The 72089-nt window shown below is 41.3% G+C and overlaps 1 protein-coding gene and 1 long non-coding RNA gene across 2 annotated transcripts in view; both read right to left on the bottom strand.

Annotated features, from left to right (window-relative positions):
* The window catches only part of LOC127697179 (uncharacterized), a 3986-nt gene extending 928 nt beyond the window's left edge, over nt 1-3058 (bottom strand). The window contains exons 1-2 of the long non-coding RNA XR_007980415.1: nt 2964-3058; nt 1-26 (exon numbers count right to left, since the gene is read on the bottom strand). The exon at nt 1-26 is cut by the window's left edge and continues 38 nt beyond it. This is a non-coding gene — a long non-coding RNA (uncharacterized LOC127697179). The remainder of the gene's footprint in view (nt 27-2963) is intronic.
* A 24077-nt stretch (nt 3059-27135) lies between these two features.
* Cd48 (CD48 molecule) lies at nt 27136-57495 on the bottom strand. The gene is made up of 4 exons (XM_052200108.1): nt 57090-57495; nt 45308-45610; nt 42219-42494; nt 27136-37607 (listed from the first exon to the last, which is right to left on the bottom strand). Exons 1-4 carry the CDS (start codon nt 57316-57318, stop codon nt 37498-37500), a joined length of 918 nt encoding a protein of 305 aa, XP_052056068.1. The 5' UTR covers nt 57319-57495; the 3' UTR covers nt 27136-37497.
* Between the last annotated feature and the right edge of the window lie 14594 nt (nt 57496-72089).

Genomic DNA, 72089 nt, shown 5'->3' with positions numbered 1-72089 from the left:
AGGCACAACAAACTTGCAGCATACATCTGAAACAAAAGTGTACAGAAGACCAACCATCAGGAACTTTTAACAGTTTGTGGGAAAACTCTGCTAATTAAGGTCCACCATGGCCGGACAGCCTCTGGGCTCCTCATAATTTGGGAGACTCCCTTCATTAGTGGGGCTTCTCCTTCTCTGACCTTGTCTGGGGAATTCTAAGCCCCGACATACACCTCTATCCATGGAACGTCCCATAGCCTCAGTTAGGTTACAGGATCAATGTCCTGTCTCCTGATAAAACCTGCTCTGCTAGCACCTGAGATTCCTGAAATGCTTTGCTATGCTAATGAGGCATTTCAGGTGCCCTGAGTCCCCAGCCAATGACCTTCGCCCATCCTGGATGTTCCTACCCTCAGTCCCCCAAAACTTTATAACTTTATAAGCCTCAAATCACCCTAAGTAAAGTTGATCTACCTTCTGATCTGGTCCTGATGTGGAAATTCAATGTATATACTCACAGAGCTTCTGAACCCATCCACCCCCACCCCCACTTGATGTCTCTGCTTTCCAGGGCTCTTATAGACCAAATTGACTGATCATCCATGAGGGTCAGGAGACCCACACAGGTAAATTCAGCCAGATAGATTTTATGAATTAAGTGTTTAAAATCCCTGCTATAAAGATTTCAAACTTTTCTAAAAGATATTTCTTAAAGAAAAATATCAGTATAAAACAGGAAGAGAAGAATATAAATCGTAGCTGAAAATTGGAAGCAGAGTGAACATATGAACTTAACTTTTGGCCATACTTGGTTTTATTTCACAAAATCCACGTGGGGAGGGGCTTGGAGTCAACACCAAAACCACAAGGGTAAATACTGCAAGGACAATTTGACTATAAAACACCGGTGTAGCAGTATCCAATTAAATACTCAAATTCATCCCAGTGGCGGTAGAGTACTTGCTGCCCACCCCAATGTTCTGGGTTCCTGAATGAAAGACACACACACACACACACACACACACAGCCTTTTATTTTGATATGCCTAAAACAGCTCAATGGCTGGGCCTCTTCCTAACCTCCACATGGCTAATCCACCTCCCTCCAATATTTCTGAGTTATTACTTATTAAATTCTATATTCCATCTTTGGACCCAGTTAGGGGCTACTCCCTCCTGGCTCTTACATGGTGACTATGCTCTCAGTCCCACACCTTCTCAGGCATGACATCTCTACTCTCCTTCTCCCAGGAAGACAGGTCTCCTTTTCCTTCCTCCTTCCTCTCTGTCCCTACTCCAGCAATCATTAAAGTCCAGCCTTTGTCTGAACAGCCCAGCCATTAGCTACCGGCAACTTTATTTACCAATCAGAACCAACTTGAGGCAGAGTCCCTCAGTGCTGACATGCAGATTCTCAAGCAAACGATTTTGGGGACCCAAATTAACATAATATAAGCAGCATTGGGCCAAACCCACTACACACCTGTAAGATTCTCCTCTGTGGTGTGGATTTGTTCACTTCAATTTATCCTGTGGCAGTACTATGAATTTTTCAAGTCAGTAAATGACTCTGGGTATTGTATGTGAGTGGCAAACTGAGGAAACTGAAATGGCGGCTCCATGGTATAGTTAAAGGGAAGGTTTTTATAGTACATAAAAGAGAAAATATCCAGAGCAAAGTTGTTTGTTTGTTTGTTTGTTTGTTTGAGGCAGACTGGACATAACCAGGGCTATCTTTGGAAGAAAGGAGAATAAGGAAAGAGAATAGAGGAGAGAGAGAGAGAGAGAGAGAGAGAGAGAGAGAGAGAGAGAGAGAAAGAGAGAGAATAGCAGGGGCAGAAGGAAAAACCTTCCTGTAATAAAGAGAACAAAGGAGTATCTGGTATCTGGAAGGAGGGAAGCCAAAGCTTGTGTGAACTTTGAAACAAGTTACAAGTACTTGTGGGAAGGGACTGAGGGGGTCTGGCAGTCATCATGGGCTTTGGTGTGCAGCCACAGGTATGTGTCAGCGGAGCCATGTGTCCCTTCTGCCAGAGGTAGGAGAGATGACTCCAACTGGCCCATGGGAACTGGTTTCACAGGTTTCTGAGAAGCACTTGCTTTTCTCTAACCACCAGAAGTCCACTCCTACAGTCCAGGTTGAGCTGGGCCTAGACTAAAGTTTGGGGTGAGAAGGTGGGCCTCCCCTTTCTGAGCAGGGATGGGGTAACTTTTTGATGTGACATGTATCATCACAAGTAGATGTCTGGTAGTTATTCTATCCTTAAATAATATTTATAGTCAAGATGCCAGTGCTAGGGTAAAGGCCCTGCAAGAATTACCCCCTCGCTAAAGAGTGCCACAGGAAGAGAGGGTGCCTCAATGCACTATTCATTCCAGAAACAAATTTATGTTAGGTCCAAAGAAAACTTCAATTCCCCAAACTTGAAAAAGCAGTCCAACTTTCTCTGCCCTCACCTCTCTCTACCTCACAGGCTTCCTTTCTCCCCACCACCCATTCTCCATATAACCCTGCAGTTCTCACAGGGTTCTCTCTGCTCTGCTCCTGCTTCTCTTGGTGTATTTATCCTGTCTCCCCTGCTGGTCTCTCCTCTGCTGCAGATAGCCCTGGCCATGTCCAGTCTACTGCTTTCTACCTCTTCTCTGGACTTTTCCATATGCCTCTCCCCCTCCCCTCCCCTTCCCCCTTTCCCCTTCCTCTCCCCCTCCCCCCTCTCTTCTGTCCCCTCCCCCTCCCTCTTTCCCTCCCTCTCTCATCTACAATAAAAACCTTCCCCTTAACCATACATGGAATGTTCATGATGACAGCTTAGACAATTTGTAACCTGTATGCACACACATTTATGCTCATTTTCTTTAGCAAAACTCACATACAAAAAAAAAAAAAGCATTGCATACGATTGCTTAATCTTATGGAAAAATAAAACCAACTTCAAATAGTATTACGTGCAGAATTAGAGACATAGCTAGTTGGCAAGTACTTACCCAGCATTCACAAAGCCCTGAGTTTGATCCTCAACACCATATAATCTTGAGGTGGTGGAGTGCACTGACATCTGTAATCCCAGCTCTCTGGAGGTGGAGGCTGGAGAAACAGAAAGGCAAGATCTTTCTTGGATATATAAATAAAGGCTACTATGAGTTTATGAGACCCTGGCTCAAAAAGAAAAAAATAAGGATATTATGTGCATTATCTTTGTGGGGGGGAATGAAGATCATGAGATTGTATAAATATCAAGTTTTAGAAGACGTTCTTTATGCTAAAAACAGCAATGATCAAACTTAAATGCTCTCCTCAGCCTTGATATATTGAGAAAAATACTATGAGCAAATAACCAGAAACAGATCCCAACTCAAGAAATCTTTCTGGGAGTGAATTGATTAAGAAGCCTCAAGCCTTAAATGGTGATGAATGCCTATAATTCCAGAACTTGAGGTCAGAGGCAGGAGAATCATTGCAAGTTCTAGATCAGTCTGATCTACATAGAAAATTCCCAGACAGAGCTACATAATGAGATCTGTTTCAGAACATTACTTCCTTTCCAGGTTGGGAAAAATAACAACAACAACAACAACAACAACAACAACAGCAACAAAAAACCTTTTCTGTCTTATTGTTGTTAGGAAGGACGTCTCATTGTTCCCAAGTCTGATGACAGAACATAGATGAAGGCTACAAGAATGTTGAGTCCTTTACCTAGGTCCCTGTCATCTGCGGTATTAAACACCTGGAGGGCCAGCTATCCCTCTCAGTTTTTTTTCTCCAGTTAAGATTTTTGCCCAGACATTCCTTCTACATCCCAGATCATTTCTTTCTCCTGGAATGTACTGTCAAACACTAGGAAAGCCATATTCTGCCACAGGAGGCTGGATAAAAATCAAGCAATCATATTGTATGGTGGTTGGAATAGGATTGGTCCCCATAGACTCATGTGTTTGACTGGCCTTGTTGTTGGAAGTATGCCACTGTGGAGGAGGGCTTTGAGGTCGCACATGCATTCAAGCCATGCCCAGTGTGGCTCACAGCCTTCTGTTGACTGAAGTTCAAGATGTGGAACTCACAGATCCTTCTGTAGCACCATGTCTGCCTTCACACTGCCATGTTTTCCGCCATGACTAGAATGGACTAAACTGAAACCATAAGCCACCTTTAATGTTTAAATTAAATTAAATGTTTTCCTTTATAAGAGTTGCCGTGATCATGTTGTCTCTTCACAGTAATAGAAACACTAAGACACAAAATGGAGTCCTGAAAATATAAGGATATTGTAAAATGCTAGGTCTTTGCTCACACGTACTAGGACATAGGGTTAAAAGAACATGGGAACTCTGCAGTCATGCGACCCAGCTTTCCTCCTGGCCTTGCACTGGGTCTAACTCTTACTACCTCCAGTTCACAGTTGAGCAAACTGAGGCTTACAGAGTTAAATAACTTACCTGACATCATACAATAAATAAATAATGGAGTCAGCACTGTGATACAAACTCCTTCATCTCCTACCAAACTGACCTAGGCTACATGCTGTTTAGCAAAAGCATTATCAGGGACTTTGAGAAGGCCAGTTAAGGAGCCCAGAGTAAGAAAATAGCTGTGAATCCATGTATTTGTTCTAAGACAACCCTTTCTGGACTCTGGGCTTCAAGTACGAATCTATTTATCATTGGAGACCTTTTAACTTCTTTTAGTCTATCCTAGCTTTTTGGGAAGTACTTTAAGCTGTCTCTCACCTCTTCTTTCTTCTTTGCCTAGCCTAATTCTTTGAAAAACCTCTCAGGCAATGTTTTGCCACTGGCCAAAGACTGGAATTGATGCCTAGTTGATTGTGTTTTACAAAGTTATCCTGGGCCATACACATAGCCCTGCTCTCTTTGCCCTGGGTTACATGTCAAGGCCCCATAGACCCTGCTACATTTAATGCTTATTTTTTAGAATCCTTACTTGGGGTCTTTGATATAGCTTTAATTCTTCCTCAGATGATCAATGTATGTGAAAAATATACACTGTCACTCAAAGTACAGAAGGTCCAAATTTATGCTCATTATAATGAAAATTTTACACTACTAAAGTTTCAATTTTAGAGATCAAAGGAGCCAACAAACCATGCAGACAACTATAAATTAGAAGCACAGGGACTTGTGTGAGCCAGGGTAAGTCATAGTGCTGCTGAGATTGCTTTCTTATCTATAAAACAGTGCAATGGTGCACATGTTGTCTCACGAAGAAGATGCTCAGAACCCAACTCAAGACCAAAGCAATTGTTCCCAAATGCTGTGCATATTACTGACTGACAGTTGTTAGCCCAGTCATTCTCCAGAATGCCTTCAAGTAGTTCTTCACTGAGATCAGCCCTGGTCTAGAAACCGGTCAAATGGCAGATAAAGCAATGTAGACGTCTAGTCCTCTTGAGTTGGAGCAGACATACAAAGTCAGACTTCTGGTGGTGAACAGAAACCTTTGCTGCAACTAAATCCAAAACCCGACTTCTACTCAGCCTTCCTTCTTACCTCGCAGGCAGTGATTGCTTTTCCAGCAATTCCCCAATAGACTCCCTGCAAACTGTCATGTCCAAAAGAAACCCCAGACAAATGGTTAACTTTGATGCCTGTTAACACACATCACTCTGGCCTCAGGCTCTCTTGGTATAGAAAGTACCTGATACAAAGTCTAAGATGATGACATCCTGTCTCCTCTCAGTTCTTCTCACCCCACCCCATACCCCAAACCTCACCAGGCCAGATACTTCCCTTTCCCCAGCTTCTCATTCCTATGTAACCCAGATGTTTGAGCTGTGAGTGTTCTTAGCTCTTGGTCCCCTTTGTTCTCTTGGTCTGTTGCTCCCTTCCCCATTCCCTTCTCTTGGTTCTCCTCTCTCCCTCTCCTCTCCCTCTCTCTTCTCTTGGCCTGGTTCAGTGTGCTGGCCACGTTCAGTGTACTACTTTGTCTCCCTGCTCTGGACTCTTTCAGATGCCTCTGGCTGGTTTCTTTAATCAAATCTTCTCCTTAAGCATACCTTAGAACAGTCATGTTCTCATTTCATTCAAGGAAAAAAACAAAACTCCATTCCAGAGTCTGTTGTTTAAAAGCCTGTCTGAAGAGATCTCACATAATTTGAGGGTAGGGGTATTAAACCAACAGCATATATAATATATCATTTGGTTGCTAGTTTCTTTGTCTTTGTTTTTGGTGGATTCATGGCAAGGAGAGTCTTTTTTTCCCCACACCAGATCAAAACACTCAAGAGAGGAGCCAAAAAGGACTGTTGAAATAGCAGGGTCATAAGGAAAAGTGAATAGCTGGGGCTAGGGTTGGGAGGGTAGAGCTTCTGAGCTGGAGAAGTTTACAGCATGGGGAGGAGGTGAGAAGAACTAGGTATTTGAGATAGTGCAGGAGTCTGGAAACCAACACATGCTTTGGTATGCTAATAGGCACCACAGATAGCCACTCATCCAATGAAAAGGGAATGGGATCCTTTGTTAGAGGGGACCCAGCTTCTCGAGTTTCTGAGGAATGTTGACTTTTGTTCAACCACCAGAACTTGGGGGAGTGGAGTTTCCTTTGGACCTGACTTTGCTTTAGAAAAATTATTTTGGCACAGTGATAAGAGGATTTACATAAAACTAAAATCTGGGAGAAATAAGGGTTTCCCATTATCTATACCAGAAGAATTAATGTCTTAATTCAAAAAGTGCCCATTGGATGGAAGAGGCTGTCCACAAGAGAGTTATTTAGTATGTAGACTTGGCAGGTGTACACAAAGGAGCACAGTAAAGAAACTAGACACAATCACTCCGAGGTATGGTTAAGGCAAAAGCTCTTATTGTATGTAAGAGGGAGAAAATAATCAGAGGCAGACAGAAGAGACTAGAGCAGAGAAAGAAAGAAAGAAATAGAACATGGCTAGCAGACTGGACATTGCCAGGGCTATGTACAAGAGAGGGATGAAGAGTAGGAGAAAGAGAATAGAGAGAGCATAAAGAATAAAGGGAGCATACAGAACAGAGAGCATCAAGAAAGAAGCAGGAGCAGAGCATACAGAAAACATGGTGAGAATAGCAAGGAGGGAGGGAAAGGTCAGAACTCTACTGGGGGGCTTTGAAATGTATAACAAATACCTGTGAATAGGGGAACCTGGATATTCTGATAGATGCTAATGGTATATGTTAATTAAAGAACCATGTGCACCAGGCAGTGGTGGCACACACCTTTAATCCCAGCACTTGGGAGGCAGAGGCAGAGGCAGGTGGATTTCTGAGTTCGAGGCCAGCCTGGTGTACAGAGTGAGTTCCAGGACAGCCAGGACTACACAGAGAAACCCTGTCTTGAAAACAAACAAACAAAAAACCAACCAAACAAACAAACAAAAGAACCATGTGTTCCTTTTGCCAGAGGTAAGGGAAATGACTCTTTTTGGCTGATGGGAACAAGCTTTGAAAGATTCTCTGGAATGGTGGCTTTTATCCAACCATCAGAAATTCTCCCAGTACAGGTTGAGCTCATGTTTAAATATTTGAACTGCCTCTAGGAGTTTGTGGAATTGAAGATTCTTTTGGACCTGACAGTAGAAATTGATGTTTATTTGAATGTTGGACATAAGGGACAATAATCTAAATATTATGACCTTTAACTGTGAGGTTTAGTCTTCTTTGAACTTAAGTGCAGAAGTAGAGAAAACTTTGGGGAATAATTGGGAGCAAGGAGTATAAGGTTAGTTGTAAGTGTGAGCTATGTTTAGTTGAAATATTTACAGTTCATCTAGATGGACAATTCCAGGAAATATTTGAGTATATAGACTGACTTTAAGAGAATAATCTAAAAGTAAAACTCAAAAAAAAAAATCTTAGAATTCACCATTTTTAGCTCTCCCACCTCCCTCTAAAAAAGGCTAGACTTAGAGGCTAACACCTTTAGGGGACTTACCATGAAGTAAGTTTTTGCAAAGATATGACCAGAAACCTCTTGGGTTGAAGCCAGTGCACCCAACTCCTGATTAAGTTCCTTTTTTATTCTCTCTCCTTTTTTTTTCTGTTTATCTTTGTGCTTCCCCGATGTAACAATAAATGACATAGAATGTTGCTAAACGTGTTTGTTGAACATACTGATTCTATGTATTCTTTGGGGGGTAAGGTTGGTCCGTTCTATAAACATCATCTGACATTATATTTTAGAGGCATCTTGGAAGTCATCAGACTCAGGGAAATCCAATTTAGCCACCAAGATTTGCATTTTACCTCCCTCCACTTCCTCTAAGCAAAACCTGTTGCTCAGGTCACAACCATGGGAAGGTTTTGTGCTAAATCCTCTGATACAATTGCGAAGACCAATCAAAGCAAAAAAAAATTTTTTTTTGGCTTTTTGGCTTTGGTTTTTTTTTTTTTTTTGAGACAGGGTTTCTCTGTGTAGCCCTGGCTGTCCTGGAACTCACTCTGTAGACCAGGCTGGTCTTGAACTCAGAAATTCACCTGCCTCTGCCTCCCAAAGTGCTGGGATTACAGGCGTGTGCCACCACCGCCCGGCTTGCAAAAAATCTTAAAAGGAATGATTTGGGTATACAACTCATGTAATCAATTATCTTGTTTTACACTTGGAGGAACTTGAGCTCTTATCTTGAGTTAGACACTTTAAAGTCCTGAATGAGGAAGAAAGAAAGTAGCAGTCTGGAACAAAAGATAAAGCATTTGTTAAGCCTCTTACTGTATGCTTGACCTTGTGTTGCATGGTTTAGTGTAATTTTCTCTCTTAATATCCATAGAAATCTCACCTACATGTTTTTCACACAAGGAAAGTTTATTTTTCCTAGAGTTCTACAATTAGTAAATGGTCATTTTGGAACATAAACCCAAAATTTTCTGACTCCAGAGCTCATGCCTTAGCTTCTATGCCATAGAGTCTATGGTATGCAACCTCTAGAGGTTTCTTGTACCATTCCAAGCATTAGGTATAAACCTGGAGATCAAAGTACCAGTGCTGCTGCTTTCTCTAGAAGCTAGTGTACCTGCCCGTCTTGTCATTCTATCAAGGCCTGTAAAGTTCTAGGATTTAAGAGAATACGGGAGATTCTTTTGATGCAGGGGATAACCAGTGTTACATCAGTAAAAGCAGGAATTATCCTTGATCTACAGTGTCAAGGTTACACTGTAGATCTACACTGATCTACACTGATCTACAGTGTTACTCTGCTGGTAACTAGTCAAATGGCCTTGGGAAAGCCTCTTCTCTGTCATGGTTTTCCAAGATTGAAGAAAATATAAGAGAAATGTAAATTTTGTGGGCTTCCCTGTTGATTTCCCAAGGCTCTCTGCAATACTTCTTTGTCACATCATAGGGAGAAAGAGTCAATGTGTGAAGGAAAGTGAGTCTCTTCTAAGAAATGTATCTTGGCTTTGGAGAACAATTGCTTTGAGTCTTAACAAATGAGTAAGAGCTTATTGGATCAGTGATGAGGAGGAGGGGATTCCAGGAAGTGCAAAAGCTTGAACAAAGGCACAGGGTATTTCTGAAGAGTTGCAAATACAGAAAAGTTGCAGCATTTGGTGAAGAGGAGGGCCTAAGCTAGAAATGAGAAAGGAGAAATCCACAGAAACCAAGTCATGCAAGGTGCTGTTGGAAGCGTAGGCTCTTGAAGGAGCTCATCTCTCAAGGTTTCAAGCATGACTGTGATCAGCAAACTTCTGCTTTAGGAAGGTCCTTCTGCTCCATGTCCCTGCTCTTAGTCACAGATGGCAAGGCTGAGAGAGGAGCTCTTAAAGTCCTGCTCTTTGGAAGGGAAAGAGATGGTCAGAGCTACAACACCACCAGTTTATAGCCCTTGTCTGTTGCTACTTGTGGTGGTTAATCTTGACTGTCATCTTGATGGGAATCCGGAATCAACCAACCCTCTGGGTCAATATCTGGGGCATCTTCAGAAAATAAAAACAGAAAGAAAATGTGTAGAATAAAAAAGTCTGAGCTTATGTCCAGGTTTGAAAACACAGCAAATCCTGAGTTCAAAATCCCACCAATCCCTGATCTTGAAATCCCACCAATTCCTGGCCTCACCCCAAGATCAGGACTTGAAACCCCACAAATCCTGGAAATCCCTATCTAAGAAAATTCTTCCCCTCAAGAAATCTTATATAAATCCTGCCTCCAGCTCAGTTCCCTGCTGTTTCTCAAAGGAGCAGAGGTAGCCACACCCTTGTGTCTTTCCCAATAAGTCTCTTGTATGAGGTTTGTTGTGACTTGGTGGTGTTCCTTGGCTCCCACCTGCCAGGACACTTTCCCCTTCTGAGTGGTAACACTTACAAAAAGACCCTTCCCTTGAGTGGGTGGAACCTTCCAGTGTGTGGTTCAAATGTTTAAAAGTTCAATAATAATAATAATAATAAAATCCTGGTGCATGCCAACTTGCCTGGCACTGCTTCTTGCCGGTGTCTATTCTCCTAGTTGCTTTCACTGCCCTCCACTAATACCTGAGTCCAGCTTCATCAGCCTTCCAATACAGGCAGAAGACATGGGCAATCCAGGATGTCAGTAAGAGGTTGGGACTGCTGAGGTGCCCAGCCTCACTGGTTCTCAGCTGCTGGTTCTCAGCCTCCCCAGACTGCAGACTGCCATTGCTCCACCTTTAAGACATTCTATGATATGTGTACATTCCAGACAATCCTGCTGCCATACTATTCTTTCCTTTCCCTCTCTTCTTTCCTCTACTAATTCCAGCCCCGAAGATCCTTTCCCTACAGAGGAAGAATCCTCCCATGTTATCCAGGTGGCACCTGACTGGAAATCTTTTGCCTGCACCTCTTGAACAGCTGAGATCACAGACTCAGAACAGTTTTACAATCCTGGGGAGGGGGGCAAGGAGTCACAGCTGCTGGGAGCTTGTGCTTTAGGAACTTAGAATGGGCGACTGGCACAAAATGAGAGTTTTCCTTAGCTGTCACAATATATACTATTTCAGTAAAGAATGACAGGAATGGTGAAGCTGACTTAGGAGTTTACCTCTGATGCCTCCTGTTTTGGACTAAGAAGAAACATCTCTACTGCTGAGTTAAGGCTCAGTCTTGGTATTGGCCTCATAACTAATAAGGAAAAAGATTGCAATTTTGAAGCAGGACTGGTTATGGGTTTGGTACAAAGGGTGGGGCTTGATGATTGGAATACCTCCACTTGGAAATAAGAACGTTTCAGTTACCACCGGAGAGAGCACCAACTAGCTTTTCAGTTTCTGGTTTTCACTGTATGTATGGGTACTTCTCTGTGAAGACTGCACAGGGAACTTGCATCTGGGATCTTAAGAAGAGCTTCTATTGTAAGGACCTTCTCCACTGCCAACATAAATTTCTTTGGAAAATACATCACTGCTGTAAACTCAGGGATCCTGATAGTGTCCTGAAAGCCAGTGTCACTGTGAGGAGCTTTGTGGAATTTTTCTGGCACCAGAATCTGGCCAGGGAAATGTCCAGATCCCATTAGCATGTTTATCTGCATATCCTGCCTTCCTTTATGCTTTCTTTTATTCAAGAAAAACTGTCTTATCATTTCCTCTTTTATACTCTTGACAGAAGGTTCTCAGTTCTCTTTGTCTTAATTCCTTTCTGATTCAAGGTGTGAAGATGAAAAGTATCTGAAAGAGGGTATTTGAGGTTAAAACCCTTAATAGATACTCAGACTAAAGAATTCCTGTGCATGTCATATCACCGGTGGCCTCGTTGACATACCAGGTCACAGTGGACCTTATAGGCTAAAACAGGAAAGCTTCAGAAAGGCCAAGAGGGATTTTATTCATACAAACTGACCTTTGTTTTCTCATGGAAGGGATATCTCTGATTAGAAAATTTAGATCAATAAACTTTATCCAAGTAAGACTCCAAATTGTGAATTCCTGACATTTTAGTTGGTTGTTTTAAAAAATACTTATGGTTGAATAGATGGATGGATGGATGGATGGATGGATGGATGGATGGATGGGATGGATGGATGATGGATGGATGGATGGATGGGTGAATGGATGGATGGATGGATGATGGATGGATGATAGATGATAGATGGATGATGGATGGATAGATGGGTGAATGGATGGATGGATGGGTGGATGGATGGATGGATGATGGATGGATGATGGATGGATGGATGAATGATGGATGAATGGATCTGTGTGTGCACTAGCCCTGGTGTACAGGGTAGTCAGAAAGCAATTTCTGGGAGTCAGTGTTCACCTTTTGACATGTTACTGTGTCCTGGGGATCAAATGCAGGTCATTAGATTTGATGTCAAGCACCTTTTTACCCTCTGGGCCTAAGTTAACATTTTAAAACTTGTAAAAGACCCAGCACTTGGGAGTCAGAGGCAGGCAGATTTCTGAGTTCAAGGCCAGCCTGGTCTACAGAGTGAGCTCAAGGACAGCCAGGGCTACACAGAGAAACCCTGTCTTGAAAAATCAAAACAAAAACAAAAACAAAAACAAAAAACAAAAACAAAAACAAAGAAAACCAAAGGAAAAAACTTGTAAAAGAAATATTCAAAAGAAATACTCATAAGAGTAGCTCTCTCGGGTGTGGAGAAAGAGGAACACTCCTCCACTGCTGGTGGGGTTGCAAATTGGTACAACCACTCTGGAAAGCAGTCTGGCGGTTCCTCCGAAAACTGGGCACCTCACTTCCAGAAGATCCTGCTATACCACTCCTGGGCATATACCCAGAAGACTCCCCACCATGTAATAAGGATACATGTTCTACTATGTTCATAGCAGCCCTATTTATAATTGCCAGATGCTGGAAAGAACCCAGGTATCCCTCAACAGAAGAGTGGATGCAAAAAATGTGGTATATCTACACAATGGAGTACTATTCAGCCATTAGAAACAATGAATTCATGAAATTCTTAGGCAAATGGATGGAGCTAGAGAATATCATACTAAGTGAGGTAACCCAGACTCAAAAGGTGAATCATGGTATGCACTCACTAATAAGTGGATATTAACCTAGAAAACTGGAATACCCAAAACATAATCCACACATCAAATGAGGTACAAGAAGAACGGAGGAGTGGCCCCTGGTTCTGGAAAGACTCAGTGAAACAATAAAACCAGAACGGGGAAGTGGGAAGGGGTGGGTGGGAGGACAGGGGAAGAGAAGGGGGCTTGCGGGACTTTCGGGGAGTGGGGGGGCTAGAAAAGGGAAATCATTTGAAATGTAAATAAATTATATCGAATAAAAAAAAAAGAGTAGCTCTCTCTCTACCAATTACCTTGAAATAGGGAGAGACACAAATTTAAAGGCTGTAGGGCTACTGTCAGCTTTCTGCCTTTTCACAGAGCTGTTTCTTAAGTCATTCTCAATGTTTGGGTCTTTGAAATGTAAATTTTCTAAGTGTCATACCTTCAGAAGTGCGATTTTGGAACAAAGATTACTAAGCAACAATATGGAGGAAGTGATCAGATCACTAGTCTAACCTTAAAAAACTGACAAATACCTTCAAAGAACACCTAATACCAATACTCTTCAAACTATTCCACAAAATAGAAATAGATGGAACACTATCCAATTTGTTTTATGAAGCCACAAGTACTATGATACCTAAACCACACAAAGACACAACAAAGAAAGAGAACTTTAGACCAATTTCCTCTATGACTATCAATGTAAAAATACTCAATAAAGTTCTTGCCAACTGAATCCAAGAACGCATCAAAACGATCATCCACCATGATCAAGTAGGCTTCATCCCAGGGATGCAAGGATGGCTCAATATGTGGAAAACCATCAATGTAATCCACTATATAAACAAACTCAAAGAAAAAAAAAACATGATCAATTCATTAGATGCTGAGAAAGCATTTGACAAAAGCCAACAGCCCTTCATGATAAAAGTCTTGGAAAGATCAGGAATTCTGGTACATACCTAAACATAGTAAAAAGCAATATACAGTAAACCAGTAGCCAACATCAAACTAAATGGAGAGAAACTTGAAGCAACCCCACTAAAATCAGGGACTAGGCAAGGCTGTCCACTTTCTCCCAACCTGTTTAATATAGTACTCAAAGTCCTAGCCAAAGCAATTAGACAACAAAAGGAGGTCAAAGATATACAAATTGGAAAGGAAGAAATCAAAATATCACTATTTGCAGATGATATGGTCGTATACTTAAGCAACCCCAAAACTTCCACCAGAGAACTCCTAAAGCTGATAAACAACTTAAGCAAAGTGGCTGGATATAAAATTAACTCAAACAAATCAGTAGCCTTCCTCTACTCAAAGGATAAACAAGCTGAGAAAAAAATTATGGAAATGACACCCTTCACAATAGTCACAAATAATATTACATACCTTGGTGTGACTCTAACCAAGCAAGTGAAAGATCTGTATGACAAGAACTTCAAACCTCTGAAGAAAGAAATCGAAGAAGATCTCAGAAGATGAAAAGATCTCCCATGCTCATGGATTGGCAGGCTTAATACAGTAAAAATGGCCATCTTGCCAAAACAATCTACAGATTCAATGAGATTCCCATCAAAATTCCAAATCAATTCTTCATGGAGTTAGAGCAATTTCCAAATTTAGCTGGAATAACAAAAAACCCAGGATAGCAAAAACTATTCTCAACAATAAAAGAACTTCTGGCAGAATCACCATCCCTGACCTCAAGCTATACTACAGAGCAATACTGTTAAAAAAAAACTGGTATTGGCACAGTGACAGACAGGTAGAACAATGGAATAGAATTGAAGACCCTGAAATGAACTTTCACACCTATGGTCACTTGATCTTTGACAAAGGAGCTAAAACCATCCAGTGGAAAAAGAGACAACATTTTCAACAAATGGTGCTGGGTCAACTGGCAATCAACACGTAGAAGGATGCAAATCGATCCATTCTTATCTCCCTGTACAAAGCTCAAGTCCAAGTGAATCAAGGACATCTACATAAACCCAGATACACTGAATCTAATAGAAGAGAAAGTGGGGAAGAACCTGGAGCACATGGGCACGGGGAAAATTTCCCAAATAGAACACCAATAGCTTATGCTCTAAGATCAAGAATTGACAAATGTGACCTCATAAAATTGCAAAGCTTTTGTAAAGCAAAGGACACTGTCAATAGAACAAAGTGGCAACCAACAGATTGGGAAAAGATCTTTACCAATCCTACATCTAATAGAGGGCTAATATCCAATAAATACAAAGAACTCAAGAAGTTAGACTCCAGAGAAATAAATCTATTAAAAAATGGGATACAGAGTTAAACAAAGAATTCTCAACTGAGGAATACCAGATGTCTGAGAAACATAAAGAAATGTTCAACATCCTTAATTATCAGGGGTTGATGCAAATCAAAACAACCCTGAGATTCCACCTCACACCAGTCAGAATGGTCAAGATCAAAAACTCAGGGGACAATAAATGCTAGAGAGGGTGTGGAGAAAGAGGAACACTTCTCCATTGCTGTTGGGATTGAAAGCTGGTAAAACCACTCTGGAAACCAATTTGGCAGTTCCTCAGAAAATTGGACGTAGCAAAACTTGAGGACCCAGCTATACTACTCCTGGGCATATACCCAGAAGATGCTCCAACATGTAATAAGGACACATGCTCCACTATGTTCATAGAAGCCTTATTTATAAAAGCCAGAAGCTGGAAAGAACCCAGATGTCCCTCAACAGAGGAATGGATACAGAAAATGTGGTACATTTACACTATGGAGTACTACACAGCTATTAAAAATAATGAATTCATGAAATTCTTAGGCAAATGGATGGAGCTAGAAAAATAACATTCTGAATGAGGTAACCCAATCACAAAAGAACACACATGGTATGCACTTAATGATAGGTAAATATTAGCCCAAAAGCTCAGAATACCCAAGATACAACTCACAGACCACTTGAAGCTCAAGAAGGAAGACCAAAGTGTGGATACTTTGATCCTTCTTAGAAGGTGGGTCAAAATACTCATGGTTCACAGTCAACCAATAGACTGAGTATAGGGTCCCCAATGGAGCCACTAGAGAAAGGACTCAAGGAGCTGAAGAGGTTTTCAACCCTGCAGGAGGAACAATAATATGTACCAACCAGTACCCCCAGAGCTCCCGGGGACTAAACCACCAACCAAAGAATACACATGGAGGGACCCATGGCTTCAGCTAAAGATGTAGCAGAAGATTTCAGACATCAATGAGAGAAGAAGCCATTGGTCCTGTGAAAGCTCGATTTCCCAGCATGGGGGAATGCACGTTAGGAAATTGAGGAGGAGGGGGCTAACAGGGGGAGGGGGGATAGGAGGTTTTCAGAGGGGTAACAAGGAAAAGAGATACCATTTGAAATGTAGATAAAGCAAATATCTAATTTTTCTAAAAGTGGAAGAAAAAAAAAAAAAAGAAAAAAACCCTGACAAATGATGAACCTAAATGAAAGCTATAAAACCTTGGGATTTTATCTATTCTTGGGTGGGATCTGACTGTGTACACATGTATGTTATAAATTATGTCTACATGGGTTCATATTTGTATATTGTTTGCATGCTACAAGGTTGGTTTATAGATAAATATTCATGCATATTAAAACTGTAAAATCATTCAAAATGCCTTTAAGCTCATCCGACTCAGGTAAAGCTGTGACAGATAAGCTAATTTAATTAGTGAATCTGCCAAAGCAGAAATGTCTCCAAGACTACTAACATATCTTTTACCCGTGTTTATATCTGTGAAATATTTAAGATATAAGGCCTATCGCCTTCTATGTTTTTTTTAAGACTGTCTTTATCCCTTTATTTGTATATGTCTTATAGATGAATTTCTTTTTTTTATTAATTATTTTTTATTCGATATATTCGTTTTTTTTTGATATATTTTTATTTACATTTCAAATGATTTCCCCTTTTCTAGCCCCCCACTCCCCAAAAGTCCCATAAGCCCCCTTCTCTCCCCCTGTCCTCCCACCCACTCCTTCCCAAACCATTTCATTTTATCAAGAATATTGGTAATTTTATTTAAGCTCAGGAATTTTATAATGTTCTTTCAAGTTTTAATTTATAGAAGAAAAAAGGTAGAGAGGAGCTTTAAGTAGAAGGATGATATTTAAAAGTTACACATGAGAAAACAATTTTTTTTAGAAAGAATTCTAAATAGGAACGGACATACTTTCGGGGTGAGAAAAGAATTCACATGCTAAAATAAGGTGGTTTTCTTCTTACTTTAAATTTTTTTTTGAAAATTTTTATACATGGGTACTATGTTTGCACCATTTCCAACCCCTCCTTCACGCCTCCCAACTCCTCCCTGGTGAATGGGAAAAAAAGAAAAAGAAAGGAAAGGAAAGAAAAAAACAAACAAACTATGACCTCTCCTAGCTGTGAGAAGAAGGTTTATGGAAGAGCACAGCCAGATGCAGGGACATCTGGGAGAGTCTAGAGTGGACACGAGCAGACAGAATTGGGCCATGTGAGGAAAGGAATGAAGAGTAAGAGGAAGGGAGGGAGAGAAAGAGGAACCAGCATGTCCAAAGGTACAAAGAGAATCAGTAACTAAAGAGGTTAGACTGTATTTGGAAAGTTCAGGGTAGGGGACAGGGCATGCCAGTCAGGAGGCTCTGTAACTGGTAGGGACTGAGGGATGCTGGGAGAACCTGACTCAAGGTCTGCTTTGGTATGGTAAGTAGGCATCTCAGCCATTTGTCCCAGGTTTAAAGCCTAACACCTAGTTTCCTCCAATCTTTCTTGGAAATTCATAACCTCTTTTTCTTTAATCATTGTTGTTACATATGTGTGTATAACATGCACATCTGTATATACAATATATATAATACATATACATACACATGCACATACATATACATATATATCTTTCTGAGTCCATTCAGTATTGATCATAGGTACATCACAGTGAGTTCAAAGTCAGCTTGGGATAAATAGTGAGACCTTGTCTCAAGAATAAAATTTAAAAGAAAAATATGTTATATGTTTTAGCTTTTTCTTTTACATTATCACTGAGTGTGATGGTCTGAAGAGGAGTGGCCTTTATAGACAAATGTGTTTGAACACTTAAAGAATAGGGAGTGGCACTATTAGGAGGTGTGGTCTTGTTGGAGGAAGCGTGTCACTGTGGAGGTGGGTTTTGAAGTTTCATATATGCTTGAGCCACACCTAGTGAGACAGTCTCCTTCTGCTGCCTGCAGATCAAGATGTACCAGTCTCAGATCCTTCTCCAGTATCATGTCTGCCTACATGCTGCCATGTTTCCCATAATGACCACAATGAACCAAAACCTTTGAATTACAAGCCAGTCTCAATTAAGTATTTTCCTTTACAAGAGTTGCCGTGGTCATGGTGTCTCTTCACAGCAATAGAAAACCTAAGGCCAATTCTTTGAGGTTATTACATTTTATAATATATACATAGACGCCTGCAATTAGAAGTGCCTGCACTTAAGGGCTTAATATCCTAAGGATCTGAACTTTGTTGAATTAGAGATGTATAGGGTTAAGGCATTAAAAGCAAATAGTATTGTCTTTTATTCAACACACATTATATATATATATAAACTTAAGTACATAAAATAACTTTTAAAAATCCTTTGACATTTCTGTCATTGTATTTGGTACAATTAAGGTTAAAAAATGGTTTTGTCACTCCAGTTTCTAAAACCATTTGCATTAATTAAATAAGTACTTTCTGGCTGTATAGGAAAGCTGGTTGAGCATGAGCCACAGAGTTAGCCAGAAAGCAGAAAGTACAGGGATTACCAATGTATATCACCGTGACCAGTTTTTAAATGGTGTGGACAGAATCCACAGCTTTGTGCACACTAGGCAAGTACTGGTTTGCAACAGTTTCCTCTGGAATTGAAACATTCCATCCTTCAGGGAGGCTCCTTAAACAGGGAGGTAAGCAACTCAGAGTAGTTCCAGGAAGTTCCTGAAACTGACCAAATTCACTATGTCCTCCTTGCTAGAGTAAAGCAATAAAAGCTGAGGTTCTCTCTTAGAGGAGTAGAGCTAATTGGGGAGGGGGGAGACTCAAACAAGCCAAGCTACAAAATAAGCCTCTTGAGATCATATCATCCCCCTGGAAGAAACAACCTTAGAGGTTCCTGGAAGAGATTTAGACCAACTGAATGCTTTGGAAAGGACATTCTCCAACCTGTTGAACTGTCTGCAGATTGTTTACTGTGCTTCAGATTCCCAGTGTTTGTAAACTGTCACCCATGATGGAATGGACTTTATCTTTAAGTCGTTTCTGGTCCTATAAGTAACCTCTCACCCATATTCCTATAACACCAAGCTGTACTTTGGTGGTATCTGTACTTTGGTCTGTTGAGGGATCCCCATCTATGGTGAGTAGATACGTCTATTTGCATCTCTCCAGGGAAAGCCTTGTATGGCCTGATTCTCTTAGACAGCTCCCAAATAATGACTCAGAAACTTAATATTATTTATGAAAACATAGGTATGATAGTTGGACACCCCCTAGCTAGCTCTGGCCTGTCTAATTCTATTTCACATCCTGCCACTTGGCCGTTACCTCTCACTCAGTCCAGGGACCTGTTCCTTCTACTTCTGTGTCATGCTGGAAAATCCTCCACACCTAATTCTTCCCACAGTTCCTATTTCTTCTCAGAAGTCTTGCCTTTCCTCTCCTGCCTCAGCTATTGGCCATCATATCTTTATTAAACCAATCAAAAGATGAGGGAGGTATATGCTTATAAAATACTGAGGCAGGTGATGAATGACAACATGAAAATCCAGCCAGCACCCAGCTCTCTGCTGTTACAGTTTTGAATAATACAAAGACAACCTTTACACAGCACACAAAAAGATCACCCCAATGATCTTGCCACACAACAGCTCTACTAACAGAGCCACTTTCTCCTTCATGCTAGGGACACTGTGTGACTAGCTGTCTCTCCTTCTTACCATTTCAGCTAGAGGTGTTTCTGCCACCCTCCCTTCCTCACCATGAACCTGAGAGCCAAAATGCACCTCTCCCCCTTAAATTGGTGTGATGGTTCCTATATGATTGGCCCAGAGAGTGACCCTATTAGGAGGTGTGGCCTTGTTGGAGTAGGTGTGTCACTGTGAGTGTGGGCTTAAGACCCTCACTGTAGTTGCCTGGAAGTCAATCTTCTACTAGCAGCCTTCATATGAAGATATAGAACTCTCAGCTTTTCCTGCACCCTGTCTGTCTGGATGCTGCCATGTTTCTGCATTGATGACAATGGACTGAACCTCTGAGCCTGTAAAACAGCCCCAATTAATGTTAGCTTTTATAAAACTTGCATTGGTCATGGTGTCTGTTCACAGCAGTAAAACCCTATCTAAGACAGTTGGTTTTGTCAGGTATTTTGGCCCAGTGATGGGTTGAGCACCTAGGAGGGAAGTCACCCTGTAAGAGATCAGTAATCTGCTCAGGACCCCCAGACCAACTTCTCAGCACAAAGGAGATTCATTTGTCCCAGAGGGACAGAGGACAGGGAATAAAAGACAAAGACAGGAGATAGAGGATGACTGACAGAGAAGGGAAAGAGAACAAGGGAGAGAGGAAAAGGGTATTTGTCCTGAAAGACAAAGAACTGCCTCTGATAGAGAGGAGACAAATAAATGTAGCCCTTAGGCAAATGGTTTATAAAGGAAAATAAGGGGAAACCCCATGTTAGGATGAGGTGTGTAATTTTAATTGGGTATGTTCATTATAAGAGCCAAAGGGGGCTTTTGATTGCTGGACTTCAGTACTTTGATAGCTGGACCTTGGTAGTCAGTCTCAGGAGGAGGAAGTAGCCAAATAAAGGACTAGACCTTGATAGATAGCTTTAGGAATGTAATCTGATGGTTTTTAGCAAGGCAGAGGTTCTGCATCCTTCTTCATTTTCTTGAAGATTCCTCCTCACACATGCCATGGCCTGCCTATTACCTTTCATTTCTCAGTCTCTGGTTTCAAGGAGAGGCTCTCTCTGACTTTACAGTCAGATTCTAGCCTTGTCTCCCTGCCATTGGTCCTCAATAGCTTTCCTATTAAATTCATGATGTTCCTCATGGCTAGCCTCCTCAGCAAGAATGAAATCTTGCATGAAGACAAGAGCTATCTTTCTGTGTGTTAAATGCAGAAGACAACTCAACTCATGGCAGATGCTCAGAAAATACAACTGGCCACATTTTTGAACAACAGAATTATTGGATTTGGTTGGGTGGGAGTTAGCATCTGGGAGCTTTGTGTTCTCTTATGCACATGAGGACCCTGTCACATCTGTGGTCATTACTTAAGGATGTTTGGGGCAAATCCCTTGGTTTCACTTCTATCACTTTCAGTAATTTACCAGTACAGTGTAAACCCCCCCCCACCCCCACCCCGTGCCTCTTCCTGTCACTTCTGTTTAAGCTTACCTCATGGTCTAAAATTTGTAATAGGAAAGAGGGTGTGATCTGGTTGCCTTTCTTCCCCTCCCCCCACCACTTTCCCTTATCTACTTGAAGTTTCTCAAATGATATAGGGTAAAAGGTGAGGACCAGACCATGTTTTTGTTACCTGGCTGTGAATGGTTGACCAGATCTCTCTGCAGAGTGCTGGTCTATTGCGGCTGCTCCCTGTGGTAGTCTCTACCATTTGCTCATTCATAAGTGAGTATGATGTCCATGACTAAAGAGCAGGAACCCAGCTTTATCCTGCTGTCATCAACACTGTCTAAGAAGTATCCTTAATCTTTTGGGGACCTCAGTTTAAGCCAAACTGGGATTTGTGGCTTCAACGCATAAAGGGATTTCAGAACTAGTTAACATCAAGCAGAAGTGGAGATTTTTCTTAAAGATATTTTAATTAATAGAGAAGAACTCACGGAGTGATTAAAAGCATACCCAAGAGTATGTATGTGGACTTCTTAAACAAGAGTTGCTGAAAGTAAGACATCCCCAAATGTGGCTATAGGCACCTTTCCGGGTGAAGAATAGTTCATTGTCTTAGCCTTGGCTGAAGGTGAAGAGATTCTGGTCATCAAGAGCATGGTGGCTGTGGCTATTGTTGGCTTTACCCTTCTTCCTGAGTCCCTCTGCCTTGCTAAAACCATTAGATTGTATCCCTAGGCACCAAGCAGTGTGGAGTGGGCCATGAGACTCTCCTGCTAACTACATGGGAGTCAGTCTTCTAGTGGCCCTCAGATGAAAATGTAGAACTTTTAGCTCCTCCTGCATCATGCCTGCCTGGACACATTTGGCCACTTTCTCCTCCTAAGGCTGACTACCAAGGCCCAGCTATCAAACTATGGAAGCCCAGCAATCAAAAGCTCCTGTTGGCTCGCCTAATTAACATGCACTATTAAAATTAAACACCTCATCCTAGCAAAGGGTTTTCCCTTTTTCTTTTATAACCCACCATTTGCCAATGGGCCACTTCTGTCTCCTCTCTATCCTGAGGCAGTTCTTTGACCCCGAGACAAATACCCCTCTTCCCCTCTCCCTTGTTCCCTTCCCTTGTTCCCTTGTCTCCCCCTCATCCTCTGTCTCCTGTCTCTTTTATTCCTGCCCCTCTGTCTGTCCCTCTAGGGCAAATAAATCTCCTTTGTGCTGAGAACTTGGTCTGGAAGTCCTGAGCTGATACCATTCCTTACATTGATTTAACTCCTTTGATATCAGCCTACAGGACACATGCACGTTTAGCCTACATATTCAGACCTTCAGGCACCTGCCTTCTCCAACCAGCGGTGGTTAATTGGTGAGTTTTCCCTTAAAATTTCCTACATTCCAATAAGCACATTCTGTTCACTTCCCTGTGGCTGGCAAGTTTTTCTTTCACTTTTGGTAGCTGTGCTGCCTGAATCCTGTGTCCATTCCTAACCATCTGTGATGGTTTGAATATCTTTGATCCAGGGAGTGGCACTATTAGGAGGTGTGGCCTTGTTGGAGTAGGTGTGGTCTTATTGGAGTGGGTGTGGCCTTGTTGGAGGAAGTGTGTCAGTGTGTCAGTGTGGAGTCGGCAATGAGACTCTCCTGCTAACCACAGGGAGTCAGCCTTCTAGTGGCCATTAGATGAAAATGTAGAACTTTTAGCTCCTCCTGCATCATGCCTGCCTGAACATTTTTAAGCTCCTGCTTTGATTATAAAGGACTGAACCTCTGAACCTGTAAGCTAGCCCCAGATAATGTTGTTTTTGCCTTGGTTTGGTCTATTCACAACAATAAAATCATAACTAAGACATCATCTGAAAACCCAAGTGACAGGTCCCAGATTCTTCCTCAGTCCCACTGGGCGCTCTCTCTGTGTGTCTCTGTTTCTCTCTGTCTCTGTCTCTGTCTCTGTCTCTGTCTCTCTGTCTCTCTCTCTCTCTCTGTGTGTGTGTGTATGTGTGTGTGTGTGTGATGGAACCTGGGTGATGACCCCCTCCAAGAGATCTCTGTTCTCTGTCTCTGAAGACTCTGTCTCTTGACTTTGGCTCATGAGCCTTTGTTGGTGAAAACCTTATATTAATAGTGCACTTTAGTAATAATACCTTGGTGTCTGAATGGTTCTCTGCTTTCACTTCTGTCTGCTTCAAGCCCTCAGTGTAACTCTGAACTTTTTCTGCATGCCAGTGTAACCCTTTCTGCAGGTTTGTGTCCTATTTAACCATTTGCACTCTTCAGGAAAACTGTCCAATGGCTCCCCTACACTCTTGCTAAGAGGACTAGAGGTGGTTAATAGCCTAGGTGGCCTCTGTTCTATCTGCATTGTCAGGGGCTCCCTTATGTTCTTGCTAACAGGACTGGAGAGTGTGACCTCTGTGCTATCTGCAGAACTGATAACACAGCAAATGCTCCCCCAGACCCTTAAGGCAACACATGTAGTCTATCTAGAGAACACATTTCCATGGAAGTACTGACATGTACTTTGTAAAGAGTTTTAATGTAATCATGCCTTACTGTGCACATGGGATTGTGTTTCACAGGGAAACTTTTTTCCAAGTTGTACTGTGCTTAAATACGCCTAAAATAAACCATCCAGTGTCAGGCTCTAGGAGTTTGGACCAGCACCATCTAGGGAGCTGTGTTGAACTGGTCTTTGCTCTTGCCTCACACGATTGTTACTCTGCCAGCCCTGGTATTTGCATAGACCCACCCCTACGGATCCCGTGTCTGCATTTTAAGCAAGATCAACAAGTGATCTGTCGGTGAATGACAGTTTGAGAAGCTTGGGTCCAGCACCAAGGCTTTGAATTTATATAAGCTTGTCACAAGGGAACCAGCAGAGGGCAGTGCTACAGAGCTTATCTGAGCCTGGTGAGGGACTTCAGCTCTGTGAGGCTTCTTGGTAAATATTTGGGACAAGTACTATTGTATAGCTTTTTTTGCACATAAGCCAGCTACTTCAGATCATTGATGGTTAAACCTGTTGAGTTTTGTTTTATAGTATTGAGACTGGGGCCCAGGGTTTTGCATCTGCTATGTAAGTGCTCCACCACTGAGCTATCCCTCCAACCTCATCTACTAAGTATTTTGTTTGATTTTCCCATTACCTTGGCATTTATTTAAACTAAGAAAATGGTCATAATGTTTTCATGCCATGCATTCTTGGTTCTTTTAATAACAATTGTGACAAGCAACAGAAAGAATTAAGGAAATCTACACTTGGGGCCTGGAGAGATGGCTCAACAGAGTTGAGCTGTTGCTCTTGTGAAACACCCAAGTTTTATTTCCCAGAATTCACATGGTGGTTCACAACCATATTGTAATTTATGACTCCAGTTCTAGAAGTTGTGACAGCCTCTTCTGGCCTCTGAGGGCACCAGATAGGAACATGTTGCACATACATATATACATGCAGGCAAAATATCATACACATAAAAAGATTAGAAAAACATTTAAGTGTTGTACTTGTGGTCCATACAAAACATCAACATCTTGGGTTGTACATATTTAAAGAAATAACTCACTTTTCAAAATACTATCATAGCTATACATACAGGTATGCCTATATGTGACTCCAGAGATGTAATTTAGAGAAAAATAAAACCACACTGGAACAACTCAATTTCTTTAAAAAAATCACTGAGCAAGAAAAACAACATTGAAATTCCATATTGATTCTATATGGCTTCTATGAAGTATAAATCTAAGTATAAATCTTGACTTAAATCCAAGAGCAAAGTTAAGACTCTCCTTTATTTTTGGTAAATAACTACATGGTAAACTCAGATGACTCTCCTCCAGGATTTTACCTGGGACTGGCCTTTTAGGTATTTTATTTAAAAGGGGGGCAGATTCTGCACTTTCATACGGTGTTATTAGTGCTGGTATATTATTGGCATTTTAGGAAGATTCATATTATTCACAGCAATGCAGCATGGCCTGGAGTCCCTGCTAAGCCAGCTGAGCTTGCTCCAGTTTATTTTGTCCATTAGTTTGTATGACCATATCACTTATGTTGGTCTCCAGCACTGTTCTCCTATCGCTATTTCTGCAAGGTTACTGTGAACCTTGTCTACATAGAACACTCAATCCAGTTCGTAGACATTTTCAAGTACTTATTTAATGTGTCTACTAATACTTGAATTAGATCTAAAATAACATCTTCTCTTTCTGAGGAATCTACACAGAAAACAAATGCAGATTTGCATAAAGTCTATAAATCAGTTTGTTGTCAGATCTTCTAATGAATAATCAACTCTTCTTGTAGGAAATTATGAATATTTCCATTTCCCTTGGACACCAAATAGAAAGCCTCCCTGATGGTTTGCTGCTCTGTCCCCACAGTTAGGACTGGTAGAACTGGAGAGCATTGGCTTCCTGTGGTTGTTAAGATGGGAGTGACTTTGATTATGGATGGGCCAGGCTGACTTGGTGACTACTGCATCTACAGTAGGTACAGGATGCAGGTAAGAACAGGCCCCTTCAAGCCTCACTTCTAGACCTTACTGGTGATGTGTTCCAAGTCATTCCCTCCTGGTAGGTTTTAATCATACAGATGCAAGGGAACTCATGAGACCGAGAGAGTTGGTCTTTGCCCTGAAATTTCTAAAGAAGGGAGTTGTCTTAACACAGGAAGTAGATGTCTACTGTAGTTTCATCTTACTCTGACCCAAAGCTACTTAGGAAAGGAAAGGGTTTATTTCATCTTACAGATCTCAGTCCATCATTGAGAACAGGGTGGAAACTCGTCAGGAAACTGGAGACAGAAACCATGGGGGAACACCACTTGCTGGCTAGCTCACTGGCTCGCACCAGCTCATGCTCAGCTAGCTCCTTATACAACAAAGAATGCCTGTGTTAGGAATTGTGTTGTCACTGGGCTGGGCCTACGAACATCAATTGTCAAGAAAGACCGTCTTTCACAGACAAGACCTCAGGTCAGCCTGATAAAGACAATTTCTCAACTGAGACTCCTTTTCAGGTGAGATTCTTGGTTGTGTCAGTTTGGCAGTTGCTAATGAGGGCAATGTCCCTGTGTCCCTGAGATATATCCTGCATTGTTGATATGCATGAGAGCCTATATTGAACATGTCTCATATGACCTCATGTTCAGAGGAATGCTGCACTTGAGGTTAATGCTCTGTTGTCACCATCTGTAAATTCCCAATCATTTCAACTTGTGTGTTTGTGTGTCTGTGTTGACACAAATTCATTAGGGTAGTAAAGCGTGCATTTGAGAGGAAGACATACATGAAAGATGTCTCATTCGGATTTTATAGTATCCATCCCCTGAATACAGCAATCTAGTGGGCTCACAGTATAAGGGATTTACACTCAAGTGAGGTTAAATCAACTCCATTCCAGAAATCACCTGCCTTTATTGATAATTGAGTATAAAGTGTAGTGGGTTTTTTGGGGTGGGGGTTTGAGGGGCATTTTGTTTTGGTTTTGGTTAGCCTTTACAATTTTATTATAAAACACAAATGCATATATAAACTAGAAAATATGAGCTGGGTAATTTAAATGATTCCATGTATAAACTAAATGTTGTTCTGTTTACATTTAAAACCAGCATTATGATATACACAGCAAAATTTTATGATAGTGATTTAAAATGTAATGTTTTATTGATAACAATATTAAGTAGGGAATGTAAGAATATCTCAAGTATAAACCACAGAATAAAAGGAACATTTTATAATTCAGACTTTAAATGGTACCCTTTTCCCTTACATTTTAAACAAGGGGCTCACATTCTTATTTTGTATTGAGGATCAGAAATCCTGTATGGAATGATGAGACCAGGAGAGGGCAGGTGTCTCCCCCCCCCCCCCCCCCCCCCCCCCCCCCCCCCCCCCCCCCCCCCCCCCCCCGCAACTAAGCTGGCTGGCTCCCAAACTCTTCTGATGGCTACCTCCGGCCTTTGTTCCTGTGAACAATAGGCTCCGCACCTCGACTATCTACACCGCCCCCAAGCCGGTGTTTACCTGACTCGCCAGTCTGAAGGCAGGCGACCCGCTGAGACCTGGAGCCAGAGAATTCACAGGAACGCCTTTGAAGCAACCGACTTCTGGGGGGGGGGTCGATCCCCCAAAATACTATATAACTTGCCTTAAAAATTATTAAAACCAGTCTTGACCGGAATTCCCGCCTTGACTCACATCTCTCTCCGCCTCCCTGTCCCTGTAACCTCAAAATTCTCTTAGCAGGTAACCCGGTTCACATGTAGCTGCTGGCAGACTACAGGTAGGCAAGGGCTGATGCTTGTGAACACACCTGAGGTACAAATTTGCCTCAGATTGCAGAGTTATCTGAATGGGTAGAGATGTAGTTCTCGAAGAGGTATGCCTACGTTAGCATTTGAGGAGCATGCTCATTTGTGATACAAAAAGGCATTTCTTCGCTTAGTACCATTTTTCCAGAGTGTGACTTTTCATTCCATTCCTCTTCTCCTACCTGAAGGTGAGAAAGGGCTGCTACATCTAGACAGGAGGCCGAGATAGACCAACTGAAGGCCATCTGCTGCCGTGAGGGGCTGGGATAATCCAGTTGAAGAAGGCAGTCTGCTGAGATCTGAGGTTGGAAAGGTACCATAGGCTGGGCTGAGGGGGAGAGAGCAGCTATCTGGAGCAGTAGGCCAACTTCTGGTACCAAACAAAGTCCAAACTTTCTTGCTTGCATTTGCAATGTAGAAGAGGTAGGTGCTCTCCAACCCAGCTGTTCCTTGCATTGTGTCACTCTACTTCCCAGACTGCCACATCACTGTCATACTTTCTGTTGGTTAGAAGCAATCACATGAATATAGCTGATGCAAAGAGAAAAGGCTTTTCTGATGACCAAAGGAAAAATAGCATAGTTTGGTGAACAAGTAGCCTAGACTTTGACAATCAGGTGTGTGGAGGAGGGAAGCTAAAGATCCCCGAGTCAGCACAGAGCACACAGACAAACTGTCAGTCCAAAAGGGGAGGCATGGGGGTGGGACTGCCTCTGCACTGGGCAAAGCCATCAGCAGGTGGTTTTGCAGGAGTGGCTTTTTGAAGAGAAAAGGGGGAACTCGGTGCTGGGATGAGTTGGTAAGTCCTGATTGGACAGGTTAGCCAGGGTAGCCAAATAATTAATTTTGATTGCTGGACTTCAGTGTTTTGATAGTTGGATCTTGGTGATCAGTCTCAGGAATATGTCTGTAGGCAAATAAGGAATAAATAGTCCTTGGGGGCAAGCTTTAGATCTACAGAAAACTTCCTATCAGACGACACACAGTCATTATAGTCTCCTAAAATCCATAAAGGAAACAGAAACCAAGGAATGAGTCATCTTTTGCCCCCTTACAAAAAGCAAACCAAACCAAAGAACAGAAATCAGCACCTAAATCTATAATCATCTCAATCCCAGGTATCCAGATATCTGCATAAAAATGCAATAAATAACATCCAGGACAATGTGTCTCCACTGGATTCCAACAACCTTATCACAGCAGACCCTGAACATTTCAACACAGCTGCGGCACAAGGAAAAGATGCCAGAGATCCTGAAAGAAGAAATTAATATACTCCTTAGAGAAACCAAAGAAGACACAGACAGTGGAAGGAAATGAATGAAACTATTCAAGACCCAAAAATGGAAATAGAATCAATCAAGAAAACCCAAACTGAGGTAATTCTGGAAATGAATAATTTAGCAATTTGAACAGGAACTACAGAGGCAGGCTTAACCAATAGATTACAAGAAATGGAAGAGAGAATCTCAGATATTGAAGATATGACAGAAATGGATACATCAGTCAAAGAAAATGTTAAATCTAAAATACTCCTGACACAAAGTTGTAGACATAAATTTTTTGCAACCCACTTTTAATACGGGCTCAACCCTTAATAGGGGCTCTAGCCCACAGCTCAGTAGAGGTAGTGGAAGAGAAAAGTTATTAGGATGTGGGCACTGTGGACGTCTTCAGCAATAGTTCTTTGGGAGTGAGCTCAATCTTCTTTGGCAGCAGTTTAATCCCGTAGCAAACACCAAATACGACTTAGCAGCTGCAGACCAGCCCTCTAGGCAGGCAGACCCCAGGTATGAACTGGCAGCTACAGTCCAGTCCTTTCAGCACAAACCAGCAGTTGTAGTTTAATCCTGAAGGAACCATTAGGCTCACCAACCAGCCTGAGGTGAGGCCGCAGAGCGGTAAGCTGCTGCAGGAAACTCACGAGCAGTTCTTGGCTTTTCTCAATGTCAGCATAAAGAATAGTGAAGAATAGCGATTGAAAAGCCAACCAAACCAATGCTCAGTGCTTGTCTCCCACTGTCTATGGGGTCATATTTATACTCCTTTATCAAGTGTCCTCTCACCTACCTGTCTGCTTTAGCAAGACATCCTTTCACCTGTGTCCTCCAGCAAAACATCATTTCATATACTAACTTTCCAAAGAAACTAGAAGTTTCCAATTCACAAAATATTCAAGAAACCTGGGACACTATGATCAAATCTAAGAATAATGGGAATAGAGGTAGTAAAGATACCCATCACAAAGGCACAGAAGATATTTTCAACAAAATCATAGGAATTTTTTTTCCTAAAGAAGAACATCAAATTACAAGAAGTATAGAGAACACAGAAAAGATTAGACCAGAAAAGAAAATCCCCTTCCATATATAATTATCAAAACACTACACATACAGAACAAAGAATATTAAAAGTGGCAAAGAAAAAGACCAAGTAACATGTAAAAACAGAACAACTAGAATTACACCTAATTTTCACTAGAGACTGTAAAATCCAGAAGTGGCTACACAGATGTGCTGTAGACTCTGAGACCACAGATGCTATCCCTGACTACTATACCCAGCAAAACTTTCAATTACCACAGAGAAAATGAGATATTCCATGATAAAGCCAGATTTAAACAATACTTATCCACAAACAAAGCTTTTCAGAAGGTGCTAGAAGGAAAATTCCAACATGAGGAGGCTAACTGCAACCATGAAATACTGGAAATAAATAATATCAGACAATCAAAAAAGGGAAACACACACACATACCACCACCACCACCACAACAACAACAACATAATAGGAATCAACAAACATTATTTATTGATATGTTTCAATATCAATGTCTCAATTTTCCAATAGAAGATACAGACTAACAGAATGGGGGCAAAACCAGAATTTATCCTTTGCTGTATTCAGGAACTACATCCCAACATCAGGGATGGACATCACCTCAAGATAAAAGGATGGAAAAATATGGCACGCAAATGGACCTAAGAAGCAAGCAGGTGCAACCATTTTGATATCTAATGAAACAGACTTCAAAATTAATCATAAAAGACAGGGAAGGACACTACATACTCATCAAAGGAAAATACTACCAAGAGGACATTTCAGTTCTTAACATCACTGCCCCAACACAAAGACACACACATTTGTAAAAGAATCACTACTACAGCATAAATCACATATTGACCCTTACACACTAATATATGGAGACTTCAATACCCCATGTTTATCAATAAATAGGTCATTCGGAAAGATTAGACCAGAAAAGAAAATCCCCTTCCATACATAATTATCAAAACACTACAGAGAAATGCTAGAGTTAAAAGATGTTATAAACCAACTGGACCTAACAAATATTTACAGAGCGTTTCAACGAAACACAAAAATAGACTTTCTCTCTGCACCTCATGTAACTTTATCCAAAATTTACCATATACTCAGTCAGACACAAAGTAAGTCTCAAAAGATACAAGAAAATTAAAATACTCCCTGAATCCTAACTGACCAGCAGGGACTAAACTCATAGAAACTGAACAACACTCTATCGAATGAAAAACAGACCAAGACAAAAATTAATCAATAAAACCTTTTTAGAAATGACTGAAGATGAATACACAGCATACTCAAACTCACGAGACAGAAAGAAAGCAGTGCTAAGAGGCATGTTCATAGCATCAAGTGCCTACATGAAAAACCTGGAGAGATCTCATACTAGCAACTCAACAGCATACCCCAAATCTCTAGAGCTAAAAGAAGAAAGTGCACCCAAGAAGAGTAGATGGCAAGAAATACTCAAATTAGGAGCTGAGATTAATAAAATAGAAACAAAGAGAACAATACAAAGAATCAATGAAATAAAGTGTTCTTTTTTTGTGTGAAAATCAACTGAAGAAGGTGGTTTTGATGTCAAAGTCCTGTTCCCCAATTGGTTCTTTATTTGTCAGTAAAGAAGGCTGGGACCAATTGTTAGCTGGAAGGTACAGGTGGGACTTTTGGATTTCAGGAGGAAAAAGCAGATGCAGGGAAGGAAAGAGAGGCTTTCTGTCATGCTGTGGAGGAAGAAAACTGAAGCAACCATGTGAAGTCTTGAGTGGGGGGAGAGGAGCTTGGGGCTGTGGCCTCCATTACAGGCAGGTTGCCAAGAATAGGTGGGACCAGCCATTGGGGTGTAGGCAAGTAGAGAGGCACAGATAATGAATTAGTAAGGGCATGCTTTTCTAGGTGGGAGATAATAATACCCAGCAATTGTGCCTAGAAGGCAAGTTGCAAAGTAACAAACTGTGTGAGTATGTCTTTTATCTGCCATTCAAGGGTCTCCAGAGGGGACTGCTAGAGTGATCACCTCCTGGAGCTAAAGGCAAGCAGAACAAAAGGGAAGCCAGGCAGAGGTTAGTAGCTTAGCCAGCTCAGTGGCAAAGGTCGTAGCTTAAAACTACACACCGCAATCAACAAGATGGACAAGCACTTATCTAAATTAACTGAAAGACAGAGAGAGAATATCCAAATTAACAAAATCAGAAATGAAAAGGAAGACATAATAGACACTGCGGAAATCCAGAGAATCATAAGGGCGTATATTAAAGTCTATACTCCACAAAACTGGAAACCCTAAAATAAATGGGTAATTTTTATTTTTAATATTGTAGGTCAAAAGTGTTGTGACTTGGTTGGTGTTTAGATTTTCTTTTTGGTAGCCTACCAAGTACCTTCCTGCACCCAAAACAACGGAACACAGGTGTAAAGATTCCACTTAGATGCCAGCTCAAGTTCTTCATGTTCAATGAGCTGTGTGGGTGTTGTCCTCCACAATGGGCCTCACTGTCAGACTGTGAAGAGAAACCCATTGTCTTAACAATAGCCTGAGTTGTTCAAAGAACTTCCATTGGAACCTCTTTGCCAATCACTCAGTTGAAATCAACCCAGGCCCACCTGTTTGATGAGAAGAGTTAGCCATTTGAGATTTTTTTCTGCATTTCCCACCAGAAAATACCCCACTAACATCAACCCCACATACTTGAGGAAGTTCCCATTGTATCAGGCTTCTATAGTATCCCTCAAATACCCATTAATTCCAGACAGCTCTCCTCAACTTTTCTCCTTAACTCTATATCCTGTCTGCTTCCCCACAAGACACCCCCTCCATTTCTGTCTCAACTGCCCCCAGTCTGCCCACAAAATCCATTCCATTTCCCAAAGAGAATTCATATCACCTCCACTAGACCCCTTTTCAATCCTCAATCACTCTACAGACTGCAACTTGGCTGACACCTATACAATGGCCTATATCCACCAAAAAAATAAACACTCACCATATTTATCTTTCTGAATCTGAGTTACCTCCCTAAGCATCCCTCTCCAGTTCCACCCATTTGCCTGTAAACTTCATGACATCATTCTCTTGAACACCTGGCTAACACTCCACTGTACAAATGCGCAAATGTGCCACATTTTCCCTATTTATTCTTCTGCTGAGGAACACCTAGGCTGCCTTCAGTCTTTGGCCATAACAGATCAGCAATGAGCACAGTTGAACGAGCATCCCTGTGGTAGGAGAGAGTCTCCTTTGGGTAATGCCCAGGTGGTACAGCTTGATCTTGAGGTACATCAATTCCCAACATTCTGAGAAACTGCCACATTGATTTCCATAATGACTGTTCAAGATTGAACTCCCACCAGCAATGGATGAGTGCTCCCCCATTCCACATCCTTACCAGATTTCACTGCCATTTATATTATTGATATTAGCCATTGAGACAAGTGTAAGATGGAATCTCAAGGAATTTTTGATTTGTATTTCCCTGACAGCTAAGAATGTTGAACATTTCTCCACATGCTTCTTGGCCATTTGAGTTTCCTCTATTGAGAATTCACTGTTTAGATCTGTACCCCATATTTTAATTAATTTACATGTGTTTTAAATATCTAATCTTAGAAATCATTAAAAGGTACCACATTAAAAGGTACCACTTACCAAAGTTAAATCAAGATCATCTAATCAATTTAAGCAGCAATAGCTCCCCAGTGAAATAGAAGCAGTCATTTAGCCTCCAACCAAAAAGGAGTCCAAGGCCAGATGATTTAGCATACAGTTCTACCAGACATTCAAAGAAGAATTAATGCCAATATCCTCAAATTATTCCATAAAATACAAACAGAAGGAGCATTGCCCAATTAATTTTACAAGGCCACAGTTATCTTGATACTCAAAGCACATAAAGACTTAACAAAGAGGGAATTACAGACAGATGTGCCTTATGAACATACATACATACATAAATACTCAATAACATGCTTTCAAACTGATTCCAAGAACACATAAAAAAAGATCATCAACCATGATTTTTTTTTATTCCAGAGATGTAGGGATGGTTCAATCTATAAAAACCAATAAGTATAAGCTCCCATATAAACAAACTGAAAGAAAACAACCACATGATCATCTCATTAGATGCAGAACTGACAAAATTCAGTACCCTTTATGATAAAGGTCCTGGAGAGACTAGGGCTACAAGAGACATACCTAAACATAACAAAGATGTCGCATGTAGTTTTATGCTACCACCTTAGCTCCGGGATGGCCCCCACCCACCCATCTTCCCTTTTGCTTTACCCATCTTTAGCTCCGGAAAGTGACTGAGCTACCAGCAGCCCTCCCAGGTGAGACACACACACACACACACACACACACATACACACACAGGTTATTCCTTTATAATTTGCCTTCTTGGCACAATTGCTGGGCATTACTATCTCCCGCCTGGAAAAGTGTGGCCTTACCAGTTTATTATCTTTGTCTCTCCACCTGCCATAAACTCCAATGGCTAGTTCTGCCTAGCCCCTGTCAAACATCCTTTGCCACCTACCTGTATTTGTGGCCACAGGCCCAAGGTCCCACCTACCCCAGAGACCTCACATGATTTCTGTGTTCTTCTCCCTCCAAAGCATGGCAGAAACTCCTCTCCTTCCTTGAGTCTGCCTTTTTCTCCTGGGACCCAGAAGTTCCACCTGTACCTTCCACCCAGCAATTGGCCTCCAGCTTTCTTTACTGACAAATCAAGAACCAACTGGTGAATAAGACCTTATCATCAGAACTACCCTCTTCATAAAGGCACTTTGCAATAAGCCTAGAGCCAACATCAACTTAAATGTAAAGAAAATCACAACAATTCCACTAAAATCAAAAATAAGGCAAGGTTGTTCACTCTCTTCATATCTATTCAGTATAGTACTTGAAGTCTTGGCTAGAGCATAAGACAACTGAAATTCAAGGGAATACAAATTGGAAGTGAAGAAATCAAAGTATCTTTATTTGCAGATGATAAAGTAGCATACATAAATGACCATAAAAATTCCACCAAGGGACCTCCACCCCAGTCCCTTCTTCTATACCTAACCTCTCTGAGTCTTCAGACTGTATGTTGGTTATCATTTTTTAATGACTAAAATCCACATATAAGCAAATATTACTGTAAGCATCACAGCTTACAGTGGGGTGAGGGGACACATAGACCTCCCTGGAAGAAGTAAATAGTATAAATTTTGTGGGTGGACTGGGAGCTGGGGAGATAGGAATGGAAACAGGAGAATCAGGTTGAGGGGAAGAAGGGGAGATGGAGCTGGGAGAAAGAATGCAGGGAGAGTCAGCTAGAGTTGAGGGTATTTGAGGAGTGGTATAGAAACCTAGTGCAATGGAAACCTCCTAAAATATATGAAGGCAATCCTAATGAAGTCTCCAAATAATGAGGGAGACAGAGTCCCAACTGGTCATCTCTTATCACTAAACAAAGCTTCTGGTACCTGGACTGGGTTACATCCAATAGAGTTGTTGGCCAAAGAGGCCCCATGAAAATCCTCAAACAACCCAGGCAGTTGCCAAGTAAATAGGTTGTTCCCAACAAACTGACAGAAAGGCCCCACTGCTAAGAAAAGACCTATATAATACATTGAACATGGAGATATTGAGAGGGTCTAAAACCTTCATCCCTATCTTCTAGAGCATTGGTTCTCAACCTTCCTAAAGTGGCAGTCCTTTAATATGGTTCCTTATGTTGTGCGTGGTGACCCCCATCTATAAAATTATTTTTTGTTGCTACGTTATAGATGTAATTTTGCTACTGTTATAAATAGTAATATAAATATGTTTCCTGATGGTCTTAAGTGATCCCTGTCAAATGGTTGGTCAACTCCCAACTAGATCACAATCGACAGTTGAAGAACCACAGGATACTCTACAGGCTACCAAAGGAGAAACACAAAAAGCAGTTCAACCAGAAAACCTTTGATCTACAATCTGTCCTGCCTGCAAAACATGAAAAGGAAATGGTGATAGAAAGCTTGTGGGAGTAACCAACCAATGCCTGATTTGACTTAAGACCCACTCAATTCAGTGGATCCCATACCCAACACTCACAGGGTGACCAAGGGACCAGATGCTAGACAGCCTGGAGACCTGTGGTTAAACCAAATACTTCTGATCTCAAAAAAATAAAAGGTAGTTATATGACTCCAAATGGTATTTTGCTACATTTATAGATCAATGCCTTATTCAGCCATCAGAAATGCTTCCTCTTGTAGCAGATGAGGCTACAGAGACCCCACACCCCACAGCCACAGATTACAGAGAGAAAGAGAGAGAGAGAGAGAGAGAGAGAGAGAGAGAGAGAGAGAGAGAGAGAGAGAGAGAGAGGAGCAGGGGTTGGGGAGGGAGGGACCTTGGAACACAGATCTTAAGTGGGATGTCACCGTCAAATCCCTCCCCTTGGGGCTCATGGTACCATGTGAAAGTGGGGTGAAAAGAGTGTAAGAGCCAAAGGGGATAGATGACAGAGGAGAACAAGTCTCTCTTAATAAACGGAGCAAAAGTCATATGAACTTATGGAGACTGAAGCGACAAGCACAGGGTCTTTGTAGGTCTGTACCAGGTCCTCTGCATATATGTTATAGCTTTAGTTTAGCACATTAATGGGACCCCTGAATATGTGAATGAGTGTCTCTAGTTCTTGTATCTTCTCTTAGGACTCTTTTTCTTCTGTTGTTTTGCCTTGTCCAACTTTAGTGTGATGGTTTTTGTTTCAACTTATTATATTTTATTTTCTTTTGTTTTGTTGTTATCTCTTAGAAGCCGGTTTATTTTTTCTAATGAAAGAAAGAAAAAAGGAGGACCTGGATGGGAGGAGAAGTGTGACAAACTGAGAGGAGTAGAGGAAGGGGAAACTGTAAATAAGACATATTGTATGTCTTAGTCAGGGTTTTATTGCTGTGAACAGATACCGTGACCAAGGCAAGTCTTATAAAGGACAACATTTAACTGGGGCTGGCTTACAGGTTTAGATTCAGTCCATTATCATCAAGGTGGGAGCATGGCAGCATCTAGGCAGGCATGGTGCAAGAGGAGTTGAGAGTTGAAGACAAATCTTCATCTGAAGGCTTGCTAGCAGAATACTATCTTCCAGACAGCTAGGATGAATGTCTTAAGCCCATGCCCACAGTGACATACATACCTACTCCAACAAGGCTATAGCTCCTAATACTGCCACTCTGTGGGCCAAGCATATACAAATCATCATAGTTTGTGAAAATTTATTGTAAAAAGAGATATAAAAACAATATTAGCATAATGTAGTCACATATTTTAGTAAAAAGAATGCATTTATCTTTGACATATGTTGGGAAATAACTAGGATATATAAAATTAAATGTTATCCACAGTTTTTTTGAAATGTTAATTTAAAATCTTTGTAAACAGCTGGGCATATAGATCACTGGTAGAGCACGGTACAAGGTCCTGTGTTTGTTCCATAGAGCATGCATGCAAACCCTCACAGATGTTCAGTAACATACTTTCCTTTGTCCTGTAGAGCTAGAGCTGCTTCGCTGGTTAAGAGCATTGCTGGGGAATGAAGGCAAGACCCTATGATCTGAAGTTTCCTTCTTGAGTGAGAAGAATTAGCAGGATGCAGACAATGTTGGATGCTATGACCACTAGCCAAGTTGCAATCCAATGTACTCCAGAAGATTTGGCTGAAAGAAGAAAATCCCAAACACTTAGACTTTTATTGCTGTGTTGAGAAGGACCCAGCATAGGGATGTACTCTTAAAACAGGAGAAAAGGGTTCCTCCCTGAACCTAATCCCAATTTCCTGGGGAAATCCTCCTCCTTGCAAAAGCTCAACATCTTCAGATGTTATGAGCTTGGAAACTCTTTAAATGTCATTGGCTTAGCTGACTCTAGTTGTGGATACTTACCCCAATGTATCCATAGGACCAGGAAAGAACCAATCTCATACAATGGAGAACAATGAGATATGGACATGTCAGGTGTAGACAGATGACCTTAAAAATGTCTGACTTTAGAGACAGAGTAACCACTTCTTGTTTCTCAACCACACTAATCATTTGTACTAGGAGAAAATGGGGGAAAGGTGACTGGAAAGAAAGGAAAACAGTTATCAATGAAGGGAAGAGGAGAGGAGAAATCCAAGATCATAGGAAGTGAGAAAAATGAGAAGGAAAACTGGCTGCTTTCTAAGAAATTTCAGGTGACAAAAGAATGCCATGATTGGTTTAGCTTTCCTCAAACAGCAGGGAGGAGCGGTTTTATTTTCTCTGTAGCCACTCCCACTTTTAAAGGGACAGTATTACCCCTTTCCCTTTTTCCAGGTCTCGGAATATTGTATTGACAGGAAATTGGCAGGTCTAATTGTGGTCTCAGAATCCAATGTCTATCACATTGAATCTATAGTGAGAGACCATGTTAGGGGAGGATGAAAGTTGTGACCAGTCGGCTGAGATGAGAACAAGAAAATAGAGGCCCACAGCCCATTGCAGAAGCAGAGACAAAGACGAGTCTTACCCAGGAGAGTAAGCCCTGGGACACACAAAGAGCAATGTCTCCAGGACCCATGTTCTCTGGAGGTAACATATGACGGACATTGCCATAGTCAGAATCTGGGCCCCGGTAGCTCTAAGAACCTGGCTCAGCCACTCATCTTTAATAAGCCAATTAAAGAGACCAAGTAATAGTGAGAGCTTTGGGAGATCTGTTAAAGAAAAGTACACTAGGAAGAGGGAAATGTGGTCCAGGAACATCCCCACTATAATACACGTTCGGTTTCTAATATGTAGTTTAGGTATACACAGAAGGCAAGAGGTACATATAAGTAAGCAGCCTTAATCAAATTGTGGTCCCGTGTGGTTTTAATATGTCCTGCAAGGTGTTCTGGCAAGTTGTGATAACTGTGACATCTCGTCCCAGCAGACAAGTCCTTCCTCTAGGTGGTGCCAGCTTTTATAGTCTTTTACTCTGCCAATATCAGACTCCTGGAGAAATTCCAATTACTTGGGGGTCTGTCTTAGAGTCCTATCACTGTGAAGAGACATCATGTTCACAGCAACTCTTTTAAAGGAAAGCATTTATTTGGGGCTTGCTTACAGTTTCAGAACTTTAGTCTATTATCTGCATAGCAGGAAGCATGCCAGCATGCAGGCAGAAATGGTGCTGCAGGAGGAGCATATATCTGGACTGGCAGGCAATAGGAAGAGAGAGATACCAGACCTGGCCTGAGCATTTGAAACCTTATCACCCCCAACACACTGCGCAGTGACACGCTTCCTCCAACAAGGCTGTTCCTCCTAATCCCTGTACGGAAGCCACACTCCCCAATTAAGCATTCAAATACATGAGTCTCTGGGGACCATCCCTATTCAAACCATCGCAGTGTCCATTGTTTCAATGGTCTGATATCCAAAATGAAGGTTACAGTAGCTCAAGCCTTACATTTCCATTCTCTTGTTTTTATACCTCAGTCTTTTTTGTTGTCATTGTTGTTTCATATAATATATTCTGATCATGGTTTTCCCCTCCTGTATCTTCTCCCAGATCTTTCCCAGGTTCTGAGTTCAATTCCCAGCAACCACATAATGGCTCACAATAACAGTGCACTCATATACATAAAATAAATAAATAAATCTTTAAAAAACAAAGAATGAGAAACATATACACATAAAAATACATAAAATCAGAAAACATAATATATTAACAAAAGACCAGAAAAGGCTTTTTTTAATGCCCAAAGAAATCAATATGGGACACACACACACAAATACACACAAACAAAACAACAACAAAACCTTCCAGAATACCACTGAGCTCATTTTGTGTTGGCCACCTACTGCTAAGCATGGGCCTGCTCCTTAGCATGGTTTGTTTACCTAGTAGGGCTTCACTGGAGAAAACTAAATTTTCCATTGCAAGCAGTTGATACTTGGAAATAGCTTCTGGGTTAGGATGATGAAAACAGACTGAACTTCTGAACCTGTAAGTCAGCCTTAATTAAATATTGTCCTTTATAAGAGTTGCCTTGGTCATGGTATCTCTTCACAGCAGTTAAACCCAAACTAAGATACATGGCCTCTATGAGTTCATAGATGCATCAATCATGTTGTGTCTGGAAGGCATTGTTTCCTTGGTGTCTTCCATGCCCATTGGCTCTTACAATTTTTCTGCCTCCTCTTCTGTATAGCTCCCTGAGACCTCAGTCTTGAGGTAAAATATGCTTCCATCTGAAACAAATATCTCAAATATAATATAAATAGGAGCCACGGTCAGAAGACAGTGCCAGGTAAGTGTGCAAAAGAATAATTTCTCCATAAGCTCTTGACTTTAGTTACATTTGGAAGGATTATTACAAGTAACTCCCATTTTAGTTGTTAGCTTTGAGACAGGATCTCACTATGAAGACTGTACTGGCTCCAAAGTATTTTATCCTCTTGCCTCAGTCTCCTAAGTGCTGGGATTAGATGAGTCAACATGTTCCACTTTCAACAGCAAATATTGAAATTAGCTGTTCAAAATGGAAAGTACATTTGTCTCTTTAGGATATCTTAAGGGATGTCTCCTCACCTGCCAGCAGAGTTACCAGACATAACATGGGTCACAGAAAAAACATTGCTACTATAGGTACGAGCTATTTGGAAAAATGTGTACCTCAGGGCTAAGGGATAGCACTTTTAAATAAGGAGGATGGGGTAGCTAGAGTTCTGGAAGTTGTAAACAAATTCTTTAAGGGGTCCCCAAAGTCCAGTTGTTTCCAGAGTTAGAGGAACCAAAACCAATTTAGATGCTATTAATTTACCATTACTATTTACCATTTGTGATGAATTTGCTAGGATCCGTGTTATATAGATTACATGTATCATTCATTTATTCTTTATAGCATTATAAGAACAATTATTTTTCTTACATTTAAGAAAGCATAGCTTGGAGAAACTAAGTATCTTAGCCACTGATATGACAGTTAAACTCAGTCTATGAGAGTTAAACTCAGTTGCCAATTTGGCGGGCTATGGAATCACCGAAGAGACTCACATGTGAGAGTGCGTGTTAAGGACGATTCCAGAGCTATTTAAATGAGGAGGGAAGGTCTATACTAAGTGTGGGCAACACCATTCCACAAGTTGAGGCCTCCAACTTAATGACAGGTGAAAAGAAGGAAGTCCTGAGCCTGAGATTTCCATTGCCACACCTTGCCAGTCATGATGGACTATATTCTTACCTGTCCTATCTTATACTGTTTTGGTATGATATAGCTGGTGTTAGCTATTTTGTGGGTTCTTCTTTTTACCACCCTTTATCTACCTCCTGACAATTTTACCCAATTACACTAGATAGAAGAAAGAAAAAGATAGAGGAGAGAGAGAGAGAGAGAGAGAGAGAGAGAGAGAGAGAGAGAGAGAGAGAGAGAGAGAATGAGAGAGAGGGGGGGAACCTAATAATCTAATGTTTTCCCTTTTGTTTCTTCTTTGAGCACAACTACTAACAAACTGAAACAACCTTCCTAAACTACCACCAACCACCAACCTTGACTCTCCAGAACATAGCACTTAAATGAAAAGTCCTTCTAAAAAGTTTGCAGAATTCCAAACATTACAAAGTTGCAGAACCTATCTGTACCTGGCAAAACCACACCTCTTCTAGAGCATGAGGCAAATCATAGTCAGCTGCTGTGGACAGTCCAAAGAAACCCTATGTATCCAAACCTGGGATTAAAACAAAAGCACATTCTTATCACTATAGTATGGTACAATAGAAATAACTGATACAATGTATCAGGAGTGGTCCCAGATGTGACTGACTCTAAAAGCTTCAATGGTACCTGCTGGGGTCTGAATTAAAGACTACACTATGTAAACAGATGCTCCTAGGCAACACAGGGAAATCTGAAGCATGAAGCCTAGAGTTTCCCTTCCTACCTTTACCAAGGAGCATGATACTGGCACAGTCTCTACCTGTGGATGAGACTCTCGCTCCTATTCACCAGCCTCTCTCTCACTCACCCACATTCCTGTACTTTCTTGCCTGGACTCCTCTCCCATTTTTCTACTTTCCTTAATGATCCTGATATCTCAGACTGTCCTATAATTTATTCAGGACTCAACTCTTAGGAAAGATAAGGTGAGCTGACTGGTAGGTGGCTGTTGAGTCAGACAGAAGCCAAGTCTCTCAAATGTCAGTGACACCTTTGAGATGCTCCACTACGTTCTCTGTCAGAAGGTGGAGAAGGAACCCCACACCTTTCTTCCTTCAAAAGAAACCAGTCATCGTGGGCCCACCTCAGCCCCCTGGGTTCTTACCCAGTGAACAAGGTGGATGGAAGTACACTGTGTCGTTCTCGCTGCTCACAGGATTGCTGACTTGGCAGGTGTAAAATGTCGACTTGTTCTGGGGAGTGATGGTGAGTTCGAGCACATTTCCTGGATTCCTTGGGGGGAAAGGTCCGGAGTTCCCATACCAAGTATAGTCAGCACGCTGGTCTTCCTGGACCTTTACCTCACACAATAGCCTCAGGTGACAGGAGTCAGTCAATTCTTCAGTCTTCTCGATTTCTATGGAAGGCTTGGGCACGGGATCTGATAAAAAGTTTATTATGAGACAGTGTGGGCATATGCATTTGTGCATTATTTATGATGCAAAAGTTTAGCCAACAAACTGCAAAGGGAACCAGGGAGGGACCATTCTTGCCATTTAAGATGGCTGTGGACAAGAGACTCCTACAGATGGAGCCAGGGAGCAGTTTTGTCTTCAAGAGGCTGTTTTCTGGTGCTGATACTCAGGAAGACCCAGGAGGGGGAGCTTGAGACCATTATATGCCATTAGGAACAAAGTGAGCTGATGCTCACTTTGAGCCAAGTGCTGCTGGGGAGACCAGCTGGCATCTGTGTTTCCCGACCATCTGAGATACTCCAGGCCTGTCCTCCAACAATAACTCACTTCAAGCACCAGAGAGCTACGCTGTCCCTCAAGAATTCTGGAGTTCAGATTGACAGAGAATCTTGAAGGGCTTTACCTATACACAGAGAAAGCTGAAGCTCTCCACGCTGTCATTACAGAATGCTTAAATTTATAAAGCTCCATTCTTTGTCTCCATTGTGAATCAGAAGCTCATAAAGAAACCTGGATTTGTTTAGTTTACCCAGAGGATGTGATGTCTTTTTCTATGACTTTCTAAGTTCTTAATATATTTACTGTTTGCATCATTCTGGTTCACCATGAATTCTTTTCTATGAGGTAGTAAAGATACAGCTTTACTTGAACAGAAATCTCTAAGAAGGAAAGTGAACTCTTCAGGTCACTGGTCGCTTTTTAGTTATGCCCCACCCCAAACATACACTGTGCCTGTGGCCATCTTACAAACTGTAGAAAGCCAAAGACCAGAACACATATATTTAACTGCAAAACAGGCTGATTGGTCTTTTCCTGAGGAAAATGGAACCTGAACCCTGAACTATTTCTGAAACCATTTTTATTTAATTCTAGACCAAGGAGAATGTAGTATTAAGTCCACCGGGGGGGGGGGGCACTGTAATGTTACTACTTATTCGTGGCCTCATAGATGTCTTTGTTCCCATCTCTATCTGTGTAGCAGGAAGACATACTGCCACCAGTATAGCCACCAGTGGCCTATGGACTTTCTTGTCCCTTTGGGGATATCCATTTGGATAAAGCTGGATCCTTGATGATTCTACAGATCTACAGAAAAGAATTCTATGGTGAACCAGAATGAAGCAAAATTAGTGAGTTTATTAAGTATTTAGACAGATCACATAGAGACAAACATTACACAATTTAAGCAAACTGTAAATAAACGATTTTTTAAATGCGTTTCTGATTGGGAGCAAAGCCCAAGAGTTGAGAATTACGTCTTGTTAATGGCAGGATCCATAGTTCCTGAGGCTCAGAACGCTGAACTGCCCCCCACCCCCATTCCTTAGTCTTCCTCGTCTCAGCTCTTCTACACTCCCTTGATGGTACTACAGAGTTTCGTAGAACATCATCTCCCTTTTTTTGGTAAAGTAACAAAGGGTTGGTTTCTTTCACTTCCCTCCAGAAACCCTTACCAAATATGGACAAAGAGATATTACTATACGTCATGGTGCCACAGCCACTGAGTAACTGACCAGAGGGATTTTAAGGTGTTAAAAGGACATGCAATAACAATACATATTTGTGAGGTACTTAGTGATAGTTCAGTATGCATCAAGAAAGTTACGATCTACCTCCTCAAATATTGATCACTCCTATGGGTTGGGAATCTTTGAAGTGTTCTTTCCCAGCTATTTTGCAATACTGTTCTGTGGAGCCCCAGAGATAACTCCTTCTATTTAACTGTATGCTGGCATTCTCTATCCAACTGCTCTCTAGTGACTATGAAATCAACCTTCCACAAATGAGTGAGAGAGAGCACAGAGGTTCGTGTCATTCTTTACATACTTATTTCATTGAATCAGAGCTTTTAACCTAGGCCTCTCTGAGTCTAATAATAAGGCCCTACTAATCTTATTTCCATATGAACTGGTTAGGCTGGAGCTGTAATCAGAAATATTTGCCACATTCAATCTGATAGAACTGTCCTTGAGAACTGTCTCAACTTATCTTTTTAATACCTTTTTTTTTCCTACAAGTCTGATGAAGTCCAAGTTTAGACAGAATTAAAGTACATTCAAACTAATTTAGGTTTCTTACAGGGTGAAATAAGGGAAATAGAGAAGAAATCGTCTTTATCGTTTCCAGTCTGGTGTTGTTTCCTCTTGTTTGTAGCTCCTCAGGAGGGTCTCATGTTAAAGGTTTGGTCATTAGTAGGCAGCACTTGTGGAAAGTGATTGACTTAAAAAGCTTTGACCTCATCAATCGATTGATTCATTGATGGATTTATAATTGAATGGACTATTGGGAAATGGGAGAAACTGGAAGGAGGGTTCTAAATGGCAAAGTGTTACTAGGAACATGTCTTTGAAAGGCACGTCTTGTCCTTGACCCTTCATCCTAATACCTCCTTCCCAGCCTGAGGTAAGCAGCTCTGGTCCATTGCTCCCTTCTGCCATGATGCTATGACTCCCACAGTCCCTTAGCAATGAAGCCAGTTGCCCTACAACCTCTGAAACTATTAACCTCACCTTGTCTGAAATCTTTCTCTTGGGAATTTTGTCATAGTAATGAAAACCTAACCCAATTTCTTTTTAAATCTTAGATTCACTTCAGAAGAGATTTTAAATGGGCAGCAGTTATCAGCTTTGAGGCTCACTCACCACTAGATGTGTCTCCTGGAGAAGTAAATTAAGTGTGCCCTAGTGTTCTCTTCCCCCTCTCTCAGTCAGTTCCCCCTGACTCCCATAGATGATCAGGGTCCCTGAATGGGCATCTATCCCTTGACTCCCAAACTCACCGAATACTCCCAGGATTATCTTCCATTGGTCCTCGGTGTCACGCAGCACTCTCATGTAGTAGGTACCTCTGTCCTTTTTCTGGACATTGTCGATATAAAGTGCACCATTTGTTTTGTTAAGATGGACCCTGCCTTTAAATTCAGACTCGAAGATGGTCTCTTCCCCACCGTAGGTGTACTCTAAAATCTTCTGATTGGTAGTATGAAGCCAGGTGAGACGTTTGTACAGCGCAAGTGGGTCCTTACTGATTGTCAGGATTACGTTGCTGCTGGTTGCAGCATTTACATCTGGTACAGAATGATCTGCCAAGGAAAGTCAGAGTGAGATCCATCTCGGAGAAAGCAGGGCTGACCAATGGCCCAGCTTTAGCGTGAGCTGGTAGAAGAGGAAGAAGTTAGAGCCTAAGAAATGGGGTAAGACAGGACAAGGTGGAACAGAACTTATTGATTGCAATCCCAAATTTCTGCTGCTATACAGAAAGACAAAGGACACTGAACAGTTCCTGATACTATCTCACTCATAGCCTCTCAGACTCTCTCCTTACTCCCTGTCCTCCCTCCCTCCTTCCCTTTCCCCCCTCTCTCTCTTTCTCTCTCTCTCTCTGTCTCTCTCTGTGTGTCTCTCTGTCTCTGTCTCTGTCTCTCTCTCTCTCTCTCTCACACACACACACACAGAAACACACACACACACACACACACACACACACACACACACACACACACACAGAATTTGAAATAAATTGGTCCTAAGTCTCCCTCTATGGGCCTGTTTCCTATTTGTTCAGTTGTATTCAATGAGTACATTAGTCACTGACATCATTATTACATAATTATGATCTAACATATTCAATACACGAGTGTGAACTAAGCATCAAAACAAATAAACCTGGACTTGGAGGGGGGGCTTAGTTGGTTGAGTGCTTGCCTATAATTCTAGCCTTCAGGAGATACAGGCAATATCTCAAGTGTCACAAGTTCAAGGGCATCTTTGTCAACACTGTAAGCTTGAAGCCAGCCTGGGCTACATGAGACTCTGTCTCAAAAAAACATTAACAGTATAATATCTTGGTACTATAGTAAAGACAAGGACAGAGTAGTGTGGGACTAAGCCTCTATTTGGAGTATAGAATAGAGGATTGAGGAAAGCTGGAGAAATCTCTTTGGAGCCATAGAGTGAGTCAGAAGATGTTTAAGACCTAATACGTGTTGAGAATCATGTGTCAGGTACTATATGAGAAGGTGGGAATATGCCAGTGTATTAATCATAGAGGCCCTTGGGCTAACACATAAGAAGTAAATATTCCTGCCAGGCAAGTGGGTAGGCTGACTGAAGACCTTCATGGCTCCTTCTGCTCCTATAGTTCAAACCCCCCAGGCTCATCTCCAGATATGCAGCAGATCACTTGTTGCAGCCCCAATCCTCCCCATCCCCAATGGATCACACAGATATTCCCATCCAGACTTCCTTACCACGTCCCATTGCTTTGTCCAGGTCCTCAACTCCAGCAGGTACTCCCTGAGAACTCACAGGCCACTCTGACCGGGGAAGCAAGTGGACTGACTGAGATCTTTAATCTCCCTCCATTCCTCCTCCAAGTCCGACCTCCCAGCCTCATCCCCAGCTCTGTAGCAGACTATGTGCTGTGGCCTTTTCTCATACTCTGTACCCATTTCCAGGGGACTAAGTAAATCCTTGTGGAACACCTTGTTTTCTTCACTCTGTGGACAACCCCCCCCCAAGTCCTGCCAACCCATCCCCTATCTTAAGTGTCTGCTCTCAATACCCATAAAAACATTTTACTTGGAATCTTCAGTGGCCACACCTATCAGGGCACTAAAAGAATGTCCTACCAGGCAACACACAACCACCACACTCTCCTAAAATACAGAGATAAAAATGAAACCAAGGAACAAGATATGCACCCAATAAACACAAGGCCAGATATCAGCACCTAGAGCTACAATCTTCCCAATCTCAGATGCTTAGATGCCATTGTAAAAACACAACCAATAATAGTGAAGACAATATAGCTCCACTAGAGCTCAGCAACCCTATGACAGCAGATCCTGAATATTGCAATCTATCTGAAGCACAAGAAAAAGATCAAAACGACATTTAGAAATATGATAGAGTTCCTTAAAGAGGAAATGAATATGTCTCTTAAAGAAGTTTAGGTAAGGGGCTGGACAGATGGCTCAGTGGTTAAGAGTACTGACTGCTCTTTCAGAGGTCCTGAGTTCAACCACATGCAACCACATGGTGGCTCACAACCATCTGTAATGAGATCTAATGCCCTCTTCTGGTGTGTCTGAAGACAGCTACAGTGTACTCACATAAAATAAATAAGTCTAAAAAAAAGTGTAGGTAAACACCAACAAACAATGGAAGGAAATGAATCACACCTTCAAGACCTGAAAGTGGAAAAAGAATCAAGCCAATCTGTAGGAAATCAGGGAACGAAAAATGTAGGAACTTGAACAGGAAGCACAGCAGCAAGCTTCACCATGCACAATATAAGAGATGGAAGAGAGGAGCTCAGACATCAGAGACACAATAGATATATCATCCAAAAATGCTAAAACTAAAACACTCCTGGCAGAAAGCATCCAGGAAACCTGGAATACTTGGAAAAGAGCATATCTACAAATAATAGAAATAGAGGTAGGAGAAGAAATGTAGGTCAAAGACACAGAATATATTTTCAATGAAATCATAGAAGAAAGTTTACATAACCTAAAAAAGGAGATGCCTCTCAAAGTATAAGAAGCTTACAGAACTCCAACTAGACTGGACCAGAAAAGAAAGACCTCCCTAACACATAATACTCAAAACACTAAATGTTCAGGAGAAACAAATGTTACATTTGTTAAAATTGTTAAATTTGTTAAAGCAATGTTAAAAGCCCCAAGGAGTTAAAGAACAAGTAATTTATAAGAGCAGACATATTAAAATCATGCAGACTACTCAGTAGAGACTCTAAAAGCTAGAAGTATCTGGACAGATGTGCTGCAAGACTCCAAGAGACCACAAATGTCACCCCTAACTAGTGTACCCAGAAACACTTTCAATTACCATACATGGAGAAAATATGATATTCCATGATAAAATAAAAGTTAATCAATATCTGTCTAAAACTCTAGCCTTCAGGAAGATGCTAGAAAGAAAATGCCAACCTAAATAGGATAACTACATCCAAGAAAAGACAGGGAATAATCCCAAACATGCAAAGTCAAGAGAAGAAAAAAAAAACACAGTACCACCACCACAAACAACAAAATAATAGGCATCAACAAATACTATTCACTGATATCTCTCAATATCAATGGTCCCAGTTCCTCAATAAAAGACACAAACTAACAGAATGGGGGCAAAACAGGATCCATCCTTCTGCTGCATCCAAAAAAAAAAAAATACCTCAACATCAGGGATAGACACCACCTCAGAGTAAAAGGATAAGAAGATATATTACAAGCAAATGGCCCTAAGAAGCAAGCTCGTGTAGCTTGCACAAACACAAGTACACCCACATTTGTAAAAGAAACACTACTACAGCTTAACTCTCACACACAGATAGTGGGAGGCTTCAATACCCCACTCTCACAATGGACAGGTCATCCAGACAAAAACTTAACAAACAAATGCTGGAGTTAAGAGACATTGTAAACTAAATGGACCTAACAGATGTTTGCAGAACATTTCAACCAAACACCAAAAGAATGCACCTTCTTCTGTGCACCTCGTGAGACTTTCTCCAAATTGACCACATATTCAAACACAAAGCAAGTCTCAAAAGATACAAGAAAATTGAAATAACTCCCCTATCCTATCTGACCACCATGGATTAAGGCTGGATATCCACAGCAGCAGAAAGCTTACAAACTCATGGACACTGAACAACTCTCTCCTGGATGAAAAATGAACCAAGACAGGATTAAGAAATAAATTAAAGCCTTTCTAGAATTGAGTGAAAATGAGTACACAGCATATCCAAACTTCTGAAACACAGTTAAAGCAGTGCTAAGAGGCAAGTTTATAGCACTAAATGTCTATAAGAAAAACATGGAGCAATCTCATACTAGTAACAGAACAGAACACCTGAAAGCTTTAGAACAAAAAAAGAAGTAATAACACCCAAGAGGAGTAGAAGACAAGAAAGAAACTCAGGGCTGTAACCAATGAACTATAAACAAAAAGAACAATACAAAGAATCAATGCAACAAAGAGTTGACACTTTAAGAAAATTGACATATTTTTATTCAAATTAACTAAAAAGTAGAGGGTGAATGTCCAAATTAACAAAATCAGTAAAACAAAAGGGAGATGAATTGCAAGAATATACTTCAATAACCTATACTCCACCAAATTGGAAAATCTAAAAGAAATGAATATTTTTTATGCATTACCTTTAACAAAGTTAAATCAATATAAGGTAAGCAATTTAAACAAACCTAGTGAAATAGAAGCAGTCTTGGGAATTAAAAAATCTCCCAACCAAAAAACAGTGATGGCCATATGGCTATAGCTCAGAATTTTACCAAATTTTCAAAGAGTTAATGCCAATACTCCTCAAATTATTCCAAAATATAGAAACAGAAGAGGAACATTGTCCAATTCATTTTTGTGAGACCACAAATACCCTGATACTCAAACCATAAAGACTCTGTAAAGAAAGAGAATTACAAGCCAGTTTCCCTTATGAACATATATGTAAAAAAAATCAATAAAATACTTATAAACTGCATCCAAGACACATCAAAAGATATCATCCACCATGATAAAGTAGGCTTCAGCCCAGAGATGTAGGGATGGTTCAATATATATAATACAAACACATATACACATATACACATACACATATACATATATGTGTGTATGTATGTAGATATAGATATATATTATATTATAATATATATAATCTTACCATATAAATAAACTGAAAGAAAAAAACCCACATGTCATCTCATTAGATGCAGAAAGCCCTTTGACAATATCCAAAGTCCTTCCTGATAAAAGTCCTGGAGAGATTAGAGTTACAAGTAACATACCTAAAGATAAGCAAAGGCAGTTTATAGCAAGCCTGTAGCCAACATCAAATTAAATGTAGATAAATTCAAAGCATTTCCACTAAAATTAGAAACAAGACAAGGTTGCCTACTCTTTCCATACCTATTCAACATAGTTCCTAAAGTCTTAGCTACAGCAATAAGACAACTGAAGGAGATCAAGAGGATACAAATTAGAATGGAAGAAGTCAAAGTATCTTTATTTGAAGATGATATGACAGTATATATAAGTGATCCTAAAAATTCCACTGGGAACTCCAATATCTGATAAACACTTTCAAGCAAAGAAGCTGGATACGAAATTAAGTCGGTAGCCTTCCTATGTATAAATGACAAACAGACAGAGAAACATATAAGGGAAACAACACCCCTTACAAAAGCTTCAAATGATATATCTTGTGTTAACTCTAATCAAGCAAGCGAAATACTTGGATGATAAAAACTTCAGGTCACTGAAGAAATCGAAGGAGATATCCAAAGAGGGACCCAAAACATAAAAGAATCTATGACTCCAGAGCTTTCAAAATTCATTCAAGTCTCCATTTCAGAATTCCTTCATCTTTCCAGTCCATCTATCCACTCCACCATTTGTCAAGAACTTACCTGTTATGTCACAAAGCAGGACCCCCCCAAATGGCAGTGCTACCCATGATATGCTCGGTGGCCCCAGGCCCAACCGAGATGAACAGAACTCTTACCAGGTAAACTGAAACCAGGTAAACTCAGCCAGCCCTCAGACACCTTGTGATTTGGGTCCCTATTTGTCAAGAAAGCCACTCTTGACTTTCTTTGAGCCTAATGCAGGCAAAGTGTACCTAGCTCCCAATTAGCTCAAACAACCTATGTCCACCAGAGACTCCTACCCTGTCATACAAAATCTGCTTGCCTTCCTGCCAAGCCATTGCTCTCTACTCTCTGAGACAGTTTTGCTCCACAATACGCTTTTTATTCCCATGGAGTAGTCTAGTTTGGTGGTTTACACTGGCTGCTTTGTCCTCTGACAGACAAGACACTTGTTTCCAAGTTGCTTCTGATCAGTCCAGTCCCGTATTTGACCATCCTTCATACAGAATCCTTTCAGTCTAAACAAAAGATACTGTACAACCACCAGCCCTCATGCCTCAGGGCTTTGAGGGCAGCAGTGCAAGCATGTGCCCTGGCCTTTTAAAATACACAGCCCAAGAGAACATTCCCACTGGGATTTTTCTTTTATGTTTTCAGATACAGTGTTATGTATCCTAGGAGGACCTCAAACTCACTATGTAGTCGAAGATGACCTTAAAGGACAGATTCTCGTGCCTTAGCTTCCTAAATGCTGGAATAATATCCATGTGCCATCATGTCCAGAATTTAAGTCTTTGGATATACATGCCACATTTATTCTCATTCTTATTTCCATGTTAATTTAACATATGGCCCAGGTCAGTGATTTCTATTGCTGTTCTGGTATTAGGAGCCAAATATTACCTATTTTATTTTTTTATTTTATTTTATTTTATTTTATTTTATTTTATTTTATTTTATTTTATTTTATTTTGTAGAAGAGAGATCTGTTCAATGATTCTAGAATCTAAAGTTCTAAGTAACGCTGGCCTCTGCCCACCAGACTCCAGTAGCATTTCCTCATTGGAGATAACCAAGGTATCTCAGGCATTGGAACAAAAGTTCCCCACCCAATCCATGAAGAACTGACTTGGGTTGTCCCAGACAGCTTCTCTGACAAGCCTCAGATGTGCACTTGAAGATGGAAATGTTCAAGATTTGATGACGGGGGAGAATATACCTCAGACCCTTCCCACGTGGGAAAGCACAGAGAAACGGTTGTGAACAGGATGTTATACCTTCCTCCTCAACCATCTGCATGCAACAATTCTAAAAAACTGACCTAATCACTGGATATGTCTGCTTACAGAATAAGGAAGTGGCTTGTTGGTGGTTAACTTCTTGATGCAACCGTTCTTATTGGTTATGGATATTTCTGTTATTTTGGAGAAGGTAGATGAGACAGGACTAAAGGAAATGACTTGGTTTTAATGGTTTTGGTTTTACAACAGAGCGTCTAGACACTCAAGACAAAGTAACAGTACTTACCTGTAGCTTACAATAGGAATAGAAGTGATCCTACCTCTGTATAACCATGTCACTTGTATGTTAGAAAAACAGTAATATCTGTTGTGATAGCATGTAATTGTATTCCAGCACTTGAAAGTTTGATTCAATAGAATTATGAGTTCAAGGCCAGCCTGTGCTACATAGTGAGCCCCTTAAATCACACACACACACACACACACACACACACACACACATACACACAGAGAGAGAGAGAGAGAGAGAGAAGAGAGAGAGACACCCAGACACCCAGAGAGAGACAAACACACACACACACACGCACACACACACACACACACACAGAGAGAGAGAGAGAGAGAGAGAGAGAAGGGGGTTCATAATCTAATAGGAAGGAATTACTCAGGAAAGTGAAAAACATTCTGAAGAAGAAATTCTGATTACTAAAATCACAAATCTTATATTTTTAGTAAAATTCTTTAAAAAAAATCTGGAGCTGAGTCTTGAAGGCATTGGTATGGTGTCACCTGGAGCTCTCTGATGAGACCACATATTTATCAAGTCTATGTAAACCCAATTAGGAACTAATTTGGTGATAGATTTTAAGGCCCTTGTCTTGATAACAATACATGGGATGATCTTTTCTGAGTCAGGGAACATAATGAGGTTGGTAGGCCATTTGACATGGATTCTGAAGGATGTAGAAAAGGAGAAACAGAAATGAGCTATCCTTCCAAGGTATTAGAGTGTAAACAGGAGGATCACAAAGCCTGTGGAAGGACAGAGACAGTGACAAGAAGGTTTCATTTTTGTTTGCTTGACTTAGGGACTGAAATGACTTAAATTATTGTATAAATCAAGATTCTCTAGAAGAACAGAACTGATAGGATGCTTTATTAGATAGATTTGTTAGAGTGGCTCACAGGCTGTGGCCCAGCTGCCCAACAATGGCTGTCTCTGAATAGAGAGTCCAAGCATCCAGAATGAGTGTGAATGTCTCATCTGGTCTCCAGTGGACATCGAGATCCTAAAAAAGTAAGCTCTAATCCGTGGAAGGAATATATTTACCAGCAAGAGTAAGGGCTAGCAAGGAAAGAGCAAAATCTTCCTCCTTCCTTGTCTTTTCTAGAGGCTGCCATGAGAAGGTGGGGCCAGATTTATGGTGGTCCTTCTTAACTTTAATGATCTAATTATTTAATAGAAGCACCCAGCATTCAAAGACAGCAGAGGCAAGAGCCATTTAAATGCAGTGAGCACAGTCTGGGTACAGGGCGGGAGGGGACAGCAAGATGATGTGTGATCCTTGTGCTCAGAATTCCGGCCCCTCTCATTTGCCATAGCAGTTCTTGACCCAATGGCTGTATTCAAAATCAGCTAGGTACAGAGTATGGTTCAAAAAGAGCAGTTAGGATCAGGGAGTGCTACCATTTGATCCAGGATGAGAGACTATGGATGTGGATAGACTTGCACATGTCTGACTGTTCGAGACAAGGAAAAGAAAGGAACTGGGGATAACTCCTAGAATTCTGGCTTGAGAAACTGAACAGATGGATGTGCTATTAATTGGGGCAGACAACAATGAAAGGAACAGAAAAGTTGGGGAGGAGAGAAATTATGGACTGTGGGCTTTTGTTTTTGTTTGTTTAATACAGGATCTTCCTATTATCTAGCTGTTGTGGAATTTGTCATATGGACCAACCTGGCCTTGAACTCGCAGAGATCCACCTGAGTGGGGGGATTAATGGCCTGTACCACCATGCTTGGCTATGGGAAAGTCTTTTTATCCCTCTCATCAGGATCATCTACTGGCGTTTCTGCTCCCTTTCCCATGAGGCCAGCTATGGTGGTCCAAGTCAGTGATCCCAGCAGTTGGGAAACTGAGGCAGGAAGATCGGGAGTTCAAGGTTGTTCTGGGCTACACCGTAAATGTGAGGTCAGCCTGGGTGACAAAAGACCCTGTCTCAAAAGAACTGTAACAACAATGTCCCATCCTCTGGAAGCTGGATGAGCCTTCATGACTGCCTCAGTGAACAGAATACTGAGGTTCAACTTGCAAAGTTAGGTGAGAAGTAACTGGCAGTATAGGCTGGTTCACCTTAGCTGACTCTCAGATGCATTGCAGTCCAGACACTGGTCATGCGAATCAAACTGCCTGCAGATGACTCTGGACTCCACCATGATCTCTCTGCAAGTAGCAGAGGAGCCGTGAATGAAAAGTATCTGACGAAAACCACCTCTGACTCATGAGTGAGATTAGCTGTAGCTATTATTTTCAGCACTAGTTCTGTGGGCACTCATTAAACAGAAATAAAAAGTCAGAATGAAAGTCACAAACCAGCGAGTCACAGTTTGAATGTGTGTCTGGAAAGTCTAGAGAAGATGCTTGAGAGAGAGAGAAAAAAAGAAGAAGAACAGAAATTCAGATCTGGGGCGGAGGCAGGAGGTTGGGGCCCCGAGAGTTCATGTATGCATATCCCCCACTCCCTCGTGCCTCGTGCTTCATGTGTCCCCAGTGCTTCCTGACATTTAAAATTTCATTGACTCTGACCAGAAGTTCCTCAGAGTAAAACATCATGGCCATTTTTGAGTGGAGGAAACTGAGTCACAAAAAAGCCCTACAGGCCAGGCATGCTGGCATATCTCTTTAATACCAGCACTCAGTAGGCAGAGACAGTTCAATCTCTGTGAGTTCGAGGCTACCCTGGCCTACAAAGAGAATCCAGGACAGCCAGGGCTACCCAGAAAAAGCCTGTTTCAAACAAAACAAAACAAAACAAAACAAAACAAAACAAAACAAAACAAAACAAAACAAACGCTCTATAGGATGAAGTACAGATTAAAAAAAAAACAAAACACAGTTCTTCTCATACCCAGTATAATGTCATTTTCAATGCCCCCTTCTAAAAGTAAGAAGAAGGAGGGAACAGGAGGTGTTCATTAGATATGATGGACCAGGAGCACTGTGCCAGAGAAAAATGGACTCTGAGGACAGGCTGGTAGAGAAGAAATAACCTGGGAAGACACAACAGCAAGTTTGTGGAAGCACGGCCAGGGAAGCAGACAGTCTAACGTTTAGATAATTCCCCTTCCCCCTTGCCTTCCCTTCCCCCCCCACCCCCGTAATTGCCCTAAAGCTGATGAAGTAAAGTCCATAGGACTTTGACTGTTAGGGGGATGCCAGGGTTGTATTAGTATTAATAAAGTTTATTAAAAACCATTTCTATAGAGAAGTCCAGGGAGCAGAGGGCACTCTGAACCACCGCCTCGAAGTGGCCCGCAAACAGAGGAACCTGGAGAATGGTGAATAGGGGTTCTCAAACTTTACCCCCGAAGGCAAGGATTACAAAGAGAAGAGGCTAGTCAAATGTTCATGAAATTATGCATGTGTAGACCGAAAGGAAGAGAGTTATTTGCTGAGTGCGTGCTGTGCCCCTGAGCACTGCTGAGAAACAGGATACTGTCTCTATCAGATAGGAACAAACAAGTCGTGAGCTTCTGTGATAAGAGCCCCAGGGTTTCCAGGAGGAACAGGGGTGAAAACAGAAGCCTGTGGCGAGGCGGGATGAGTTGAGGGTGCACAGAGTTAGGAAGGACACTTCTTTCTAGGCAAACAACAAAATTCACATCTGCCAGCTTGGTCTTAAACGGTTAACGATACTTCCTACCACCCGGATGTCAAGGGCTCTAATATTGCCCCAGGAGCTGAATCAGTCTGCAGTGGTCAGTGGAGTTAACAACGGGCCCTGCGGACAGTGTATCCCTGGCCTTAAAGCCAGTCTGCACCAGGATCACCAGGCAGAGAAGCCTGGCAGGAGTGATCAGTCAACTCTCCTCCACACAGGACTAGCTGGTCCCGCTAACACTTGCAACACCCTCACAGTCTTACAATGCTCTTCACTCTTCAAAGTCCTTCATTTGTGTGACTCCTTCTCATCTCCAAGGCCAAAAGTAAAGCCCCTTTTGTGAAAACTGTTTACCCAGAGGACTAGCCTTAATTCCGTCTCAGCTGGCCTGAGATGAAGATGACTGACCAGGCAGCTGTAATAGGAAAACGAAAATGGACTCAGGCCCAGAGCAGTGGACCTTATCGCAACATAAATCATTTATTTTATACTCCATTTTAGGAAGACACCCTGCATCCTTCTCAGGCCCTTATTCAGAGACTCCCGACAGAGCAAGCCATAGCAACTTTCCCACAATTTGGACTGTCTGCGATGCAGTCCACTACCTTTTATTTTCAATCAGGGCAGGACTCCTTACATAACGCAAGTTTCCAACACTGAGAGGAACACATTGCTTCGGAACATAAAACATGGCAAGTTTTTTTGTTTTTTTTTTTTAAAGGAGCTTCTTTTACCAGAGAGCTTCCTCTTACTAAAAATTTGTTCACAGAACTCCAGCCACGAGGTGTGGTAGGAGGGTCTACTTCTTCATCTCCCCAGGTCCTGTTTCTCTTTTCCCCCTGGGAAAAGAGATGGGGCCTGGTTTTTCAGAGCTAAGGAATACTTCCCCGCCTTCCCACAGCCCCGCTGCAAGCATGGTAGCACCCAGCCCGAGAGAATACCCATTTCCAGGGTTGAGCTATGCCCCACCTCCCCTTTCCCAACTGGCCATGCCTTCAGTGCACAGCCAGACAATTGGTGGAAACTACCTTGATATCCAGTTACAAAAGACAGCAGCGATTCCAGGACCAGACACCATCCCCATTTTCTAAAGCACATAATACTTCGAGAAGCTTCCCCGGAACACTGGAGACAACTATTTAAGAGAAGACAGGGCACCATCCCTTCAACCAGGAACAAAAACTCAAAGCAGGAAGTTGTATGAGGTTTCCGGTTTCTCTCTTTGCAAAAGGGGGCGCGCTTGCCCACAACTACCATCACGCTACATGGAATGAAATTCCAAATTCTCCTAGCCACTAGAAATCAGTAAGAAAAAATAACTTGGCTTAAAAGAATGGATTTTCAGCGGTGCATTCTGGGTATTAAGGGCGAGCCCGCTGTCGCCTGTGGAGAGTGAGGAGAGGCCACTCTGGCAGAGACCTCCAGAGTTGCTGGCCGCCCAGAAAGGAGGGAGGGGAGTCTACTCTCTCCAGCCAAGGCCCGCCCACCTGGCCCTAGGCCCAGTTCCTTGCAGCCTGCCTCTGAAAATGGGACTGTGTATTCACTGTTGCAGACAGTAAAGATGTTAATGTAAACTTTGAAAAATCCAAACTTACTTTCAGCTGTCTTGGAGGAAGCAATAATTTTAAGCATTTGAATGAAACTGATCTTTTTCACTGTATTGATCCAAATGATTCCAAGCATAAAAGAACGAACAGAGTGTAGTAGCTGGTTTTGTGTGTCAACTTGACACAAGCTGGAGTTATCACAGAGAAAGGAACCTCCCTTGAGGAAATGCCTCCATGAGATCCAGCTGTAAGGCATTTTATCAATTAGTGATCAAGGGTGGGAGGGCCCATTGTGGGTGGTGCCATCGCTGGGCTGGTGGTCCTGGGTTCTATAAGAAAGCGAGCTGAGCGAACCAGGGAAAGCAAGCCAGTAAGCAGCACCCTCCATTGCCTCTGTGTCAGCTCCTGCCTCCAGGTTCCCACCATGCTCGAATTCCAGCCCTGACTTCCTTTGGTGGTGAGTAGCAGTGTAGAAGTGTAATCTGAATAAACCCTTTCCTCCCCAACTTGCTTCTTGGTCATGATATTTGTGCAGGAATAGAAACCCTGACTAAGACACACATCATTTTTATGTTGTTTGCGAAAAGGAGAATCTGGCAGTTGTGGCCTAGGTTGACAAAGGAAAGAGTGTGGCTTGATTGGCTTAGTGTGAACTTCAATAATTGGAAAGACTGGGAGGTGGGCTCACATGAAGATGTGTCTAATTTTGGCCATTTCTCTGAGATGACAGATATCAGGAGTGGTGATGAGGATGTAGATTTAGCAGAAGCAGATGGAGCAGATGATCATTCATAAGACAGTGATAGTGAAAAAAAAATGTCAGATTTGGAGTAAGAAGTGTTGTCATCATCTGGATTTTGAGAAAGAAAAATAACTTCTGCAAGATTTCATAACTGAGGAAAATCCCTGAGTTGACGGCTCTAAGGACAGATATGATGTGCTCGCCCCCTTTAATCCACTTTTCAAACTTGTTTTTTTTTTTAAAGGCTTCACCAAGGGTTGATTATGTACCTTGTATGGGGCAATTTACATCAGCTAAGGCAATATCCTTCTGCATGAACACTTGCCAGGACTCCATGAAGCAGCTGAGGTCCTCGGGACTGATACAGCAGCTCTGATGGATAATCGAATGTCACCTAAGTCTTCTTTCATCGTATCACAGTTACATACACTTTAGGAAAGCTCTCGGCTTAGGGGAAAATAAAGATTTTAGATCCTAGACCATGGGGCTTGAAAGAATTGGAAACAAATTGGCTAATATCTTTTTTTTTCTTTTGGTTTTTTAAGACAGGGTTTCTCTGTGTAGTCCCGGCTGTCCTGAAACTCACTTTGTAGACCAGGCTGGCCTCGAACTCAGAAATCCGCCTGCCTTTGCCTCCCAAGTGCTGGGATTAAAGGCGTGCACCACCACTGCCCAGGTAGCTGGCTAATATCTTAAATTGATGCCCTGCATTCTTCCAGGATGCCATTCAGGATTATTCCATTAAAGTTTATTTTTCATAAACAATGTACGTACTTTGCATCATTGTCTGTGATGACTTGTCAGTGTTCCAGTGTATTTAGTGGACACCCTAACTTAGATGGTTTTCAAAGCCTATACCTTTGGTATGGTTTGGCCCTTAAGCTTTTACATCTCTTAGCATGGAGGACGAAGAAAGCTGTATATTGTTGCTTGAGGGTGTATACCTTTTAGACCAGATTTGTATTTGCATTGTCAGTATTGTAAACAAGTGGAAAATGTTAATACACTATTGGATTGTTTTATTTCCTGTTTTGATTTCAGCTTTGTGCCCTGGATGGAAAACCTCAGTTTATGTTCATAACAGTAAGGATTTTTTAAATGTCTACATTCTTTCTAATAAACCATTGAAAGATTAAAAAAGAAAGAAAGAGAAAGGAAGAAAGAAAGAAAGAAAAAGAAAGAAAGAAAAAGAAAGAAAAAGAAAGAAAGAAAGAAAGAAAGAAAGAAAGAAAGAAAGAAAGAAAGAAAGAAAGAAAGAAAGAAAGAAAGAAAGAAAGGCAGGAAGGATTATTCACCCTTGTGGTCTCAGGCCTTTTGAGACCATTTCTCATTCTACTTAATTGAGTCTAAATGAACTATTTTTTTCACCTAGGACACTAAGGGGAACTCGTGAGGTGAGTCGGAGTCCCTGAGACAGCATATCTAATCATTCTAGGATTGAAGGCATTTCTAATGATCAGAATGGAGGTAACCAACAAGATGGTTTCTCTCCATCCCATGAACTCTTGTAACCATCACCCCACAGGGTGCACAGGAGGAGACTCCAAGTCAACTCACTACCTGACGATGGGCATGATGTCCCGTGGTCCTGATCACACCAGAGGCCTGTGAGGTGATTACAGCAGGTATCAATACTTGCACCTTATTGAAACTCAGAGTCAGGTTTTGCCTAAGTCATATGCCAGTTATGGTGAACTCCCCATGTATTCTCCACATGCAGAAAGAGGTCAAGATTATGAGTCTAACCAGAATCCTATAGAAATCAGGTCTGATGTCTTTCTGGTTGGGTCTCCTGTTTTCTCTGCCCATCCTCCAGCATGGCAGAACTAGAAGAATCAGCAGGAACAAATGAGCAAGGCTGTTAGGTGAATTTAGGCAGAGCTGGTTTTAGATTACACATTTAAAAGGAACTGAGAAGACGGGGGTGGGGGTGGAGAAATGGGAGGACCATCAGAGTCCGGAAACGAGCTTGGTCCAGCCCAAGTTTCTCAGCGTCATCTCCCCACCCATCTCAGCAGAGTCTTCTAAAAGCAGAAGAAAGAGGACAGGGTTGCAAAAATCAGTGAGAACCAGCTGCAGCACGTCTGAACATACAACCCAGTTCTCAGGCTATAGATGTGTCTTGGTAGTTAAGAATGCTTGCTCTTACAGATCAGCCATATTTGAGTCCCATTATCCACATGGTGGCTCAGAAGCATGTGTAACTGTAGTTCCAGGGGATCTGACACCCTCATCTTACCTCTGCCAAGAGTAGGCATGCACGTGGCTTTCATACGTACATGTAGAAAAACACATAAAAAGTATCAAATGGGGAGGCAGGTTGGGAGGACACAGTGTGCTCCGGTCAGTCCAGCCCCACAGAGCTTAGGTTCCAGTCCTGAGGCCTCTGGCTGGAGCCTTCAGATCTCTGCTTCTGGATCCAGAACAGCCTGGGCTACAATATCACGTCTCCAGGACCTGCAAGAGGCCAGAGGGGCACCCAGGAGGCTGGATGGGAGGAGTCAGTGTGCTCTGGTGAGTCCAGCAGGCCCCGGGCAAGAGCCTTCAGGTGTCTGCTTCGGGAAATGAACAGCCTGGGCCTCATTACTCATCTCCAGGAAGTGCAAGAGGCCTGCTGTGCACCCAGAGGCAAGCTGGGAAGAGGCAGCTTGCATTGGTGAGTCAAGCATTGACAACAAGACCAAATAACACGAGTAAGAACTAGATGTCAAAAGCAGGAACATCACTAACAGAAATCAAGGCAATATGGCAGCATCTGACCCAATTCTCCTTTAAGAGCATGTCCTGGATACCCCATCACACGAGAAAAACAAGATTTGGATTTAAAATCACTGGTCATGATGCTGGTACAGGAACACATGAAGGACATACTTAAAGAAATTCAGGAGAAAATGGATCAAAAGTTAGAAGCCCTTACAAGGGAAACACGAAAATCATTGAAAGAAATTCAGGAGAATACAAAAGCCAATAAGGAGGAAACACAAAAATCACTTAAAGAAACACAGGAGAACTTTGGTCACCAGGCTGAAGTCATGAAAGAGGAAACACAAAAATCTCTTAAAGAATTACAGGAAAACACAAACAAGCAAGTGAAGGAGCTAAGCAAAACCATCCAGGATCTAAAATCAGAAGTAGAAACAACTAAGAAAACTCAAAGGGAGACAACTTTGGAGATAGAAAACCTTGGGAAGAAATCAGGGGACATAGATGCAAATATCAACAACAGAATACAAGAGATAGAAGAAAGAATCTCAGATGCTGAAGATACCATAGAAACCATGGACTCAACGGTTAAAGAAAATGCAAAATGCAAAAAGCTTGTAACCCAAAACATCCAGGAAATCCAGTACACAATGAGAAGACCAAACCTAAGGATTATAGGCATAGATGAGAGTGAAGATTTACAACTTAAAAGGCCAGCAAATATCTTCAATAAAATTATGGAAGAAAACTTCCCTAACGTAAAGAGAGAGATGCCCATGAATATACAAGAAGCCTACAGAACTCCAAACAGACTGGACCTGACCAGAAATACCTCCCGTCACATAATAATCAAAACCCCAAATGTACTAAACAAAGAAAGAATATTAAAGGCAGTAAGAGAAAAAGGAGAAGTAATATATAAAGGAAGACCTATCAGAATCACACCAGACTTCTCACCTGAGACTATGAAAGCTAGAAGATCCTGGGCCGATCTCATGCAGACTCTAAGAGAACACAAATGCCAGCCAAAACGACTATACCTAGCAAAACTCTCAATCACCATAGATGGAGAAACTAAGATATTCCATGACAAAACCAAGTTTACCCAATATCTATCCACAAGCCCAGCCCTACAAAGGATAATAGGAGGAAAACACCAATACAAGGAGGGAAACTTCGCCCTGGAAAAAGCAAGATAGTAACCTGCTTTCATCAAACCCAAAAGAAGATAACCAATCAAATTTAAAAAATAACATCAAAAATGACAGGAAGTAACAATCACTATTCCTTAATATCTCTTAACATCAATGGGCTCAATGCCCCAATAAAAAGACTTAGACTAACCGACTGGATATGTAAACAGGACCCTACATTTTGCTGCATACAGGAAACACACCTCAGTGTCAAAGACAAACACTACCTTAGAGTAAAAGGCTGGAAGACAATTTTACAAGCAAATGGTCTCAGGAAACAAGCCGGAGTAGCCATTCTAATATCAGATAAAATTGACTTTCAACGCAAGGCATCAAAAGAGACTCTGAGGGACACTTCTTGCTGGTCAAAGGAAAAGTACAACAAGAAGAACTCTCAATTCTGAACATCTATGCTCCAAATGCAAGGGCACCCTCATTCATAAAAGAAACTTTACTAAAGTTCAAAGCACACATTGCACCTAACAGAATAATTGTGGGTGGCTTCAACACTGCACTTTCCTCAATGGACCGATCAGGAAAACAGAAACTAAACAGGGACACAGTGAAACTAATTGAAGCTTTGGACCAATTAGATTTAACAGATATATATATATAATTTTATCCTAAAACAAAAGAATATACCTTTTTCTCAGCACCTCATGGTACCTTCTCCAAAATCGATCATATAATTGGTCACAAGACAGACCTCAACAAATATAAGAAGATCGAAATAATCCCATGGCTCCTATCAGATCACTATGGAGTAAAAGTGGTCTTCAATAGCAATAAAAACAACAGAAAACCCACATACACATGGAAACTGAACAATATTCTACTCAATAATACCTTGGTCAAGGAAGAAATAAAGAAAGAAATCAAAGACTTTTTAGAATTTAATGAAAATGAAGATACAACATACCCAAATCTATGGGACACAATGAAAGCAGTGCTAAGAGGAAAACTCATAGCCCTGAGTGCCTCCAAAAAGAAAATGGAGAGAGAATACACTAACAGCTTAACAAAACACCTGGAACAAAAAGAAGCTATTTCACCCAGGAGGAGTAGAAGGCAGGAAATCATCAAATTCAGGGCTGAAATCAATCAAGTAGAAACAAAGAGAACCATACAAAGAATCAACAAAACCAGGAGCTTGTTCTTTCAGAAAATCAACAAGATAGATAAACCCTTAGCCAGACTGACCAAAGGGCACAGAGACAGTATACAGATTAACAAACTTAGAAATGAAAAGGGAGATATAACAACAGAAACTGAGGAAATTAAAAAAAATCATTAGATCCTACTAAAAAAGCCTATACTCAACACAACTGGAGAATCTGGAGGAAATGGACAGTTTCCTAGAGAGATATCAGATACCAAAACTAAATCAGGATCAAATATATCATCTAAACAGTCCCATAACACCTGAAGAAATAAAAAGGGTCATAGAAAGAAAAAGCATGGGACCAGATGGCTTCAGTGCAGAATTCTACCAGACCTTCATAGAAGACCTAACACCAATACTCTTCAAACTATTCCACAAAATAGAAACAGAAGGAACTCTACCCAACTCATTCTATGAAGCCACAATTACACTGATACCAAAACCACACAAAGATCCAACAAAGAAAGAGAACTTCATGCCAATTTCCCTTATGACTATTGATGCAAAAATACTTAATAAAATTCTTGCCAACCAAATCCAAGAACACATCAAAACGATCATCCACCATGATCAAGTAGGCTTCATCCCAGGGATGCAGGGATGGTTCAATATAAGGAAATCCATCAATGCAATCCACTACATAAACAAACTCAAAGAAAAAAACCATATGATAATCTCATTAGATGCAGAAAAAGAATTTGACAAAATTCAGCATCCTTTCATGCTAAAAGTCTTGGAAAGAACAGAAATTCAAGGCCCATACCTAACCGTCATTAAAGCAATATACAGCAAACCGGTAGCCAACATCAAACTAAACAGAGAGAAACTTGAAGCAATCCCACTAAAATCAGGGAATAGACAAGGCTGTCCTCTCTCTCCATATCTTTTCAATATAGTACTTGAAGTTCTAGCTAGAGCAATTAGACAACATAAGGAGGTCAAGGGGATACAAATTGGAAAGGAAGAAGTCAAATTATCACTATTTTCAGATGACATGATAGTCTACTTAAGTGACCTGAAAACCTCCACCAGAGAACTCCTACAGCTGATAAACAACTTCAGCAAAGTGGCTGGTTATAAAATCAACTCAAGCACATCAGTTGCCTTCTTATACTCAAAGGATAAGCAGGCTAGGAAAGAAGGTAGGGAAATGACACCCTTCACAATAGCCACAAACAATATAAAGTATCTTGTGACTCTAACCAAAGAAGTGAAAGATCTATACAACAAGAACTTCAGGTCTCTGAAGAAGGAAATCGAAGAAGAACTCAGAAAATGGAAAAATCTGCCATGCTCATGGATTGGCAAGATTAATATAGTTAAAATGGCCATCGTGCTAAAAGCAATCTACAGATTCAATGCAATCCCCATCAAAATCCCAACTCAGTTCATCACAGGGTTAGAAAAAGCAATTCTCAAATTCATCTGGAATAACAAAAAACCCAGGATAGCTAAAACTATTCTCAACAACAAAAGAAATTCTGGGGAAATCAGTATCCCTGACTTCAAGCAATACTACAGAGCAAAGTGTTAAAAACTGCATGGTTTTGGCACAGTGACAGAAAAGTGGACCAATTGAATAGAATTGAAGATCCAGAAATGAATCCACACACCTATGGTCACTTGATCTTCGACAAAGGAGCCGAAAACATCCAGTGGAAAAAAGATAGCCTTTTTAACAAATGGTGCTGGTTCAATTAGAGGTCAGCATGCAGAAGAATAGGAATTGATCCATTCTTATCTCCATGTACTAAACTCCAGTCCAAGTGGATCAAGGACCTCCATGTAAAACCAGACACACTGAAACTAATAGAAAAGAAACTGGGGAAAACCCTTGAGGACATGGGCACAGGGGAAAAGTTCCTGAACAGATCACCAATAGCTTATGCTCTCTAAGATCAAGAATTGACAAATGGGACCTCATAAAATTACAAAGTTTCTGTAAGGCAAAGGACACTGTTAAAAGAACAAAACAGCAACCAACAAATTGGGAAAGGATATTCACCAACCCTACATCTGATAGAGGACTAATGTCCAATATATACAAAGAACTAAAAAAGTTAGACCCCAGGGAACCAAATAACTCTATTAAAAAATGGGGTACAGATCTAAACAAAGAATTTTCACCTGAAGAAATTCAGATGGCCAAGAAGCACCTTAAGAAGTGCTCAACATCATTAGTCATTAGGGAAATGCAAATCAAAACAACGCTGAGATTTCACCTTACATCAAAAACTCAGGAGACAGCAGATGTTGGTGAGGATGTGGAGAAAGAGGAACACTCCTCCACTGCTGGTGGGGCTGTAAGATGGTACAACCACTTTGGAAATCAGTCTGGTGGTTCCTCAGAAAACTGGACATGACACTTCCGGAGGACCCTGCTATAACTCTCCTAGGCATATACTCAAAGGATTCCCGGCATGCAATAAAGACACGTGCTCCATTATGTTCATAGCAGCCTTATTTATAATAGCCAGAAGCTTGAAAGAACCCAGATGTCCCTCAAAGGAGGAACGGATACAGAAAATGTGTTTATTTATACAATGGAATACTACTCAGCAATTAGAAACAATGAATTCACAAAATTTTTAGGCAAATAGTTTGATCTGGAAAATATCATCCTAGGTGAGGTAACCCAATCACAAAGAATACATATGGAATGCAATCTCTGATAAGTGGATATTAATTAGCCCAGAAGCTCTGAATACCCAAGGTACAATTAGCATAACAAATGACCCCCATGAAGATGTATGGAGAGGGTCCTGATCCTGGAAAGGATTGATCTAGTGTTGGAGGGGAATATAAGGACAGAGAAAAAGGAGGGAGGTGTTTGGAGAATGGGTGGAGAGAAGAAGGTTTATGGGACATATGGGGAAGGGGGATCTGGGAAAGGGGAAATCATTTGGAATGTAAACAAATAATATAGAAAATAAAAATATTTAAAAAAGTATCAAATGCCCTCTGCTGGCCTCAGAAAGAAAGAAAGAAAGAAAGAAAGAGAGAGAGAGAGAGAGAGAGAGAGAGAGAGAGAGAGAGAGAGAGAGAGAGAGAGAGAAAGAAAGAAAGAAAGAAAGAAAGGAAGGAAGGAAGGAAGGAAGGAAGGAAGGAAGGAAGGAAGGAAAGAAGGAAGGAAGGAAGGGAGAGAGGGAGGTAGGGAGGAAGAGAAAAAGGAAAAGGAAAGAAGAAAAGAAAAATAGAGATACAGTTCACACCTCAAAGGGAATAAGAACTAGTTTATTCTTGAGTCAAATATGAGATACCATAGCTCAGGAACACAGATTCATACAATCCTCAATGTAGAAACTTGTTTATAGAAGTTTTACAGTTACATATAAAAGAAATCGATGAATCAAGGCCCTTTGGGGATATATTGGTGGAAATACGGTAATCCCTGCAATGCTCTCGTGACATTCTTAGCTTTGAGGTTGGTCAAAGCTCTTGATCTACTAATTTAATACATTCCAAAGGGCTACACATCGTAGTAACAAGGATATTTGGCCACAGAGATAAACAATGAATGGGTATTAAGGGAACTAAAATTAATTTGACATTAAAACGGCAACATTCCAACACTCCAAGTTCCAGTCAGTCAAGAATGGAACGCCAGAAAGAGTGTTTCCTTCCAGAGTTCCATTCATACAGTCTAGAAGTAGCCACCTGAAGAAAGCCTCGCTTTGAAGTAAAGTGTGCTGGAGGGTGGAATAGTTCTGAATTTAGGGCATTCCTCTACCTGCCCTTTTTTTCTCTCCTGACCACTCACTTCAAGTCTTCCTCTACCCACAACCAACAGATTCAATGTGTCTCATGCCCTCGAGTTGATTGTCAAGTTCCCTGAGAAGATCTGTAGGATTTGGCTAGCCTAAGAATCTAAGCTAGAGGGACCTCGATCAGCAACTGTTGTCTTGGTCTCATTCTTCTCTCGCTGCCTTCCCATACATCCCCAGCTTCCCTTCCACGTAACTGCGGGCAGTTGCAGATTGGTTCCCGAACATGTGGCTGGACATGGGAAGGTCTCCTGAGGGACCCTGTCTTGGTGGAGCTTTGCAGAAAACAGAAAAAGATGGTAACCTGCACGGTGAGCAACTACAACACTAAATACTAGCACTAGTCTTAAATTTCATCTTTTTGAAGCTGTTGTTATAGGTACAGAGGGATACGGGCTAGGTGGGACAGTGTCGACCCAACGCTGAGCCCACTTAGGGGTTGACAGTGGAAAATGGGACAGGAAACTTCTAAACGGGCATTTGTCCATAGCCTTCAAGAGCTACTTCAGGCAAGAGCAGTAGGATTTGAAGAACAATGTTAGAACACCTTTTAGATCAGATAGGTTCTTGTTACCTATGGTTCCGAGAAAAAAGAACTTTTGAGAAGAGAACCTGGGGGAAAAAATTGGAAAAAAGCGCTAGGAGCCACCAAGGCAAATAATACTACCCTCTGCCTCTGGACACTTATAAAAGATGCTATTGATGAAGAGACCTCATAGGCATCAGAGAGCACCCAGGGAGAACTTGAGGAATATCAAGAAGGAAGCCTTCCAGAGAGGACTTTCTCAGAAAAGGGTCCTCTCAACCCTAAATTAGAAAGATACAGAGGTACTACTGATGAGTTAACATTAGAGGAGGAAGCTCATTCAGACGAAGGAGCTGCCAAATATTATGGTGAGGATTGGCCTCCTAGCGCCTCTTTTGCTCTGCCTATGGCCTCTACTGTACAAGATGATACTCAGATGGATATGCAGCTACATAAATTGGAGTTTGAAATTAAGTTGCAGAAATTGACTAATGAGCTACAGGAGCTAAAAAGGGAATCAAGTGCAGGACGGAGCAGTGATCCTGAGATACACCAATTGCCGCTAGAAAGAGCTATGAGTCAGGCTCCCGGGAAAGGACAAGATACATCTGACATGCTGGCCTTCCTTGCCATTGAGATCATGGACCAGCAGAACAATAGAGTTAGACAACATCAGACCCTGGAGCTCAAAGTGACAAAAGAATTAAAAACAGCTGTGCCACAGTGTTGCCCTATGGCTCCTTCTACGTAAGCTCTGTTGGATACTGTGATGGAGTCAAATTTAACCCCACTAGATTGGAAGACTCTATTTAAGGCTACGTTGTCAGGAGGAGATTTCTTGCTTTAGAGTTCTGAATGACGTGAAGCTAGTAAGAGAACTGCCACGATGACTGCTCAGGCAGGCAATCCAGATTGGAATACTAACATGCTACTAGGAGAAGGTCAATATGAAGCCAGTGCTAATTAGATTGGGTTTCCTGTTGGAGTGTATACACAGGTTGCAATGGCTGCCTGCCCCTCTTGAAATCAATTACTGACTAAAGCGGATCTCAGTGGAAGTTTAGCTAGCATTATACAGGCTCCTGATGAACTTTTTCAGGATTTTGTGGATAGGCTACTGAAATCAACTAATAGAATTTTGGAGATTCTCAAGCAAGAAATCTGTTTGTCACACAATTGGCTTATGAGAATGCTAATGCAGCTTGTCACACTGCCATTAGACCTTACAAGGGACAGACAGACTTAGCTGGGTATATTTGCCTTTGTACAGAGATTGGGCCTGTGTACAATCAAGGTCTAGCCATGGCTGCAGCTTTGTAAGCAATACTCTCACAGACACGAGGGAATAAAGTATGTTTTAAATGTGGAGTTTTGGGTCATTTTAAAAATGACTGTCCTAGGAACAGAGGCACTGTAAGCAGGCAATCAGGTTATGCCCCAGGAGTTTGTCCTTGATGCAGGAAAGGTAATCACTGGGCCAGAGACTATACATCTAAGACAGATATTTAGGGCCATCCCATGTCAGGAAACAGGCAGAGGGGCCAGCCTCAGGCCCCCAGACGTCCACAGCAAGCAGGTTATGTGGCCATGAAGCTGCTGCCGGGTCAGGGAAATCTGTTTTTTAACTTATCAGGGCAACACCAGGAAACGTAGGACTGGACCTCTGTTCTAGTACCCATATGGTATTAACCCCAGAAATGGGAGTTCAGACCCTGCCTACAGGGGGTTTGCCTACAGAAACTTGGGGATTTCTTCTAGGATGAAGCAGTGCCACTGTAAAAGTGATGACATTATCCAGGTGTCATAGATAATGATTATGAGGGGAAAAATTTAAATTATGGCTGCTTCCTCTCATGGTATTATAACTGTACCTGACAACCAAAGAATTGTTCAACTTATCTTAGTTCCCTTGTATCTGCTACCTTCCAGATTCATTAAAAGTAAGAGAGGACAGAGTGACTTTGGTTCCTCTGACGTGTATTGGGTTCAATCTATTACTAGTAGGAGACCTAACCTTAAATTAACAATTGAGGGGAAAAGCTTTGAAGGATTGATAGATACTGGAGCTGACGCAACAATTATTAAAGGACAAGATTGGCCTTCAACTTGGCCCTTGTCAGATACACTCACTTACCTCCGAGGGATTGGTTATGCCAATAACCCCAAAGCAAAGTGCTAAACTTCTAACCTGGAAAGATGAAGAAGGCGATTCAGGACAAATTCAGTCTTATGCTATGCCAAATTTACCTATTACCCTTTGGGGAAGAGATCTCTTTCCATCTAAATGCCTTACATTATCTCCAGTTCCTCATTTAAAGGTTAATCCACGAGGTCTTATGCCCAATCATATTTGGCAAATGGATGTAACTCATGATGCCGAATTTGGAGAATTAAAATACATATATATGTTTGCATTGATACTTGTTCAGGATTCCTTTTTGCTTATCTGCATATGGGAGAGGCCACTAGAAATGCAATTGATCATTGTTTACAAGCCTTTAATACTACGGGATTACCTAAAGTCATTAAGGCAGATAATGGACCAGCTTATGCTGGCAACAACTTTATATCATCTTGTAAAGAATTTGGTATTGAACATAAAACTGGAATTCCTTATAACCCAATGGGCCAAGGAATTGTTGAGCGTGCACATTGCACTCTGAAAAATTGGCTTTTAAAACCAAAAAAGGGGGAATTATACCTTCCAAGATCACCAAAAGCAGATTTTGCTTTTGTCTTGTTTTGAATTTTTTGCAAACTGATGCTAAAGGTCAGTCTGCATTGGATCGCCACTGGCATCCAGTCACTTCTAATTCTTATGCCATGGTTAAATGGCAGAACCCTTAAACTAATACATGGAATGGTCCAGACCCTGTTTTAATATGGGGAAAAGGTTCTATTTGTGTTTTTTCCCCCCACGAAATGAAGAAGCAGTCTGATGGCTGCCAGAAAGATTGGTTCATCAAGTGAACACAGATCCTGGATCGTCTAGTAAGTATGATTCCAATCACTAAGAATGGCTAAAAACCTTTATCAGCTGACTTATCTGGTGCTTACCTGGAAAAAAACAAAACAAAACAAAACAACAACAACAAAACAACCTGTCTCTCTATTGATTCTCAAAGCCACTTCCCCCACACTGGGAAGCCAGATTTTGTGTGTGAAAGTTGCTAATTTGCAACTGAATTGGATACCCTGGGACATCTGCAGACAAGTTAATCCTGGTTTGCTTCTATCTTCTGATCTTGTATTTTTAGCAGGCTGGTTGTTTCCAACTAGGCTCTCCTGGCTCAGGACTTACCAAGACAATTTTCCTGAGTGTATATATTTAGGTCCATGTGACTTTGGTCTGATATTGGAGAAAAGGTGTGCTATGAAGGCCTGCAAGCCAGAGATGTGTAAATGAAATTCTATGATCTTTCATCAACCTAATTGTTGGCCTATTGTGCCAATAGGCCGAGTTTATTTATAATAAATGCTAAAGGCCGTATTTGTACAAATAAACACAAACAAGATGCACATGCTTTTCCAAACACAGGTAAGAGAAAGAGTCTAGAATTCTGACCTAAGACAGGTGGGGCCGCCAGCCACCATAATTCCAAGGCAGGACTATGGAGCATAAGTGCAGTCAATTTTTAATAAATCAAAGGGGAGGAATTGTGCCTTGAGCGGGAATTCCAGACCTGTGTTAGCCATAATCCCCCACACTAACGGTGGAGGTGGAAGTTCAGGTGGAGGTTTGGACCAAGGTGAACTTCATTGTTCCTCCAGATCTACAAATTCCTCAATTAAGGAGGTGATCCGCCCAGCTGCCTGAGCAGTGGAACCAAGGCCCACTGAGCAGTCAGACAAGCTCTCCTGAACTGACCTTGGAATTTGGGGGAGGAATCTTACCTGACACTTTAAATTCTGAGTCCTCCATTAAACCTTGGGACCTTAATCAGCAAATAAATAAATAAATAAATAAATAAATAAATAAATAAATAAATGAAATCTAAGCTAGAATAGAAGAACATAGCTAATAAAGATTTGAATAAATACTTTATATATATATATTACTTTATATATATTATATGTATATAGTGTGTGTGTATACTTTATATATGATTCTTTGTCACTCGCTGTAAACATTATCTCTGGATATTAGGCTTTCTTCAAAAAAAACAACTACAACAAAAAGATGTTGAACAGAAGGTCAATACTTGCTGGTGTGGACATAGCACTTTAAGCATTTCTTCTCTGCTGATGTCTAGCTTATCTCTAACTTGTATTTTCTTAGTAATTCTTCTGAGACTAGTGGGAATTGACTCTCTGGGTGGAATGCACAAAAGGAATTCTATATTCTTTACTATCTTAATTTAAGAAGGGAATAATTCTAGTAGGAATTTCAC

The sequence above is a fragment of the Apodemus sylvaticus genome, chromosome 12 (assembly GCF_947179515.1).
Source record: "Apodemus sylvaticus chromosome 12, mApoSyl1.1, whole genome shotgun sequence".
In the NCBI taxonomy this organism is placed as follows: Eukaryota; Metazoa; Chordata; class Mammalia; order Rodentia; family Muridae; genus Apodemus; species Apodemus sylvaticus.
The sequence above is the reverse complement of the archived record's forward strand: the minus strand, read 5'-3'. Positions and strand labels throughout refer to the sequence as shown.

What these genes read in the sequence shown, in the direction of transcription:
- Cd48 (XM_052200108.1), bottom strand. Translation starts at nt 57,318, where the DNA reads ATGGTAGTTGTGGGCAAGCGCGCCCCCTTTTGCAAAGAGAGAAACCGG. An exon ending in GATAATCCTGGGAGTATTCG is followed by an intron (nt 42,495 to 45,307) that starts GTGAGTTTGGGA and finishes ACTTTTTATCAG; the next exon opens with ATCCCGTGCCCAAGCCTTCC. An exon ending in CCATCCACCTTGTTCACTGG is followed by an intron (nt 37,608 to 42,218) that starts GTAAGAACCCAG and finishes TTCTTCTTTCAG; the next exon opens with CCAAATCTTCTGGAGTACAT.